The sequence below is a fragment of the Ruditapes philippinarum genome, unplaced genomic scaffold, assembly GCF_026571515.1.
Source record: "Ruditapes philippinarum isolate M1 unplaced genomic scaffold, ASM2657151v2 ctg1091_1_1_1_1, whole genome shotgun sequence".
Classification (NCBI taxonomy): Eukaryota; Metazoa; Mollusca; class Bivalvia; order Venerida; family Veneridae; genus Ruditapes; species Ruditapes philippinarum.
In genome coordinates this window covers 94,587-151,527 of record NW_026864412.1, presented here as the reverse complement: position 1 = coordinate 151,527, position 56,941 = coordinate 94,587, and the positions used below count along the sequence as shown (strand labels likewise).

General features: G+C 33.2%; 6 protein-coding genes across 6 annotated transcripts; 5 read left to right on the top strand and 1 right to left on the bottom strand.

The window, feature by feature from the left end:
- Nucleotides 1-12,878: 12,878 nt before the first annotated feature.
- Nucleotides 12,879-18,364, top strand: LOC132725486 (uncharacterized). The gene is made up of 5 exons (XM_060710625.1): nucleotides 12,879-13,380; nucleotides 14,059-14,287; nucleotides 14,460-14,572; nucleotides 15,245-15,345; nucleotides 18,130-18,364. Exons 3-5 carry the CDS (start codon nucleotides 14,531-14,533, stop codon nucleotides 18,362-18,364), a joined length of 378 nt encoding a protein of 125 aa, XP_060566608.1. The 5' UTR covers nucleotides 12,879-13,380; nucleotides 14,059-14,287; nucleotides 14,460-14,530.
- A 13,667-nt stretch (nucleotides 18,365-32,031) lies between these two features.
- Nucleotides 32,032-36,220, top strand: LOC132725487 (uncharacterized). Its single transcript, XM_060710626.1, has 4 exons — nucleotides 32,032-32,512; nucleotides 32,685-32,797; nucleotides 33,465-33,565; nucleotides 35,505-36,220. The coding sequence occupies exons 1-4, from the start codon at nucleotides 32,398-32,400 to the stop codon at nucleotides 35,737-35,739; spliced, it is 564 nt and encodes a 187-aa protein (XP_060566609.1). The 5' UTR covers nucleotides 32,032-32,397; the 3' UTR covers nucleotides 35,740-36,220.
- A 450-nt stretch (nucleotides 36,221-36,670) lies between these two features.
- LOC132725485 (putative nuclease HARBI1) lies at nucleotides 36,671-37,156 on the top strand. The gene has a single exon (XM_060710624.1). The coding sequence runs from the start codon at nucleotides 36,671-36,673 to the stop codon at nucleotides 37,154-37,156; it is 486 nt and encodes a 161-aa protein (XP_060566607.1).
- A 163-nt stretch (nucleotides 37,157-37,319) lies between these two features.
- Nucleotides 37,320-37,757, top strand: LOC132725484 (putative nuclease HARBI1). Its single transcript, XM_060710623.1, has one exon. It carries the CDS (start codon nucleotides 37,320-37,322, stop codon nucleotides 37,755-37,757), a length of 438 nt encoding a protein of 145 aa, XP_060566606.1.
- A 2,428-nt stretch (nucleotides 37,758-40,185) lies between these two features.
- Nucleotides 40,186-41,588, bottom strand: LOC132725483 (myb/SANT-like DNA-binding domain-containing protein 4). Its single transcript, XM_060710621.1, has 2 exons — nucleotides 40,997-41,588; nucleotides 40,186-40,963 (listed from the first exon to the last, which is right to left on the bottom strand). Exons 1-2 carry the CDS (start codon nucleotides 41,431-41,433, stop codon nucleotides 40,528-40,530), a joined length of 873 nt encoding a protein of 290 aa, XP_060566604.1. The 5' UTR covers nucleotides 41,434-41,588; the 3' UTR covers nucleotides 40,186-40,527.
- Nucleotides 41,589-49,385: 7,797 nt separating this feature from the next.
- On the top strand, nucleotides 49,386-50,036 carry LOC132725482 (nerve growth factor-like). Its single transcript, XM_060710620.1, has one exon. It carries the CDS (start codon nucleotides 49,386-49,388, stop codon nucleotides 50,034-50,036), a length of 651 nt encoding a protein of 216 aa, XP_060566603.1.
- Nucleotides 50,037-56,941: the final 6,905 nt, after the last annotated feature.

Sequence of the window (56,941 nt, the reverse complement as noted above, 5' to 3'; positions counted from 1 at the left end):
TTTAAAAGGGGAAGGGGCCCAAATTAAATCGGGAATAAAGTTTAGAAAAAATAAAAACAGTGGGTTTTGGGAAAAAATTTTTGTGCCCCCCCTTGATAGAAATTCAGAATAAGTTTTGAACGAAATGAAAGAAAAACAAATTTTTTGCCCAATTTAATTAATTTATTTTTTTTTAACCCAATATAATTTTTATTTTTTATCTTTCAGGTTTTTCCCTACTTATATAAAACCCCAAAAAAAGGGCCCTTTTCCCAATTTGGGAAATTTTTTTTAAAATATCATTTTCCCCCAAAAAATTAAACCCAAAACCCATTTTTTATTTCCCAAAAATAATTTTACCCGATAATTTCCCCAAAAATTTCAAAGGCATGGCCTTTTCCCAAAAAGTGGGGGAAAATCACTGCATTATTTTTTATTAATTATTTTTTAAATTTTTGCGGGAAAGGGATCTTTTTTACCCTGAAAAGTTTACAAAAAACAATGAACGCAGTCAAAGCTATGGGGTTGGAGGGGAGGTTTACGCACTGGGGAAATTTATTTTTTTAATTTAAACTTTTTAACCTTTTTAAACGAACCCATTAAACCTTTTTTTAAACAGCGGGGGCCCATTGCTTTTTTTGGAAAAAAAAGGGCGGGGACAGATTTTTGCTTTTTTAACAAGAATTGTACACCATTATATTGGGCTGGATGTAAAAACCTGTGGGGCAAAAGTCGGACTTTCGCTCCCCCTTTTTTTCCAAAATTTAAGATTTTTTATCATTTAATTAAAAACACTAATTTGTAATTTAAACCTTTTTAAAAGGGTTTTAAAAAACAAAATATTATTTTTACGGGTTGGTTTTTAAGCATGCATCGTTTTATAAAAAAAAACAAAAAAAACTTTAATCTTTTCACATACGTGTACAAAAAGTAACTTTTTTGGAATGATTTTTTTTCCAATTTTTTCTTTTAAAAAAGGGTAGAGTAATTTTTATAATTTTAAAAAAGGGTTTTTAGAGATGTTAATTTTCTCCAAATTACACCCAAAGAAAGACTATAAAAATTGTTTTCGTCATTAAGGTACAAAATTTTAATCAGAGTAATTTTTTTGATTTTCCCTTCCAAAAACATTTCAACCCAATGTATTTTAAAAAAATTTAAAAAAAAAAAAGGGGACAAAAAAATGGTTTAAGAAATTTGGGCCATTAGAAATTTTTGGAAATCTAAAACAGGACCCCAAAAAATAAAAAAAAAAGGTTTACAAGAAAAAAAAAAATTTAAAAGCATTTTTTAGGAAATAATACCCCTTTTAAAAAGAATGTTTTAAACCCCATTTTACTGTAGGGCCCTTTTTCCCCAAAAAGGAATGTAAGAAATAAAACCCTTTGCACTTGTGAAAAACTTTTACGGGTACAATCAAAACTTTAAACCGGATAATTTAAATTACCCCAATCGATAAAATTTTTCCCCTTTTTACAAAGATTTTTTTCAAAAATAAGAAAGAGACTAAAACCAAAGAGAAAAATCCCTTTAGGGGTTCGCTCACCTATCAACATATTTTTTTATATGTGCTATGGTCTTTATTTATTTTCCAAATTTTTAAATTGAGGCAAATTTGAGGGTTTAAATTTAAGAGTTTAAGAGAAATTTTAATTTAAAAAATTTTTTTAATTTTAATGTTTTCCCCCTTTTTTCCAAGTTTTCAGCAAAGCCATGGTGTAGGGGGGTGTACCCATTTTAAATGGGTTAAAACCCGCATATTTAAATCCGGGGTTTCCAAAGGGGGGTTTCCCCCGGGTACATGAATTTTTGGGTCCGGGGAAATTTAAATTTTCTAGCGACATTGTTTCCAAAATCATTTGCCCTTTTCCGGGCTTTTTCAAAAAAATTTTTGATTTTGAAAGCGGGAAAGGAAACCTTTACCCTTGAAAGCAGGAAAGGAAATTTACTTTATTACCCATCTAGAAGAGAAATTTAAGTGGATTTAACCGCCAAATATTTTGTCAAAAAATTGTTAAAGATGGGGAAAAAAGGGGTAAAAAAAAATAAATATAAAAAATTTAAAAAATTTTAAAAAAGGGTGAATTTTGGGGCAGATTGTCAGGGTTTTAAGCATGCAGAAAAACCCAATACAAAATACAGTTAAGGTTTTGAATGGGGAAAAAGGAAACCCCCAAAACATATGCCCAAAACAATTTCCCCCTATTATGATGATAAAATGGTTTTTTTTTTGTAGTTGAACCCCTTTGGGGGTCTTTTGAAACGAAAGTATGGGAAAAACAGCCCCATTTTTTGGGAAAATATTTTTTTCTTTTTTAAAAAACATAGGGGGGCCCCCAAATTTTTCCCATGGGCTGAATTTTATAATACAATGAAATTAAAATTTAAACCCAGGGGAAAAAAAAATTTGGGAAAAAAAAGATAAAAAATTCCCTATTAAAAAAAGTCCATTTTTAAAGGTAAATTTTTGGTCCCCCCAGGGATAATTTTGACGTGTACCTTAAAAATCATCCTGAAAATTTTAAAAATTTTTTATTTTGACATTTAAAGGGGAAAATTCAAATAACTCGCCTGTGCTGAATTTTCCTTTCAAAAACTAAATAAAAAAACGGTTTTTTATATTTTTTCATATGCCAGATTTATTATGTGGGGGATCTTTTTTTTTTAAATTTTAAACATTTTTTAACCCGGGTAACAACAGTTTTTTTAATTGGTCCCTTATTTTTAAAAGAACGTTTTTTAAACTAAAAAAATCTTCATTTTTTCCCGGTTTGGGAATGGGGAAATCCCTTTCCCGGGGTTAACCCCCCCATTGGGGGGGTAAGGGGCTTTCCACCAAAACCGGGAAACATATGTCAATTTTTTTTCTTGCATTCCCCCATACCCAAATTACTTTTTTAAAATTTTTTTATCTTTTTTTTTCAATAAAAATTTATATTTTAAAACCCGTAACTACTTTCTTTCAACCGGGAAATAAATTTACAAAATTTTTCATAAGGGTAAAAAAAACGTCATTTTTATCGGGGCCATTGTCCCGCACCGACTCATCGGGAAACCCCCATGCCAATGAAAATTTCCCGGGCTTTGGGTTTTAAATTTAAACGGAAACGCACGTCTATATGCAAAATTTGGTATTAAAATAAATTTAAAATATTCTTTAAATAAAGCCTGTAAAAAAAGGGTCACTGTTTTTTATTAATAATTTTCTTAAATATCTAAAAATCCATAAACATTTTTTAAAAGTCTTTTTACCTATATTACTAGGTAAAACAGTTTTGGTGTCTGGATACAAAAAAATTAAAAAGGATTAATTTGGTTTTTTTAAAACAAAACCATTTTTTCTTTAAATCCACCGGTTTTTAAAAAATATTATAGGCCAGTTTTAAAACTGGGAACTTTTTTAAAATGGGGTTGGGGGGGGGGAAACGGATTTGTTTAACGTGGGCACAGATATGTTTTATATCAAAATTGGTTACTTTCCAGCTTCACGGGTTTGAGGAAGTCCTCAGGTGCCTCTCTATGCTTTTATTCCAACAGGGAACGGCCCCTTAGTAAAACCATTTGACGTTCTGTTACCTTTTCTGGATTAAAGAACTCAAACTCCCGTGGGGATTCGGGGTTTAAACAATCCTTGTGGGAAATTTGGTTTTGGGGGTTTGAAAATAATAAAAAAATTTGAATTTTTATTCACCCTTTGGTCAACAAAACCCCGGGAAAATCAACTTTTACCTTAAGTTTTTCAAAACGGGTCAATAAAAAGGGCCCAAGCAAATGCAGTGCGCTATCAAATTAAAAAAAAAACCCCAAAAGAAAACAAAAAATTTTTAATCAAAAATTATTACAAGTTTTTTTAAAGGATTTAACAACGAAAACCAATTTCCCTATCGGGAAAAAATCCAAAAATGCATTTTAGAAATTAATAAAAGGTTTTTGACTTTTTTTTTTTAAAATTTTACAGAATTAAAATTTCCTGGAAAATGAAAAGGGGACAGTTTTTTTGGTTTTATACAACCTGGGGTTTTTGAAAAGAAAAAAAGGCTTTTTTGGTTTGACTCTTTCCTTTAAATTTTTTTTTAGAATCCCTTTTTTTTAGTTTGGGGTTTCTTTAAAGGGGGCACGAAACCTTTTTAAAATGGTTAAAATTTTGGCCCGGAAAAAACAAAAATAAATTTTTAATCTGAAAAAATTTAAAAAACAAAAAAAATTTTTATAAAAAAGCGAAATTTTGTCCAAACGGGAAAAGAACATTCTTTTGTTTATACATAACGACAATAAAATATTTTTTGACTTTACCCACCCAAGCATTTTTTTAAATTTTTTGTTTTTTTTGTCATTCTTTTCCCTTTTTTTAATTCCCAAAGGTAAAAATGAAGTCTGCTTCTTTCATAGATTTTTGGGCTGGGATCCGTAATTTTGTTATGCCGGGTATTTTCTTTTTCCGTTCTTCGTCAATCTTTAGGGTTAATTAATGTTTCAATTTTTTGGCGAGTTAAAACTAAGAGCAACTTTTAAGGGATAAAACGCTTTGATTAAAAAAAATATCAAAAAATAAGTGTGATTTGCATTTGCGGGTTCCCCCTTTAAGGGGTTGTTTTGCATAATATTTTCGAATTTAGAGTATATGTAACACTTATAAATGAGGGGGGTTCCAAAACCCTTTTTTGTTTTTTTAAGTTTCGGGGCTACCCAAATCAATAGCAAAAGAAAAAAAAAAAACAAAAGAAAAGCTAAAACAAGATCTACAAAATATAAAATTATTTTTTTAAAGGGAAAGTTTTTTTGGTTTTCATATTAAATGCCCTTGATTTTTTTATATTTTTGATTTTTGAAATATTTTTAAACCGCGTAAATCTTCGGTCTTTGAAATGGGCTTGGGGCCGGGGGCTAGGGTAAAAAAATTTTTACCTAAAAACCACACCGGGGGGGAACCAAGTTTGCTATTTAAAGGGTTTCGTTTTTTTTATTTATTCCAATACCCCCATTTTCTAAAAATTTAACCCTACCTTAAGGTACTTTTTTAAATTTTTTCAGCCCTGATACTTTTTAGTCAGGTGATTTTTTGTTTAGTTTAGGGAGAAAGAACATTGCTTATATCCCACTTATTTTAAACCCCAATTTATTTTTCTTTTTACCTACAACTTTTTTTCTATTTGGGTTTTTAAATTTAAAAACCCGATATGTCTTTGGCTTTTTGGAATCTACAGCCCCTTTTGGGGTAATGGAACCATGGGCCCCCAACAAGGGCATATTTATTAATAACTTAAAATTTTACAACTTCCATTTTTTAAATACATGTAAAATTTTTTTCCGCCCTTCGCGATAAAAAAACTAATCCCCGGCATTTTGGGGAAAAAGAGTATCCCGGGGCAGGGGGGTTGGGCGGTGCAAATGTGAAAATTCGCACTTTTACTTTACCCCCATCGGGCAAAGACTTAATCGAATCAGGGGATTTTTGAAAATTTCATATCAAATTTTTGTTTTAAAGGGTTTCCGAGAAAAAACCGTTTTCCCTAAAAATTTAAGGGTTGGGGAAGGGTTTTTTTTTTCCCCAAAATCCCCGGGGTGCCCAAAAAAAACCCTTTTTTGATGAATTTTTACTTTTTAAATTCTATGTAGTTTATAAAAATTTATTTTTGAAAGTTTGGGTTAAAACACACAATCGTTCCGGGAACAACAGCAAATTTTTTTTGTAAACTTTTTTAAAAAAAGAACAATAAACCTCCTTGACGGGGTTTGAATCCGCGCGGTCACAATTCTGACCCCAAATACTTAAACCCACTGCCACGCGCACTCTTTTAAAACTTTTTTAATTTTCTTAATTGAAATTAAAAAAAAGTCCTAAACCGACATGGGTTTTTAAAATTGAAATTTTGTATTAATTTATTGACAGTTTGTATTTTTATATATATTCGAATTATACATCTAAAATGTATTTATCAATATTTAACATTTTCTTTTTTAATCATAAATAAATAAATTCATCATAATCCAACCCCGTCATAAATTTTAAAAATCTTTTTCCAAACCCCCAAATTTATGAAATTTTAATGTTTATGATAAAATTTTAAAATTATAAATTTCGGATTTTATATTAAATCCCGGGACATGTTTTTCCCGGGTTTGGGAAACAAATTTTTTAAATTTTGAAAAGAAAATACAGGGAAAAATTTAAAAAATTTTTAAAACAAATGTATTTTGATTTTTTTTAACGAGCCCGTTTTTTTAAAATTTTCCCAAAAAAAACAAAAAAAAAAATTTTAATTTTTTTATTTAAAAGGACATTACCCCCAAATTTCTTTTTTTATCCTAAAAAAGTCAACATTTTAAAAGTATTTTTTTTTGGATTTAGAAAAATTACATGTGCGGGAAACCTGACAAAAAAAGCCCGAATCCCAGTTATTTTTCTTTAAAGGGTTTAGAAAATGTAAAAAAGTATTTTGTTTTCCATACAAAATTACAATTAATTTTAATAATACAAATTTGCAGAAAAGATAAAAAAAAAGGGCTAAATGAAATTTCTTTAAATTAGGGCCAAATAAAATAATTTTTTGAAAACTGGAAAAAAATTTTTTCAAAAAAATTTTTTTGGAAAACCAAAAATATGGGCATTTTTGACATAAAGGGTTTTTAAAAACTTTAGTTTTCTTTATCAAAAAAGGTAAAATAAATAAAATCCTAAATTTTGAAATGTTTAGGTTTTTAGATACAAGGAAATTTTTCAAAATATTATTTTTTCCCACTGAATTTAACAGGGGGGTCAATTTTTTAAATTTTTGGAAATGGGAAATTCAGTGGGTTATAGATTTTTTTGGGTTACCCCGATATACAGGGGTTTTCTTTGATAACTATTCATTGGCTGCAATTTTCCGACAAAAATTTTAACAAATTTGGAAATGAAAGCCGTACCCCGTTTTTTCTTACATTGATTTAATGTCCAGGATGTGTTTTGGAATTCCCTTGTTTTTTCTTCAAAAAAAAAGGACTTAAAGTGTTCAATGGGACCAAAATTTTTTTTATTAAAACCAATAAAATTTGAGATTTCGTGGGGATCTTTTAAATTTACAAAATACTGCAGGAATTTTTAAACAGTTTTTTTTTTCTAAAAAAAAAAGTTTTCTTTAAATTCGCTCCTCAGCAAAACCCACCCCAAAAGAACAATTTTTACCCAGAAAAAACTTTCGCCCTCTCCCCAAAAATTTCCTTTAGGGCCTTTAAAAATTTTTTAAAATGTCGTAAAACTTTTCCCTTTTTTAAAAATGAAGAGGAAAATTTGAAGAGGATCTTTTTTTGTTTTTAAATTTTTTAGATACCATTTGAAAAAAGCAGGGAAACAATTGCTATTATTTCTTTTAAACCTTGCCTTGGTGTGGGTTAAGCGACTTTTAAATTTTCCCTTTCCAAAAAAGGGATACTTTTAACAATGCCAGGGTCTTTTTGGAAAAAATTTTGGGCGGATAAAAGATACCACCAGAAATGGAATTGAAATTTTTCAGTTGGCAATGTGCTCAAAAAAATTTGGCAATTATCTTGCGCTTTTTTTTTGTTGGAATTTAATTTACACCGACATTGTAAAGTTCATACGGTGATTTTCCAGCTTAATTAATTTTAGTGAAAGGTGACCTCCCCGGTACCCTTAGTCCATTATTGAAGAGCATCTAAGTAGCATCGCAAACCTTTCGTAAGTTAGCGGAACCCTTTAAAACACGAAATAATAAACCAAATTTTCCCCAAAAAAGGGTTTCGCCCGGGGGAAAACCAAATTTTGAAAAAAAATTTTCATTTTTACACCACCAAATTTTTTGACAAATTATATCATGTAATAACATAAAAATTAAATTTTTTAAATACAGCTATTCTAAACATCTTTAAATTTCCCCTAAATCATTAAATTGCGTAAGGCAAATAAATTTGCCAGTTTTAAAAATGGTCAAAATTTTCATTTTTTTAGTCAACACCCGAAAAATTAAAGTTTTTGTGCAAAAATTTTTTAAAATCCTAGTTTTTACGAAAAACCCAAACCAACCCATTTGACAATTTTCTGAAAAAAGCCAAAAATTTTCATTAAATTTGTCATAGCCCTTAAACAATAATCTTTTCTAAAGTTTTTGTTTGTTAAAAAATAAATTTCGATTTAAGAATAGTTAAAAGTAAATAGTTTAATTTTAAAAAAAAAAAAAACCCCAAAAAACATGGAGAATTTAAATTGAAAAAAAAGGGAAGTGAAATCCCCTTTTACCGCGTTTTTAATGAACATATTTTTCAAAAGGGTTTGATATAATTTTCAAGTCTACTGTCGGTTCTTGCATTAAAATTTTGTTTTGGGCAAATTTAATTAATTTTTTTTCCCTTTGTTTTCCAAACAGCAGAAAATACATATACAAATGTAAAATTCGGGGTTAATATAAAAATAAAAAGGGTTTACGCCATCATTTTAGTTTTTCTTCCATATTTTGATCAATTAATGAAAAAATACATGGGGAGGGCTATGAAAATTTTAGGGGGACTTTTTGAAACCCGAGAAGGTAAAATGGCCCGAACCAGCTGAGGGACATATCCCTTCCAAAGGTTGACCCCACCCGCAAATTTGTTTTTGGCCTAAAAGGGCCCAAATTTTTTTATTTTTTATTTTTATTCCGAAATCTAAATTCCTTTTCATCCCTTTGTTGTTTTGGGCTTTTTTACTAAAATTTACTTTCAAAAAAAATTATTTTTCATTGTGAAAATTTCAAACTCTAGTGGGAATTATTTTTATTTTCAAGCAAAAGCAAAAAAAAAATATTTTTTTCTTTTTAAATTAAATTTTGTTTTAAATTAAAAAAGGCAAAAACCCCAAATTTTAAAAAGGGAGGATAAACACGGCAAAAAGGGGGGCCGGGAAAAAGGGTGAAAAATGGGGCCCGAAAATAAATATTAAATTCAGGGCCAATTTCACCCAATTTTCCGGGCCCTACCTGACGTGTATTAATTTTTAAAATACATTTGGGTTAATCAATGGGCTTTTAAAAAAAAAAACAACAAATAGCCTTTTTGAAGTTTTTTAGTTAAAATTTTTGTCTACCTTTTAACGTTCTTACAAAAAGACTTTTATTTTTTTTGTGTGTTAAAAGGGCATAAATTAGAAAAATTTTTTTTTCATTTTTTTTCGGGGGAATTTTGTCATTTTTTCTTAAAAATTTAAAATAGAAACCCAAAAATTTTTTAATTTAAATACCTTAACCTTCAAAATAGAAAAAAAGCGTTCTTTGTTGGCAAACTACTTTCCCTTTTACAGTTAACTTTTGTGGGGAAAAATTATAAACCCCTTGTTTTTTTGTGCACTTTGCACATGTTCGGGGCTGAAACTATTCCCCGGCCCCCGGGCTGCAAACTCATAATGGTCCCTTAACTCATAACCAGTTAAATTTCATGGGAAATTTTTGTTACTTTTAAAATGTAAAAGGGGTTTTAAATTTTTATTTTGAGGTCATCCAGCCCATATAAAAATTAAACCCGCCCCCCGATTTTGATCCCGGTTTTAGGGATTTGATACGGATTTAATAAAAGGGCTTTTATGAAAATGGGGGTTTAATCACACCCCCGGGGGCCCGGGATTTGCGACTTCGTAAATATGGTATCCCAGGCTGTGCAATATTTTTTAAACGTACTTCTTTAAACGTTATTCAAACATAGGGAAAAAAGACGCCAAAATTTTAACTTTATACTATAGAACGTAAATTGAAAAATACCCCTTTTTTTCCCTTTAAAAAACCGGTTTTTAAATTTTGGTATGTGAAAAATAGAAAAAAAAATTTCCCGTGAACTTAAATTAAACTAATTTTATTTGCACTCTTTGAATAAAATAATTTTTGCTCCCAAAAGCTCCCCAAAAAATAAATTTTTAATTCAACCGGCAATAAACATTTTAAATTACACCATTAAAATACCCTTTCTAAAATAATATTTATTATTACTTTTTTGAAAGAATATTTTACTTTAAAATTTTTATTACGTTCAGGTGAAAAAATTTTGCGAAAACCCCCCCCCCCCCTGCGTTACTGAAGACAACGCACGTTCAACATACGGAATTTTTTGCCATTGTTCAATTAGCTGTAGTCTTGCATATTCTTTAGGTATTTAATTTGTGATAACCCGGGTTATAAACTTAAATAAATTCCAAAGAAAAAAAAACATTGTTTTTAGCCGGTTTTTTTCCTAAAATAAAATATGAAAAAAAAAAAAAAAGGGAAATTTATTGAAAAAAATATTTTTCTTTTAATCAAACAAAATGATATTCAACATTTTTTTTTAAAAATTACAGGCCGGGTTTTACAGGTAATATGAAGACTTTGGGTTTTAAAAAGGGTAGTTAGACCCTGTATTTTTAAATTTTTTGTTTTTAACTTCTTTCTAACTGACAGAACAATTCAAAAAAAAACGTAAACTTCGTGTAAACAGTACATTTTAATTTCGTTCGTTCGTTCTTTTCATTTATTCATTTCTTTCATTTCTCATTAAATTTTTAAATTTTAATTAAATTCTTTAAATTTAATTATTTAATTCTTTCTTTAAAAATTTAATGTTTTTTTAAAAATTTAATTTAATTTAATCATTCTTTCATCATTAATATTTATAATTCTTCATTCAGTTCATGCATTTATTCATTGCAGAACGGCTCTTTCATTTCGTTCATTCATTCAATCATTCCAGAACGACTCTTTAACGTAGTAGACTGGCTTTCTTTACAATAATTAATCGTTTCAATTAATGTTTAAATTGTTAATTGTTAATTTCATACATTTGATATAATCTGGGATAAACTTTTCATTAGGGGTTTTTCTTTCAGGTCTATATGGGGCATGACAATACTCAATCTTTTGTTTCTTCCATTGTGCGTATTTTTAAAATCTCCGCCAGTTAAAGAAATTCACAGTTGTTTTTCGTTAACTTATATTTTTGTTGTTTAAAAATATACACTATTTATTATTTGTTTAAAAAAGAAACAAAAATGTTTATGAACTTTGAAATATTATGTCATGATCATTGGTTTTATTTTAGTTGATAGCCGATAACTTCTTTTGAAATTCATTGAAAAGGAAAAAATAATGTTGTTAAAAGCAATTTACGGACATTCTTTTTTATTTTTTTTCCATTTTTTTTTAAAATTTCAAAAATCAAAAGTGATTTAAAAAAGTAATATAATTAAATTTTGTATTGTTTCGCTTTAAGGGGCAAGGGGTTTTTTTCATAGAATTCAATCCTTAAAAAATTGTTACATTTGGGAATTTTCATTTTATTTTTTTTTTATTTTACAGTGTACCTACGGGGAATTTAAAAAGGGGGAAAACAAATTTAAGTAAAAAAAACAGCGGGGAAAAAATCGTCATTTATTTTTGAAAGACCCATAGATCGAGAATTTTATAAATAACTTGCAAAGACGTTTTGATTTAAAAATAATGTAATCCACAATAGTGTTTTAATCTTAAGAAATTGGGTAAAAAACAAACAGTTAAAAAAATTAAACCCCATTTAACAAATTAAAAATGAAAGCTGACTAAAACGGATATAGGGGCATATTTTTAATTTCCAGCGATTTTTTCAGTAATATGATAACCCTTATTAATGATGTGTTTCTATTAATGTACAAAACAAAATGTCAAATAATATGCAAAAAAGTAATATTATAGAAAATAAATAACTCGATTGTACACGTTCCATAACAACCACTTGTTTTGGGTTAGGTAAGTTAAAGGTTAAAAGTCTATTGAATGAACAGCTGTATGTGTCTTGATTTTCAGTAAATCGATGGATACCAGTGATACCATTTTGAAATAGATACTCTAAAATGCGTACATGCATAAGCCATAACACCAACCTTCATGCAAGGGCGGTAACAAAGTATATCTAGACATAAAATTTGGAAATGTTGTTGCCTCCCTTTTGAGTTTTTTTTTGAAGCACCACACTAAACTGTTAAAGGCGCATGCCAAATAAACCCATAGCATCATTTAAAAGTTTTGCTTTTCATGTTGATAATTTTTTTATAATGACTATATGCGATAATATAAATTTGTTATAGAAACAACTGAATGACAGTGAGAAGAACGAACGGATGAACAAAATATGCAATGCGAATTTAAGTAGTAAATTTTAATCTTCAAACGGTAACAAACAATGCCGATCTTAGTGGTTTTAAAATACGGTTCTCATTTCAATATGCCGTTTAAATAAAACTGATAATACAAATGTATAAAGGATATATGTTTGTTTTGCATGCAAGATTGAAATTTATCACACACCCGTGCCGATTTTGCGACTCCGTAAATATGGTATTGCACGGCCGTGCATATATTTTGACGTGACGTCATTAGCGTTATACAAACATACTGTAGTGTAAAGACGCGCTCAATGTTAGCGTTATATTATAGGCGCGTCAATGAAAAATGACTCTTATTTCACTTTAAAGGTCTTTATTTTGGGTATGTGATAAAGAGAATATTAAATTCATTACTGAATTTATTGCAGTCGTTGAATAAAATAATATTATGCTCGACAGAGGTTTACATAATATAATTTTATTCAACTCGTGCAATAAATTCAGTATTGAACTTGCACTCATTCAATATCCTCTATATAATTCACTGAGTGAACAGGAGATACAAAGAAAAGATTGTGTCAACGAATGAATTATGTTCCAATCTTGTATGTAAACAAATAAATTTTCTTTTTATTTTATGCTTTTTTAGTGATTTAAGTAGTTTTTACTGATTTTGCCGCGTAACGTTGCGCATTCACCTCTATGACGCCATCACATCATGACGTCACATCATCATGTTTCATATGTTTTCCAACAGTAAGATGACGTCACTTAACGACGTCATTTGACAACGTCACCTAGCAATACCAGAATGAGGGCTGAAAGATATCCATAATGGGCGCTGCACTTTGCCAAAAGCTGAAATGTCCTCACATAAGGTGAGAATCATAACAGTTGAGCCCTCAGATGGTACGGGATCTTTACCTCCAGTGAGGGAGGATACAAAGAAACTTGTGGAACAACAGATTATGCTAGCAAATAAAAGAAGTCAAGTTTTTACGTACAAGGGGCCAGGACAGACCAGAAGTCGTTCTGTACCTGACAGAACATTTAAAGAGGTTAAATTTACGCATGCACGAGATCAGAGTTTACCGAGGGCTACATAGGCGGAATATCGCAACGATTTTTCCGATTCAAGCGACGATGAATTAGAAGAGAAGGAAGTCAAGCTAACAAATACATCAAAGCAGGAATTAGAACAGCTGGCAGTTGATATACGTACGAGCTTGGAAGAAAAAGAGGAAAAACATAGAGAGTCAATGGATGTATCAGCCAATAAAGGGGCATATAGTACAGACACAAAAATTAAAAACAAGGCGGGCAATAAGGTAAACTTCGAGTTTCACCCTTGTGCTTAGCATTATACTACAGTACTTATTACTAATTAAATTGATGATAAATTAATCACAGGGATAACATTTTGTATGCAAATATCTTGATTTATACTTTTAATATATCTAATGTTTATTATGTATTTGCTATTTGTTACATGTCTACGTCCTCGTGAGGGGTTTGACATTAATGTGAGGGATATATTTTATTTTTTATACACATGAAACATGCATGCTTTTGTACTCCACGGAAAATATTCAATGATTCTGGCTTTCCCACTAAAATGGCCTGTAAAGGGGTTTAATTGAGTTATATCTTTTTTGAGCTAAGATTGTAAGTCCAAGCTTACAGGTGCAATCAACAAACCTATATCAAATTCACAATATGTATGTAAAGATACAGAACAAAAATAACATTAAGTGTATCTAATTTGTTCTTTGTTAGTTTACCTGACAGTTCAGATTATTGCCGAATAGCTATATTTGTCAATTATAATTGGTACTTAGATATTTAGGATTTATTTCATTCGGTTCATGTGAAGGATTGATAACATCGAAGAACATTATTTGTTTCGTTGAATTTGAATTGTACATGTTTGAAAACCTTTAAATGAAATTTATGTAAGCTGCACCACATTTGTAATACTATCCCTCGAGATTCCTCTCCAATTGTAGGAAAAAGACGACATTGATAAAAAAGATAAAGTTGTAAAAGCAGAAAAGGAAAACATTGCGACCAGTTTTAACGAATCTGACCAGGGACATGACAAGAAACAGAAGAAAAAGAAGATGAAGCTCCCAGGGTGTTTTGGTTTTATTTCTACATAGATAGCCAAAAGGAAGGAGAAACGTCGGGAAAAGAAAAGAAAGGCTATAGCTAGCCGCACCCCCACACCAACGCTAGGTAAGAATTACACTTAGTACACAGACACACCTCGCTCGCATTTTGTGACAGTTAGAAAATATATGAATTATGTTTCCTGCTTGTAAGTTTATTTTCGTCATACTTTTATTTAAAGAGAAGAAACTGCGTACTTTAACAAGATAATTCATTGACAATACTATTTCTATTTTAGTTCAATATGAGCATAGAAAATCACGTGGCGGGGAGTCTTTTACTATTGAGGTAGACTGCAAACCAATCGTTATGAAACCGATATTGCCGCCAATTAAAAAAGCTGACGGGCCTGTAAGTATATATGTTATATTTTGAATACAACATACTTTTTATTCTTCCGCCCGGAAATATTTCTGATGTATATTTGAAAAAAATATTTTTGATTACAACATACCTTCTACTCTTCCGCCTGCAAATATTTCTGTTGTATATTTGAAAATTATATATATGTATTAATAAGATACATTTATGTAACTGCACTATTCGCTATTTAGTCAGCATATAAAAATGCTAAAATTTCCATAATAAAATGTTGTTTTGTCCAGACTGAGATTCATATATCATACGTAATTAGAATAGTAAGTGTAAAAAGCCATTTGAAATTTGCCCTTCGACATCAATTAAAAAAGTATATATTAAAATCTGCAACGTTAAAAGTTATATTTAATCCAATGTATGTATCCGGCAAACATTGCTACAAACTAAACCCCATTAACGCTATATAAGTAACGAAATATTCCGAGTATTGACGAATGATAAATGAAGTTGTGTGTTGCCTAAAAATATCTATACATTCACAATACACAAAACGGCACCATATGGAACGCAAGTAGTAGCCAATAGTCTAAGATTCGAAACTTTGGACTTTTTATATTTTGTTTTTATATATTATTACTATAGATATGTACAACTTAGACAATGTTGAGAAGTTTCAAAAGTTTAATAGTTGTTACATCTTCACAGATACGCCTAGCATGTGAGGCTCGACAAGAAAAGGCCGAGGCCAAAAGAAATGAGGAGTTTTCCAAAAAGAAGGTACTGGCAAGAGAGCACCAGAGAAAAAAGTAAGCTCGCTTAATTTGTGTAACAACCGTTTGATTACATATAAATGTACGTTCAATAACATAATTCACCTTCTTTAAAGGAATGTGTGTTTTCGTATATCTGATGTTCAGACAAGAATTATTGTATTTCGCATTCGTAATCATTTTACATTTATCATTTAAAAATGATTGTTATTTACATAACACATCCAATATGTATAGCATTAAATCACACCAGTCAATATATCATTAACATCTCACCAGATCCTATATTATTAACATAACACCTGACACTTTACCATTTACATCACACCAGATACAATATCATTTACATCACACAAGATTCAATATCATTTACATCACACCAGATACTATATCATTTACATCACACCAGATACTATATTAATAACTTCACACCAGGTACTATATAATTTACATCAGACCAGATTCTATATAATTTACATCACACCAGATACTATATCATTTACCTTACACCAAATACTATATCATTTACAGTATACCAGATTTTATATCATTTACATCACACCAGATACTATATTAATTACATCACACCATGTATTATATAATTTACATCAGACCAGATTCTATATCATTTACATCACACCAGATACTATATCATTTACCTTACACCAAATACTATATCATTTACAGTATACCAGATTTTATATCATTTACATCAACCAGATACTATATTAATTACATCACACCATGTCTGTATAATTTACATCAGACCAAATTCTATATCATTTACATCAAACCAGATACTATATCATTTACCTTACACCAAATACTATTATATCATTTACAGTATACCAGATTTTATATCATTTACATCAACCAGATACTATATTAATTACATCACACCATGTCTGTATAATTTACATCAGACCAAATTCTATATCATTTACATCACACCAGATACTATATCATTTACCTTACACCAAATACTATATCATTTACAGTATACCAGATTTTATATCATTTACATCACACCAGGTGCTATATTAATTACATCACACCAGGTACTATATAATTTACATCACACCAGATACTATATACCATTTACATCACACCAAATACTATATCATTTACATCACATCAGATACTTTATTTATTACATCGCACCAGATACTATATAAGTTACATCACGCCAGATACTATATCATTTCCCTTACATCAAATATTATATAATTTTACATAACTACATTTACTATAGCAATTACAAAACACCAGATATATTTCATTCACATCACATCAAATACTATTTCATTTACATCACACCAGATACTATATCATTTACACGTCAACAAATATATAACATTCACATCACACCAGATTCTAAATTATGTACATCACAACATAAACTATATTCCTTTACATCACACCAGATACTATATCATTTACATCACACCAGATACTATATCATTTACATCACACCAGATACTATATCATTTACATCACACCAGATACTATATCATTTACATTCACACCAGATACTTTATCATTTACATCACACTAGATACAATATCATTTACATCCCACTAGATAATATATCATTTACAGCACACTGTTATGTCCAGGGTATATATATTATAAGAAAAACATTGATTGTAACTACTTTTATTTAGAAAACCATGTTATATCTTGACCGGAGGTTCAGTACTGTTTTTCCCATCATGCAATATAGTTATAAATAGCAGACTACAATAATGAAGGATATTACACACACTAGATACTGTTTCGTTTACATCACAACAGATAGTCTATCAGTTAGATTCTAAATTATTTACATCACAACATAAACTATATTCCTTTCCATCACAACAGATACTATATCATTTACATCCCACTAGATATTATATCATTTACATCCCACCAGATACTTTAATATCATTTACATCACACCAGATACTATATCATTTACATCACACTAGATACTATATCATTTACATCACACCAGATACTTTAATATCATTTACATCACACCAGATACCATATCATTTACATCACACCAGATACTATATCATTTACATAACACTAGATACTTTATCATTTACATCACACCAGATACTTTAATATCATTTACATCAAACCAGATACTATATCATTTACATCACACCAGATACTATATCATTTACATCACACCAGATACTTTATCATTTACATCACACTAGATACAATATCATTTACATCCCACTAGATAATATATCATTTACAGCACACTGTTATGTCCAGGGTATAGATATTACAAGAAACACATTGAATGTAACTACTTTTATTTAGAAAACCATGTTATATCTTGACCGGAAGTTCAGTACTGTTTTTCCCATCATGCAATATAGTTATAAATAGCAGACTACAATAATGAAGGATATTACACACACTAGATACTGTTTCATTTACATCACAACAGATAGTCTATCAGTTAGATTCTAAAATTGTTTACATCACAACATAAACTATATTCCTTTACATCACAACAGATACTTTTTACATCCCACTAGATATTATATCATTTACATCCCACAAGATACTTTAATATCATTTACATCACACCAGATACTATATCATTTACATCACACCAGATACTATATCATTTACATCACACTAGATACTATATCATTTACATCACACTAGATACTATATCACTTACAACACACCAGATACTATATAATTTACATCATACCAGATACTATATCATTAACATATATATATATATAATCTAAATTACTAAATGACATTGATAAATAATCAATTGACACATTTTTCTTTGATATATTTTAGAACTGAATGCAAGCAACGAAAGGACGAGGCCGAGCACCGGTTTCAGGAAAGAGTTCGACTCACTATAAGATATAGACAAGCAGACGCCGAAAGGAATAGGAGCCGCATGTCGTCCCAAAGAGCCAGCATTAGCAGAATGTCAACCAGAGCAAGAAGCTCATTTGCTGTCTCCTCCTCCTCAGAGTCTGTCGACGAGGGCATTAAGAAAGCCCTCAAGGTCGACAGCTCTCTTTAAATTTTAGGCCGGCCGACATTCCCTATAAATAGTACGCCACTTAAATTATGCCATTGTCACGTGATAGGACGTTTTCTTGACATGAACTACAAAAAAAAAACTTTGTCCCCTTTCTCTTACTCATTTTTTAATTTTATAATTTAAAAGATTTTTTTTTTCATTTTATTATCAGATGATCATATTTTCTCGCCGTTTTCGTCTTTACTTTTGTGATCCTTTTATACGAATTTCAAATCATATTGTGTGTAACATATGTCCATGACAATTTATTCAGACAAACATCTATTTTCAGTTTGTCTTTTCTTTCTTCATTTTTAAACTCCTGCTTTTGGAAAACAAGCTTTAGTATCTCGCTTTTAGTCTTGTTAAATTTTCAATTGACCAAATTATGTGAAATTTCAACACACAAGTTATATTTTAGCACTATTTTCAGAAGCAATACAATGTCGATATATTAAATTATCTAAATGATTAACTTTACAAAGTTTACATTTACCTTCCTTAGTTAAAGATAACATCCTTGTTTTAAAAAACTTTATTTCCAACCTAACCCTGATTTTGCCTTTTAAAAAAAAAAATAATAAAAACCCCGAAAAAAAAGTATCAAATCTACATTTTTACCCTTATTTTTCAACCCTCAAGTTTATGAAAATTTTTTTCCAAAAAAATTTTATCTTTATTTTTTCATCCCAAACATTTTATGTATTCATTTAAAAAACCCCAAAAGCAAAAGGGATTTGTTTTTTTATTTTCCGTTTAAGATAACCTTAACCTTTAAAAGTACATTTCTTTTTTCCCCCCCCCCCCCCCCCCCCCCCCCCCCCCCCCCCCCCCCCCCCCCCCCCCCCCCCCCCCCCCCCCCCCCCCCCCCCCCCCCCCCCCCCCCCCCCCCCCCCCCCCCCCCCCCCCCCCCCCCCCCCCCCCCCCCCCCCCCCCTTTTTTCCATTTTTTGTACATTTCAATTTTCTAATTTTTATACTTTCTAGGTTTCATTCATTTTTCATTTTTAAAATCTGGTTAATCAGAAAGCGTAGCTAGATCATTAAGTATATTTTTGGTCATTCTCATCATGCTCATCTTAGCAACAAGAAAATATTTCCGGCGTACACTATATATACTATCTAAACTATTTTTTTATACATTAAGTTTAAAATTACACTTTTTTCATAATTCATCATAATACTATTTTGTAAACAACCGGACCATGATGAATATCTGCCTTGAACAAAAAGAAATACATAAAACCACGAAAACAAGTATCAAATCTACATTTTGACCTTGATTTATTAACGCTAAGTATGATGATACTTACCAAAAAAATCTCATCTCATTTTATCATCCAATCATTCATGTATTCATCTAAAAACTCAAAGAAACAAGGCATTGGTCTTTTACTTACAGTTGAAGAAAAATCTTTAAAGATACATTTCTTACCATACCCTACGTCAGGCTACGTGAACATAACCATCACTGGTTAGTTATATTTTCTAAGTTTTATTCATTGTTCTATTTAAAACCTGGTTAGTCTGAAAGCGCACACAATGAGTATATTTTTGGACATTCTCATCTAAGCAACATGGAAATTATTTTTGATTTACACTATACATACTATCTTAACTGTTTTTTATGCAAATAGTTTTACACATTTTTGATAATTAATCATAATTATGTTATAGAAATAACATTTTTTTCATTTGTATTAACAGTTAAAAAGCCAATTTGGCTAAAAATATCATTGATATTCCAGTTTAATTTATAAATTATTTATTGACTATTCACGTGGCAAGGGTCCGAAATTTTATGGCATTAAGACCCTATGGTCTGCTGTTATAGGGATGTTGTCGGCTTTGGTTTTTGGCATTTTGTTTTTAAAAACTTACAAAATCTTCCTCTCAACATTGCACCATTGGTAATAAGACTTAAAATAGATATATCAATTAAAATACATCTACAGTTTATATTACACCTTTTCCTGATACATGCATATAGAAATTAAAACAAAATCGAGATCACAAACCAATGTTAACTTGTTGTTGTTGTATTTTACTACCATTTTAACATATCGGGAGTACAAATCGTCGTAACAAGTAATCAAGACATCACAGATCATAGAGGCTTTGTCAAAATTGTAAACGTGTGTCAGAATACAATTCGTAGTGTGTTGATATTATTAGATTTAAGCATTTAACAATAAACAAATTCTAAAGGCATTTTATGCCCTAGAAACGAAAAATTATTTACTTCGTTAGAAATGGCAAATCTGAATTTAATAATATTTAAATAATGGCTTTAGAGCACGTAAGATGCTTGTAACCGACAACATCGAGATAAATGTTAAATGATTTGTCATAAACTTAGCGGATTGTAAACAAAAAAGTATTCTGACTTCCATACAAAATACTCAGTCACTCTTACTGTACTCATTGCCAAAGAACAACGGGTGCAGAGGATAGTTCAGATAATTGAGATATGAGTAAGCTTTTGGAAATTATGAATACACACCAAAAAAAAAAGTTTTTAATGAATAATAATGGAAGCATGTCTGATGTATAATGGGCCTTAAAAGCAATGCCGTTTATAAGGTACAATTGTCAGGTAGTTAAAAGAAATTGCATATATCATTCCGTTGAAGCCCAAATTTATTGTGTTCCGAGTTTTATATCCAACCCTCTAAAAAACGATTATGTCCCTCTTGCAAAAAAAGAAAATACCTGCAAATATACGGGCCACAGATACACTGTCTCTTCTTAAGCAAGTCACTGTATATTAAAAGTATCACACAGGCACAGGGTCTTCGTTTTGAAGATCTTCTTTCATTATGTTTAAAAAAAAGTTTGTATCTCTTGTAAAAAAACTTTCTTTTTTCGAGAATGCTGTTTAAATGTGCAATGTTTCATAAGTAATTGCGGCCTTACAACATGCTATTTCTGGTCGTGTTTCCGAATTTCGAACGGGAGTTATCGCGTTGCATGTTATCAAATGGGCGAGTTGAATTATTACACCATGCGGCGCTCAAGGATAATCGACAGTTTCAAATAAATCGTGAAAAAATGATTTTGTTTGTTATCTCCCTTATAAGTATATACGCCATTTCTAACGGACTGGTATAAATCTGGCTCTTCGACAGTTTCTCAATTAAACTGAAGGCAAACACGGCGACCTTTCTAACTTAAGTGAGTCCATACAAACATACGTTGCAACTATTTTCAGAGACCACAACAATACAGAATGACATGTACTATAATTAAAATTAAAACACAATCTGAGTTCATATCAACAGAATGATTACATAGCTTTTCGTGTAAGCAAGCATGTGTGTATATATGTATAACAATATTAATACTAAACAAAACGTCACTCATAAGTTGAGAACATAATGCTATTTGAGTTGGAACACGTATACAATAAGCGACATTAATTATTAAATAAAATGTCAGAATTTAATCATTTGAGGTATTAAATTGGACTTCATTTGTATCATCTATTAAGAGTTATTTCCTTGTGGCAGCTGTATAAAGTTGCCCCGTACTTTACACCAGTGTTGCTATATTTGTCTAGTCCTTCGGAGGATTAGCCTATTCATGGCTGCACTATCAAGTGTTTAGAAATGAGTACCGCTCAAGTCGGTGCTAGGGGGGGGGGGGGCGTGAGCGATATTGCATTTATTCATTATCCCTCATGTACAGACTCAATCAAACCGAGTCTACTATTTTAATGTTATTTGTTGTGATTAATGCTTCCGAGGGATCATTTTGTTTCAAGACATTAAACTTTACAACAGCAGGTGTGAAGTGGCGTCAGCTGTATAAAGTTGGCCCGTACTTCACTTCAGTGTTGCTATATTTTCTTGTCATTTGGGATCATTGATGCTAGCACTATTAAGTATTGAAAATTGTGTACGCCTCCAGCCGGTACTAGGGGGCGTGAGGGATATTGCATTTATTCATTATCCCTCATGTACTGACTCAATCAAATCGAGGCTGCATATTTCATGTAATTTTGTTGTGATTAATACTTTCGAGGGATCACTTTGTTTCCAGCCAGATTATTATACTTTACAACAGCAGGTTTCAAGTGTCATGTGCTGTAACAAGAAAACTATTACATACATTCTTATGTAATATAGGTACGATTGTATACTACTTTCTGTGAAGACTTTTTATGCTTGCTGCAAGAAAGGTGTAATGTTAATTGAACAAACATTTTATCAGATATTTATATCTTTAAACATTTCAATGGAATGTAATTAATGTATCATCATATTAAAGTTGCATGCCTTCATATGAGAAAAATGGTTTCAAGGAAATTAAATATGAAAAGAAAATCCACGGTCAATTGACTGCTTTGAAGCATAATCACAAAATAAAATTAAAGGAAAATAAAACCCTTTTTAATACACTAAAGGTAGAATTCCATTGTAAATCATAGTCGCAGATTTGAGATTTTATTATTTATTCACATTAACATCGTTATCGGTTATCGATTGATAAAAAAAATCCGAAAGTCACAGTTTGTAAATAATTAATACAATAAAATATCAAAAAAAGTATTTTCCATCCTATGCGTCGCGCCGAGGTTGGCTTTATTTATAATTCCCGCGCTAAGTCGCGGTGGTGCTTGGGACTGTAAATGGCAGCCATTTTCGCACATTTTATCCTGCCAAAAAGATATAAGAAATACTTCAGTTTAAAGCAGCATGCATCCTGATCTGACTGCGCGGATGCATAGGCTGGTCTTGTTCCATGCTGATCGCAAACCAATTATGTAAGTTTTGTCATGGCGCGGGTCATATATAAACCCTTATTAAGGACGTGCTTCTAATTATGTCCAAAACAAAATGTCAAATAATACGCAAAAAAGGAATATAGAAAATAAATAACTATAATAAGATTTAAGACGTTCCATAACAACCACTTGTTTGGGTTAGGTAAGTTTAAGGTTAAACCTCTATTGAATGAACAGCTGTATGTGTCTTGATTTTCAGTAAATCGATGGATACCAGTGTGTGCATTTTGAAATAGATACTCTAAAATGCGTACATACATTACACCAAACTTCATGCAAGGGCGGTAACAAAAATTATCTAGACATAAAATTCGGAAATGTTGTTGCCTCCCTTTTGAGTTTTTTTTTTGAAGCACCACACTAGACGTTAAATAAACCCATAGCATCCTTTAAGATATGAAAAACAAGATCAACAAGGAAAGGTGGCGTTCAATGAAGTTTTGCTTGTCATGTTAATATTTTTTTATCATATTTTTTATAATGACTAAATGCGATTAATAGAGAATATTGAATGAGTGTAAGTTCCATACTGAATTTATTGCACGAGTTGAATACAATTAAATTATGCGAGCCTCTGGCGAGCATTATATTATTTTATTTAACGAGTGCAATAAATTCAGTATGGAACTTACACGAATCTAATATTCTATTTATCACATACCAACAATAAAGACCGTTTGAAGTGAAATAATTAAGAGCCATTTTTTTCATTGACGCGCCTATAGTATAACGCCAACATTTAGCGCTCTTTACACTATGTTTGTATAACGCTAATGACGTCAAGTCAAAATATATGAACGGCCGTGCAATACCATATTTCAGAGTCGCAAAATCGGCATGGGTGTGTGATAATATGAATTTGTTAAAATAACAACTGAATGACAGTGAGAAGAACAAACGGATGAACAAAATATGAAATGCGATTTTAAGTAGTAAATTTTAATTCTCAAATGGCAACAAACAATGCCGATCTTAGTGGTTTTAAAAAAAGGTTCTCATTTCAATTTGCCGTTTAAACAAAACTGATTATATAGAGGATATTTGCTTGTTTTGCATGCAAGATTGAAATATAATTCACTGAGTGAACACCAAATGCATAGAAAAGCTGGTGTTCACGAATGAAATATATACCAATCTTATATGTAAACAAATAAATCTTCTTTTTATTTCATGCTTTTTTAGTGATTTAAGTACTTTTTACATTTTGCCACGTAACTTTGCGCATTTACCTTCATGACGCCATCACATCACGACGTCACATCATCATGTTTCAAATGTTTTCCAACAGTTAGATGACGTCACTTAGCGACGTCATTTGACAACGTCTCCTAGCAAAACCAGACTGAGGGCTGAAAGATATCCATGATGGGCGCTGCAATTTGCCATCAGCTGAAATGTCCTCACATAAGGTGAGAATCATAAAAGTTGAGCCCTCTGATGGTACGGGATCTTTACCCCCAGTCAGGGCAGATACAAAGAAACTTATGGAACAACAGATTATGTTGGCAAATAAAAGAAGTCAAGTATTTACTTACAAGGGACCAGGAAAGACCCGAAGTCGTTCTGTACCCAACAGAACATTTAAAGAGGTTCAATTGACGCGTGCACGGGATCAGAGTTTGCCGAGGGCTACAGAGGCGGAATATTGCGATTTTTTCCGACACGAGCGACGATGATTTAGAAGAGGAGGAAGTCAAGCTAACAAATTCTCCAAAGCAGGAATTAGAACAACTGGCTGCTGACATAAGAACGAGTTTAGAAGACCAAGAGGAAAATCATAGGGAGTCAATGCATGTATCAGCAAGTAAAGGCGTAGATCGTACAAACATGAAAAGAAAAACGAGGCGGGGAATAATGTGGTGAGGTATGGTAGTGTAACCGTAATCCGGAACATACCGTTCCCGGAAGGTACGAGATTTAGTCCGGGCAAGACGAGAACGATTCCTAGCCGCCATCTTGTAAGAAGGTAATTAGAACGGCAAGATAAATCCGAAGAATCTGAGAGATATAAATGGTCATCCGTACAGGGAAAGTGTTTCAAGGTAAGCAGAACACGTTAATGGTGGCAGCTACTATTCGAATTCACGTCAACTTCGTAGGAATTCTACGCAATCCGGAGGTAAACCAGCGATTTTCTCAACCATAAAATCTTTGGTTTTCAAATATTGAAATCTAAGTATTTCCAATGTTTGGGAGGGGGAAAAGGGACTGTTGGTTTGGATTGAACAAGCACTGTACGTTTAGATGATTTAATGTGGAAATTTACTAAAATTGAGTATTTAGAGTACTCTTTTGGTAAGTTTAGAGACTTCGGATATTCGGACTTACGACGCATGCGTATTGGAAAGCTAAGCTTCCGCCCTGGATCAGTTTCGCACGTGAAAACTGTGCCAGTTCAGCATTATATTTTAAATATTTTTGAATAATATTTGGGTTAAATTTTTGGTATATTTTCAGCGGTTCAGTATAATTGATTGAATTTATTTGCATTGTTGTTTTTCAAGGTCAATACACAGAGTAGATTTACTCTTGTTTGATTTTTGTTTGTATGTATATAGTTGAAGGCTAAGTCTCACTATATATTTAATTTTACAATTAGAGGCAAAGATCCTCATTGTATTTATAATAAACAAGGTCAGATTTTTGTATTTTATTTTCGTTATTGATTTTTGAATTACTAAGTAAATATTCTATCATAATTTTTATCTGAATTGTTTAAATAAATGTAAATTATTTTTCGGGAAGGAAATATTTGTCTGTAATACATTAAAGTAATTTCGAATGTAAAATAATTGCAAGTCTGCTGTCTAACGACTGATTGACTTGACATACTTTAGCTGAACTTCACTGAATCCAATTGCACGAATTATAACTAATTCCTGCATAAGTCGTCGCTATATCTTTGGGCTACCAAGTAAGAACAAAAATAATGGCAGGGTGCAGCGAAAGAATTTGTGTTAATTTTGCTTCGAAAGAGGAACTCCTAAGGATTCCGGGCATAAGTTCAAGGATAGCTGAGTCTATTATTACAATCCGTAATAGTGGAGGGAATATAACACTTGGAGTGCTGCAAGACATGTTAGAGCGCACTTTAGATAAGGAAGAAGTAGCTCTGCTGGACTTCTCACTAAGTGAGGGTTTGCCATTAGATTGGGGGAAAATACTACCTAAAGTACCATCTTCGTCAAGGAAAGATTCTGGTGAAGGAGGGGACAGTCGAGCAATTTTGGACAGCTTGTTGGATGTTCAAGAAAAAGGGAACTTCCATGAAGATGCTGAGGAGCCCGACAAGATTCCTTCAAGTAAGGATTGGCAAGAGGTACAAAAAGTCTTGAAAGTAGCCAAAGATATCATTCGCGCCAAAAATGCAAGTAGTGCGGTTGACCCCCTGTCCTCAAAGGCCAAGTCTTTGAGAGGTGGGGCGCGTCCCAAGCTAAACACAGCTGCTAGGTATGATGATTCTTCAAGTGATGAATTATCTGGACTGAGTAGACAATCTTCTCCGCATCCTAGAGTTAAACATAGCGCGAAAAAGTCCGAAACTGCAGCATTTATTCGGAGTCTGCCGAAGAGGTTGCAGTATGATGGAAAGGGAAACTGGCTGGCATTTAAGCAGAAGTTCTTTCGTTATGCTAACGCATGCGATTGGACGTCAGACGAATGCCTTGATGGTTTATGCTGGTGCCTGACTGGAAAAGCCGCTGACTATCATGCAATCATCGTGGAGAGAGAAGGCGATATTTCTTATCGGAAGCTCTTGCAGAAACTGGAGATGAGATTTGGTTCCAGGGAACCTGCTGAAACAGCCCAAGTGTGTTTCCAGCAATCTTCACAGCTGCAGGGAGAGTCTCTTGATGATTGGGCAGATAGGGTCATGACCCTGGCTACAAATGCGTTCAAAGACCTGCCTGAATACTATTCCAATAGGCAGACAGTGAGCAAGTTTTGTGAGGGTCTGGTAGACAAAGATGCCGCGGTAGCCGTAGCCATGGATAGACCTTCAACCATGGAGGAGGCAATGAATAAAGTCCACTGGTATCAGCACCTGCATCAGTCAGTTTATGGCCGTTCTAAGAAGAGGGCTAGTAAAGAAGTTGTTGACGATGGCGCTAATGTGTTTGCCCTAGAAGAAGCTCCTGAGGTTGCGCAAGCCAACGCTGCTCCATCTCAGTTGAGTTCTTTGGAAGTGGCAATTGAGAAGCTTCAGAGATGTTTTGACAACATGGTCCTGAAACTAGATGAGGAGAACACTTCTCAAGGAAGAAGCAGATGGCCTAGAAGAACTTGTTTCGGTTGTGGAAAAGAGGGTCATTTCAAGTCTGACTGCCCCTCACTGCAATAAAAAAAATCAAATAAAAAGGGGAGGAGGTAGTATGTGTTCTTCCGGTTAGCGCCAGAGTCGCAAACCAGCGTCATTTCATGCTAAGCATGGAGTGAGACCAGGTTTGTGAAGGAAACAGTCATGGACTAAGTTCCATGCTGGATGTATTCTCGATGTAGACAGCATGTAAAGAAACATTAGCAAGTGTGTTGCAGAATAGTTCAATTCGAGGCTCATTTGGTTATTGCTGGGAAAGAAGTAACACAGACAGTTTAAGCCAGGTCGAGGAGGGTTGTTCCATATCAACATAATCCTATGTGTTTGTCAGAAGCATGTCAAAGCTGCATTGTCACGAATACCGGTATCGGGGCATTGTACAAGTATGTTTCTGGGGTCGAACTGAGGAAACTGCCTTGTGGGGGATGTGATCATTGCGCAAGGGTTGACTTGGACCTCGTCATGAGGGACGTAGATGTGGCAATTCTCTTGGTATTGCAAGGTGTGTGAAGATGAAGTTTGACCGTGACAAGTCATAAGGTATCATCACAATAATGTCGATAACCAGGTATCACGAGGTGTGCGAAAGATGAAGTTTGACGAAAGTCATAAGGTATCATCGCAATAATGCTGATAATCTGGAAGAGATTTGCGGATCCATTGTATCGTCGGCAATTCCAAGGTCACAAGGGTCGCAAAGGTTCACAAGGAAGCAAATGTACAAATGTTGGGGTTGTACGCAGAGAATCAGGTCAATGGTGCTAAAGTTTAGTGTGTTTGAAGATGCTGTAAAATTGTGAGCAGATATTGAGAATACAGATCGATGCTCTTATGGTGGAAGGGGAAATAGGGCACAGTTTTGAGTAGTGGAACAACTTTCGCTAGAAACTGTAGAGTAACTTCCGCCAGCAGTGCTAGTTCTAAGAGCTAGTGCTGGGTATTTAGTATTGCCAAAGTCATTAAGTAGTTCTAGTAGGTCCTGGGGCTAAGTCCCACTGGCTGAATAAGGAACAGTGCTTATAAATAGACTAAGTTCTATTGAGGGACATGGGCTATACTAAAGGTAAGATTCCCAATAAGTAGAAAGGTTCTTCAGATGAGTCAGGATATACCATCAGGTGGTCTCAGGGGTGTTGCAGTGACCAGGGCCAGGTTTAAGAAGACATTCTTCTGGTATGGCAGGGGTCAGGATTACGCAAGTCATGTGACGACATGTGGAATTGCATTTGCAGCATGAAGACGGATGGTCATGGGCAGGTTGGCACAACAGGTCCTGTTCTGAAGATACAAGGGAAAACAGAGGTTACAGCCAAAGCAAGCTGTGGTGCCTTTGATGCTGTTGGGCGATCTTATTGAGAAATTTACAGAAGCCTGGGATATTAACAAATACAAATGTGCAATGCTAAGTTTGTTGCTTTCATGTTCTGTGTTAATGTGGCTGCTGTGGTGTAAAAAGTAGCTCCATAAATCTGTAGTCAACACTCAGGTTTGGTGTGGAGGTGTAAGCTGCAATCGGCTTAGGAACTGGACGCTGTTTTCCCTTGTATCTTCAGAGACTTTGGCGCAAACATCGGCAACCCAAGGACTATGAAATTTATAAGTCCGCACTTCACAAATATCACTATGAACTTAGAAATGTGAAACAATTAACACTTAGTCAGAAGGTAATTGAATCAAAAGGTAACTCTAAAAAGCTTTATCAGTTTGTGAAAGATCTTACCGGAAGCAAGTCAGAAAACCCAATGCCACCCGTGGAAGATGAAAACACCCTTGCGGATAAATTCGCAGACCATTTTATGGACAAGATCAAGAAGATACGCGAGTCTCTGAAAGATTTTGAAAACTATAAACCTTTGGTCAAAGACGTACCACCGTTTGGATCTTTTGAAAGTCTTTCAGAGGATGAGATTAAAATGCTCATAAGTCAGTTACAAACTAAATCTTGTGAGCTCGACATTCTGCCCACCAAAGTATTGAAATCATTTCTCAATGAACTTTTGCCTACGATTACCCAGCTTGTGAATCTTTCTCTGACGCAAGGTGTTTTTCCAGCTAAATGGAAAAAGGCAATAGTCAGGCCTCTGTTGAAAAAATCTGGTCTTGAACTCACATTTGCCAACTATCGACCCGTCAGCAACTTGTCATTCTTGTCCAAATTGATTGAAAAAGCCGCCCTTCATCGACTAAACAAACATGTAAACGGAAACGATCTCCTTCCAACGAATCAGTCGGCCTATCGTCAGTTTCACTCCTGTGAGTCAGCCCTTCTTAGACTTGTAAACGACATTCTTGATGCAATGGAGCATCAAGAGGTCACTGCACTGATAGCTCTAGATCTAAGTGCTGCTTTTGATACTGTTGACCATAACATACTGTTAAATGTTCTTGAAAGTCAATATGGCGTCTTTGGATCTGCGCTGGAATGGATAGATTCATATTTGAGGCCGCGTAGTTGTCGAGTGAGTGTTAACTCGAATGTGTCATCAGAACGGGAACTTGACTGTAGTGTCCCCCAGGGAAGCTGTTTGGGCCCTTGGCTCTACTTGACGTACGCAGGAACTATCTTTGACATTGTACCTCCCTCCATTTCCGTGCACGGATTTGCGGACGACCACGTTGCGAATAAATGTTTTAAACCATCACCTACCGCAGAAGCAAGCGCAATTCGGGACCTCCAGGACTGTGCAGGGCATATAAATGAGTGGATGAACAGCAACAAGTTAAAAATGAACAATTCAAAGACAGAGTTTATTCTTTTCGGAAGTCGTCCACAGCTGAATAAGTGTAACACCAAAGAAATCAATATATGTGGTAATGTTATTGAATCACAACATTGTATACGGTATCTTGGTGCTTTTTTGGATGAGTCTCTAAATTTCAAAGATCACATTAAAAGAAAGTGTAGAACTGCTATGTTAAACTATTTCAAGATCAAGAGCATTCGAAAGTATCTGACAAAGGAAGCCGCTGAAACACTTGTTTTATCTTTAGTAATATCCCATTTAGATTATTGCAACATCATTCTATACGGCATATCTCAAAATGAATTAGCCAAACTTCAACGTATTCAAAATATGTGTGCCAAACTGGTGTTAGGTCGTTCCAAGTATGATAGTTCTAAACAGGCATTATTCGATCTGCACTGGCTTCCGATTAAAGCACGAATCAGTTTCAAGATACTGACATACATGTATAACTGTTCGGTAGGAAACGCACCATCATATTTAATAGAGCTTTTGTCTCATCAAGTGTCAAAACGAACCTTAAGATCATCTGAATCCTCAGTTGGTTGTTATGTTGTTCCTTTTAATAAGAAGAGGACTTTTTCTGACAGAGCTTTTAGCACGATAGGACCAAAATTGTGGAATGAACTACCTATTAATATGAGAAAATGTGAATCTGTTGAAATTTTCAAAAGACAACTGAAATCATTTTACTTCAAGCACTTTTTTGCACTTTTTTAAGTGACGCTGAAGGCATTGTCCGTTCCTAATTGTTTTGTGCATGTTTGTATATTTCTAGTGTTTTTATTATTTTCAATGTATAATAATATAATAAAGTCTAGCCCATGTGTTATCATGTGCAGGGGTGCAGGGGTGTAGATTGTTACATGTTGGTGGGGATTGACCCAATCACTGTGACCGTCGCACTGCTGGGAGTATTGTGTATGGTAGCACTGGGAGTAGCACATATAAGATATATAGCTGTACCATTGAATATGTATTCTATATGTAGAAATAGGCGTTAAATCAAGTTTTCAAGTTTCAAGTTTCAAGACGCTGGCCGCTGTTAAAACAGTGCCCAGGAAGGTAAGATATCTAAGATATCAGTTATCCAGTTAAGCTATCTGTCAATAACTTGTCAGATAGGCATTTGGCAGATTACTGTTGCACAGGCTAAGCCTGCCCACTTATAATCTGTGTTTACAGGCCAACGCCTGTAAAGGCGGTATTGTGGGTACTGGTTTGAAACCCAGGAGTGGACTTGAATCTCGGGTTTCCGCACTTCCGGTGAGAGGACTTCATCTTTAAAGTCGGGGGGAGTGTGGTGAGGTATGGTAGTGTAACCGTAATCCGGAACATACCGTTCCCGGAAGGTACGAGATTTAGTCCGGGCAAGACGAGAACGATTCCTAGCCGCCATCTTGTAAGAAGGTAATTAGAACGGCAAGATAAATCCGAAGAATCTGAGAGATATAAATGGTCATCCGTACAGGGAAAGTGTTTCAAGGTAAGCAGAACACTTTGATAAGGTAAACTTTAAGTTTCACCGTTGTGCTAAGCATAATACCACAGTACTTATTACAAACTAAAATGATGATAAATTAATAACAGGGACAACATTTTGTATGCATGAAACATGCATGCTTTGTACTCCACGGAAATATTCAATAATTCTGGTTTCCCAATAAAATGGCCTGTAAAGGGGTTTAAGTGAGTTATATCTTTTTTGAGCTAAGACTGTAAGTCCAAGGCTTACAGGTGTAATCCACAAACCTATATCAAATTAACAATATGTATGTAAAGATACAGAACAAAATAACATTAAGTGTATCTAATTTGTTCTTTGTTAGTTTACCTGACAGTTCACGTTCCTACTTTAGATTATTGCCGAATAGCTTTGTTTGTCAATTATAATTGGTACTTAGATATTCCGGATTTATTTCATTCGGTTCATGTGAAGGATTGATAACATCAAAGAACATTATTTGTTTCGTTGAATTTGAATTGTACATGTTTGAAAACCTTTAAATGAAATTTATGTAAGCTGCACCACATTTGTAATACTATCCCTCGGGATTCCTCTTCAATTGTAGGAAAAAGACGACATTGATAAAAAAGATAAAGTTGCAAAAGCAGAAAAGGAAAACATTGCGACCACTTCTAACGAATCTGACCAGGGACATGACAAGAAACAGAAGAAAAAGAAGATGAAGCTCCCAGGGTGTTTTGGTTTCATTTCTACATGGATTGCCAAAAGGAAAGAGAAACGTCGGGAAAAGAAAAGAAAGGCTATAGCTAGCCGCACCCCCACACCAACGCTAGGTAAGAATTACACTAAGTACACAGACACACCTCGCTCGCATTTTGTGACAGTTAGAAAATATATGAATTATGTTTCCTGCTTGTAAGCTTATTTTCGCCATACTTTTATTTAAAGAGAAGAAACTGCGTACTTTAACAAGATAATTCATTGACAATACTATTTCTATTTTAGTTCAATATGAGCATAGAAAAGCACGTGGCGGGGAGTCTTTTACCATTGAAGTAGATTGCAAACCAATAGTCATGAAGCCGATATTACCGCCAATTAAGAAAGCTGACGGGCCTGTAAGTATAAATGTTATATTTTGAATACAACATACTTTCTATTCTTCCGCCTGGAAATATTTCTGATGTATATTTGAAAAAAAATATTTTTGAATACAACATACTTTCTACTCTTCCGCCTGGAAATATTTCTGTTGTATATTTGAAAATTATATATATGTATTAATAAGATACATTTATGTAACTGCACTATTCGCTATTTAGTCAGCATATAAAAATGCTAAAATTTCCATAATAAAATGTTGTTTTGTCCAGACTGAGATTCATATATCATACGTAATTAGAATAGTAAGTGTAAAAGCCATTTGAAATTTGCCCTTCGACATCAACTAAAAGATTATATATTAAATCTGCAACGTTAAAAGTTATATTTAATCCAATGTATGTATCCGGCAAACATTGCTACAACTAAACCCCATTAACGCTATATAAGTAACGAAATATTCCGAGTATTGACGAATGATAAATGAAGTTGTGTGTTGCCTAAAAATATCTATACATTCACAATACACAAAACGGCACCATATGGAACGCAAGTAGTAGCCAATAGTCTAAGATTCGAAACTTTGGACTTTTATATTTTGTTTTTATATTATTACTATAGATATGTACAACTTAGACAATGTTGAGAAGTTTCAAAAGTTTAATAGTTGTTACATCTTCACAGATACGCCTAGCATGTGAGGCTCGACAAGAAAAGGCCGAGGCCAAAAGAAATGATGAACTTTCCAAAAAGAAGGTACTGGCAAGAGAGCACCAGAGGAAAAAGTAAGCTCACTTAATTTGTCTAACAACCGTTTGATTACATAAAGCACGTTTTTTAAAGGAATGTGTGTTTTCGTATACCTGATGTTCAGACAAGAATTATTGTATTTCGCATTCCTAATCATTATACATTTTTGATATGATCAATATCATTTAAAAATGATTGTTATTTACATAAAACATCCAATATGTATAGCATTAAATCACACCAGTCAATATATCCTATGTCATTAACATAACACCTGACACTTTAACATTTACATCACACCAGATACTATATCATTTACATCACACCAGATACTATATCATTTACATCACACCAGATACTATATCATTTACATCACACCAGATACAATATCATTTACATCACACAAGATACAATATTATTTACCTCACACCAGATACTATATCATTTACCTTACAACAACTACTGTATCATTTACAGCATACCAGATACTTTATCATTTACATCAGACCAGATACTTTATCATTTACCTTACACCAAATACTATATCATTTACAGCATACCAGAAACTTAATCATTTACATCACACCAGATACTATATCATTTACATCACACCAGATACAATATCATTGATATCACACAAGATACAATATTATTTACCTTACACCAACTACTTAATCATTTACAGTATACCAGGTATTATATCATTTACATCACACCAGATACTATATCATTTACATCACACCAGATACTATATCATTTACATCACACCAGATACTATATCATTTACATCACACCAGATACTATATCATTTACATCACACCATATACTATATCATTTACATCACACCAGATCCTATATCATTAACATCACACCAGATACTTTATAATTTATGTCACACCAGATACTATATCATTTACATCACACCAGATAATATATCAATTACATCACACCAGATACTATATCATTAACATCACACCAGATACTATATCATTTATGTCACACCATTTACTATATCATTTACATCACACCAGATACTATATCATTTACATCACACCAGATACTATATCATTTACATCACACCAGATACTATATCATTTACATCACACCAGATACTATATCATTTACATCACACCAGATACTATATCATTTACATCACACCAGATACTATATCATTTACATCACACCAGATACTATATCATTTACATCACACCAGATACTATATCATTTACATCACATCAGATACTTTATTAATTACATCACACCAGATACTATATAATTTACATCACGCCAGATACTATATCATTTACCTTACATCAAAAATTATATCATTTACATCACATCAGATATATTACATTCACATCACACCAGATACGAAAGTATTTATATCACACCAGATACTTTGTTATTTACATAACTACATTTACTAGAGCAATTACATAACACCAGATATATTTCATTTACATCACATCAAATACTATTTCATTTACATCACACCAGATACTATATCATTTACACGTCAACAAATATATAACATTCACATCACACCAGATTCTAAATTATTTACATCACAACATAAACTACATCTTTTTACATCACAACAGATACCATATCATTTACATCTCAGTAGATATAATATCATTAAATCAAGCAGATACTATATCATTTACATCACACCAGATACTATATCATTTACATCACACCAGATACTATATCACTTACATCACACCAGATACTTTATCATTTACATCACACTAGATACTTTATCATTTACATCACACTAGATACTATTTCCTTTATATCACAACAGATATTATATCATTTACATCCAACTAGATATTATATCACTTACATCACACCAGATACTATATCATTCACATCACACCAGATATTATATCATTAACATTTGTATAATCTACATTACTTAACGATATTGATAAACATTCAATTGACACAATGTTCTTTGATATACTTTAGAACTGAATGCAAGCAACGAAAGGACGAGTCCGAACACCGGTTTCAGGAAAGAGTTCGACTCACTATCAGATATAGACAAGCAGACGCCGAAAGGAATAGGAGCCGCATGTCGTCCCAAAGAGCCAGCATTAGCCGAATGTCAACCAGAGCAAGAAGCTCACTGGCTGTTTCCTCCTCCTCAGAGTCTGTCGACGAGGGCAATAAGAAAGCCCTCAAGGTCGGCAGCTCTCATTAAATTTTAGGCCGGTCGACACACCCTATAAATAGTAGGCCACATACATTATGCTATTGTCACGTGATAGGACGTTTTCTTGACATAAACTACAAAAAAGCAGCTTAATCCCTTTTCTCTTACTCATTTTTAATTTTATAATGTAATTTTTTTTTTCATTTTATTATCAGATGATCATATTTTCTCGCCGTTTTCGCCTTTACTTTTGTGATCCTTCTATACTAATTTCAAATCATATTGTGTTTAACATATGTCCATGACAATTTATTCAGACAAGCATTTATTTTCAGTTTGTCTTTATTTTCTTTATTTTTAAACTCCTGCTTTTGGAAAACAAGCTAATATCATTTCGCTCTTAGTCTTGTTAAATTTTCAATTGACCAAATTCTGTGAAATTTCAACACACTGGTTATTTTTAGCACTATTTTCAGAAGCAATACAATGTCGATATATTAAATTATCTAAATGATTAACTTTACAAAGTTTACATTTACCTTCCTTAGTTAAAAATAACATCTTTGTTACCAACCTGGGGTTAGTATCTCGAAGCTATCGTTAGCATAACGACTATCGTAAGCCTCTGGTTAAGGTTTTCACTACTATCTCGAATCTCTCGTTATTAACGAATAATCGTTAATATGCCCAATTATTAACGGATGCCAAGAGGGTGTCGTAAAGCTCTCGTTACTATCACTTTGACACAAAAGTGAGTATGCTGCTACTTTAAATACACAGAAAACAACTTGTATAAAACACAGATAATTAAAGAAGACAATTAAACTAGCAAAGGTAAGCTTTTGCCTTTTGTATCGTGACTGCAATTCCTATCCGTGAGGTAAAATGTTTTTTAATCATAGGGTAACGACATTATGAATTCAAACATTTCTTACTCAACTTGTTTTATGTTATGCACTTATCGTTTTCACAATTTCAGATGGCTCTTGTGTTTTTGGGAGGTGACGGCAACAGAAGACGTCGCAATATTCCCCGGATATTTAGAGATCGCATGAATCCCCTCGACGTGATGACCGATCATGAGCTTTTAAAGAAATATCGGTTGGACAGAATTACCATTCTTGAAATATGTGCACAAACCCAGCAACAACTTCTTAGACTAACAAGACGAAGTCAGTCTCTTCCGGTGTCGCTGCAGGTACTTGTCGCTCTGCGTTACTATGCAACCGGTAGCTTTCAGTCAATCCTCGCGGATGGTCATGGAGTGTCTATTCACTCTGTTTCAAGAAGTATTCACGCGGTTTCTGAAGCAATTATTAGACAAGTTCCCCAACAAATTAAGTTTCCGACTTCACGTACTGAAATAACAAATACCAAGCAACGATTCTATGAAATAGGCGGTTTTCCAAATGTAATTGGTGCCGTCGACGGTACGTACATGTATACCTATAAAGTCACCAACTGATGATGAACATTTGTTTGTGACAAGAAAGGGATACCATGCAATAAATGTCCAAGCTGTATGTAATGGCGACAATTTATTCACAAATATAGTTGTTCGTTGGCCAGGGTCGACTCACGATGCATTTATATGGAATAACTGTGAATGCGTCCGCAAGATCGAAGAAATGAATTTACAAAATACATGGATTTTGGGTGATAGTGCGTATCCGTTAAAACCATACTTACTTACGCCATTACCAACTGCAAATACAGAGGCTGAAAGGAGATTTAATGTTGCTCACAAACGTACACGTTGTGTAATCGAACGTACATTTGGCATTTGGAAAATGAGGTTCAGGTGTCTCCACAAGTCAGGTGGATACATGACTTACACCCCGATAAAATGTGCTAAGATTATTACTGCAGTTGCAGTCCTTCACAACATGTGTATTACGAGAAATTTGCCTCTGATTGATGACAATGTAAACCATGAAGATGACGACAATGACAGTGACGTCAATGGTGACGACAACAATGAAAATAATAGAGAAAACAACAACAACGATGATGGTAGACAGGTTCGCGATAACCTTATTCGGGAGATGTTTTCACACGCTAGCTAAATCTTCGACCGTTCTTAGAAGTGTTTAAAAAGTCGCCAACTACAAAGTCGACGTTGTGTTGATCGTAAGTTCAAACAATGTATTTTATGTTTGTTAAACAAGTTGATAGATTAATGTGAGACAAGCATTGTTCATTAATGATTGCAAATTTAACTGTTTAGAATGATAAAATATGTTTTTCTGTAATGGAATGTAAAATAAAATAAACACATTGTTTTCAGTTTTCATTCTTCTTTTCTAGAGCATTAAGGAAGTCTCAGCTGAGTTCTAAAATAATATAACAGAGAGAAATGTTCATTCATGATTATAAAAGTAGTATTGTTTAACATGAATAAAAAGAAATAAAAACGGATTTATAACGATGCACTGTACTTTCAGGACTATAAATTTAACAAATTATACATGTACTCGTAGTCTTTGAAAAGAGCAAAAGATTGAACAATTATAACAATGCACTTCCGACAATAAACACTTTCTAGTGTTAAATCTTTGCAGGTTACCAAGTCATGGGGTATTTAAACTGTTGATTATATTCTATACTGAGCCAGATTGTATTGAAGCATTCTCCTTGGAATAATGTCAATCATGTTGATATGAAATCGCAATGTTCCACAATATGTGTTAACAATTTCCGCCCAACGTTCGATTTCTGTAGTGTTCATCTCCACATGTACTTCTGTTATATTTGGAAGTCTTTTCTTAATGTACAAAAAGTCACTTGGTTTAAGAGATTCACATCCAAAGAATTGTAAAGATTTAACATTCCTGAGAAAATAGGCCAGAAATGTTTGGATTTCGACATTGAAATATAGGTTCCGACATATTAAAATGACGACGGACGGCAGCGAAGCTTTTATACAATGTGCTAATAATTCTAAATTATGGTGTTTCTCTGCATATAGTTCAAGGTACTCTAAATGCAGCATCTGGGAAAAAACGCTAAATTTTTCCAACAAGTCACAGCTCAGAGTAAGATGTCTCAGATTAGACATTTTTATGAGTGCAGAGTCATAGCTAGGCACAGTTCTGAAAGTCATTTTTGCACAGCGGAAATGCCACCAAATCCGTCCAGACATAACCACACGCTTCCAAGCCTTGCACACTCTGGATACAGTTAATAGAATTTCGTCAACAGGCAAAAAGCGGAAAACCAATTCAAGCAATATGTCGTTCTGAAAATATACAAAATATACATATACAGTCATGTACATATATTTTATTTCATACTTAGTAGTGAAATACTAAGTTTATCCGTAAAAAAAAACAGAGAATATTGAAATAGTGTATGTCCGATACTTTATTGAACGATTAGCACTATACTTTGCCAGCCCCTAATGAGAATTATATCAACTTATTGATAAGAAGTGATGAACCTACATAAATATGATATTGTATTTCTTTTTCTCACATATCAAACACATGTTAAGGTTCTTAAAAGTTTACCTAAAGAATTATATTTGTATGCAGATGAAAAACAATCATATCATCACTTAAACAACGAAATGAATTAACTCCGTAATGTGTCATTTTGCCCAAAAAATATAAATAAATATCTGCATACATCATGTTGAAAATGTAACAAAATTCCGATTTATATTACAGAATTATAAAGAAACCACACTGTGACGTAATGATTTAATGACATCATGAAGAAAAGTGCATTATATTGTTACGCCGCTAAAATTAGTATAACAAAAAGGCATCAATGATATATAATTTAGTTTGTGTAACTTTTCGAATTGAAATATATTTCACTCGCGAACACCAGCTGTTAAATTTTAACTTGTTATAATTTTGATTTAAGACAAATGAAAATTCATCCATAAATTAACAGCCGTGTATATTATCAGTTATAAAGACATCTAACGGATTATATGACCCTATATAAACGGTTGTCTGTAAATATCACCCGAGCCGCAATATATAACCATATATTTCCAAACAACGTTTAAATAGTGCCATAATTATAAATGTTCAAAAACCTTTATAATTAATAATATAATGTCATGGTTATCCAATGAAATTCGACGTAACAAACGTGCGGTATCATAAAAATTCAACATACATTTCATGAAGTCATTGTTTTGCTCATAACGTCATTGTTATGCACATGGCGTCATTTCAGCTATGTAGCTAGCGGGGTTTCGAAAATAGTTGTGTACATATGTGCGTCTTGATGGTAAACTTTTAAAAAAGTTATTATTTCGATTTTCGAGAAATATGGAATATTTTTTCATGAAACGTGATAACATTATAATTCTTTTCACTCGCCGTTCCGGCTCATTAAAATATGTGGAAGTTTATCATGTTTTATCACGTTTCGTGAAAATATATTGAATATTTCACGAAATAGGATTTATATTAATATTTCTTTAAAACTAAACACATCGTCGCTGTCGTCATCATATGATTACCATCATCATAGCATCATCATAGTCATAATCATAGTCACTGGTATATCATGATCGTTTTCATAAACATCACGTTTTTATCTTATACATAAAATAAAATCTAAATTGTTTATGATGAGACCATTTGCTTATCCCAGCATATATTCATTTTTTACTTTGTATACTAAGCAAACTTATGGACTACCTTTATAATCTTAATTTATTGTCCTCATATGTGTTTAAATGAACAGACTATTTAAAATAGAAACTATGACGACTAAGTGCTCGCTATAAATATTCATTTAGATATTTGCAATTTGTGAACAACATTTTCAAGTTTAAATCTTGACAGTATACTTACACCCTTAAACAACATGTGGCTATAGCCTGAAGAATGAGGTAGAGTTATCTTGCCCCGGGTTTTGTGCCGGGTATTGAGATGCTGCTCGGCTAGAATATTGGCCTTGACAAAGTAGAGTGTTCAAAATGTCTGTCTCCACTTGCAGGCGTTGCTGCTCAATTTTCAGTCTTTGTTGTTCTATTTCCAGCCGTTTTTCATCAGTATCTAGTCGTGCATTGTCTATCTTAAGTTTTTCTCTCTCAATTGAAATTACGTCAGTTTCATAGCTTTCAGCAGCAGATGCAGTTGCAACGACTTTTCTCTTTTTAAAAGGAATCGTTTTCGTAGGTTTATTAGCACAACTGATATTAGCAACGCAATCAGGATTCTCATCGCATGACAGGTCTATACTGCTAGACGACAGACCGGATACTGCAAGTGTCGTTTGAGTATGTTCCGGTTTAGCATGATCGTAACTTTCCGGTTTAGCATAATCGTAACTTGATGACTATAATTTACCCTCGTCGGCACAAAAGTCTGCTTCTTCAGAAACAAGAGCTGTATCTATCCCTCCCTTAAATCCACCTACGGCAGTCTCGCCAATTATAGAAACTACTAGTTCCTCTAATTCAGTCAGTGGTTTAGTATCAGGCTGTCCGCTGCCAGTCTTGTTTAAAGATTGCCTCCGCTTTGCCGCCTTTCCTTTAGTAACACTCGACCAGTCGTTCCATTTTTTTCTAATATCATCTACCGTTCGGACGGTCTGTGAAACAGCATTTATACGTCTCGTTATTTCTGCCCATGCCTTTTGCTTTTTTTCCATTGACAAGACATCACTGAATTTACCAAAGAGAATATGTTTATGTGTATTTACCTCTTGTGCTAGTATTTGCAATTCGTCTATTGAATATCTCGGCTTACGTTTTGATTCGGCCATTTTGTCCATGTATTAACACACGATATCCGCGGTAATGAAATGATTACACAGCGCAGTCGTTAATAACTAGCGAGTAAGCAACGAACGATTGCTGAACTAGCGCTTTCGAGATACCCGCGCTAATCTCTCGTTAACCAACCTTCCGTCAATCGTTAGCACGTTCGTTAACGCAAATATAACGATAGCTTCGAGATACTAACCCCTGACCGTGATCTGCATTGAACAAAAAAAAAATACATAAAACCACGAAAACAAGTATCAAATCTACACTTTGACCTTGATTTATCAACGTCAAGTTGATGATACTTACCAAAAAAATCTCATCTCATTTTATCATCCAACCATTCATGTTTTCATGAAAAAAATGAAACAAACAAGGCATTGGTCTTTACTTATCGTTTAAACCTTTAAAATACATTTCTTATCATACCATATGTGTACATTTCAGTCACTAATTTGTTATATTTTCAAAGTTTCATTAATTTTTCTTTTTAAAATCTGGTTAGTCAGCATCTAGATCATTGAGTATATTTTTGGACATTCTCATCTTATCAACAAGGAAATATTTCTGGCTTACACTATATATTTTATATCTTAACTGTTTTTATACATTAAAGTTTAAATTTACACTTGATAATTCATCATAATAAAAAATATGTTAACAACCGGACCATGATGAATATCATCTGCCTTGAACAAAAAAATACATAAAACCACGAAAACAAGTATCAAATCTACATTTTGACCTTGATTTATCAACGTCAAGTATGATGATACTTACCAAACAAATCTCATCTCATTTGATCATCCAATCATTCCTGTATTCATCTAAAAACTTTAAGAAACAAGGCATTGGTCATTTACTTACAGTTTAAGAAAACTCTAAATCTTTAAAGCTACATTTCTTATAATACCCTACGTCAGGATACGTGTACATAACAATCACTGGTTTGTTATATTTTCTAAGTTTTATTTATTTTTCTTTTTAAAATCTGGTTAATTTGAAAGCGAACACATCATTGAGTATATTTTTGGACATTCTCATCTTAGCAACACGGAACTTTTTCTTGATTTACACTGTACATACTATCTTAACTGTTTTTTTATACAAACAGTTTTACACATTTTTGATAATTCATCATAATTACGTTACAGAAATAACTTTTTTTTGTTTGTATTAACAGTTTAAAACCAATATGGCTATAAATATCATTGATATCCAAGTTCAATTTATAAATTATTTAAATGACTATTCATGTGACATGGCTCCGATATTTCAAGGCATAAAGACCCTTTGGCCTGCTGTTATAGGGATGTTGTCGGCTTTTGGCATTTTGGCATTTTGTTTCAAAACTTACAAAATCTATCTTCCCCTCATTATTGCACCATTGATAAGACTTAAAATATGTATATATATTTACAGTTTATTTTACAAGTTTTACTAATACATGCATATATAAATAAAAACAATTTTGGATTACAAAGCATACTGAAATCGTTTTTGTTGTTGTTGTTTTTACTACCATTTTAACTTCTCGGGAGAACAAAGCATCGTAACAAGACTTAATCGAGATATCATAGATCATAGAGGCTGTGTCAAAATGGTAAACGTATGTCAGGATGAAATTCTTAATGTGACGATATTATTGGATCAACCAATTTACTGTTGTAAAGGCATATTAAAAAAGTATTTACTTCTTTACAAAGGGCAAATATGAATATTATAATATTTAAATAATGGTTTTAGAGCATGTAAGCTGCTTGTAACCGACAACATCGAGATAAATCTGAAATAATTTGTCATAAACCAAGCGAATTGTAAACAAAGAAGTATTCTGACTTCCATACAAGAACTACTAAATCACTATTACTGTGCTCATCGCCAAAAAGCAGCAGGTGAAAAAGTTGGTTTAGATAATGGAGGAAGGGGTAGCTTTTTTAAAATATGAAAGTATACAAAGTATTTTTGTGGCATAATGGGCCCTTAAAACCAATGACGCTTATAAGATACAACAATAGTAAGGCAGTTTTAAAAAGTTGCATATTATTCCGAGAAAGCCCAAAATTTGTTGTGGTCCGATCTGCGCTACCCCTTCACGCACCCAACCCCCCTCCCCCCCCCAAAAAAAAAGAAAAACATATACGGGCCACGGAAACACAGCCTCTGCTTTAGCAACTCCCTATACATTCAAAATACCACATAGGATCAGGTACATATACTTCGTCTTGAAGATTTTTTGATATGTTTTTTTAAACAGTTGAACTTTCTGTTGAAAATGTGTCAGAGTTAAATCGTGTACATATACATGTATATATGCAGTGTGTTAACCGGAATGCAGGTTTTAGTTACCCGCACTCCTGAGCATGCCAATTGATTGGCTCATTTTTGCCTGGGTTTACTAATAGTGACGACAGAGAAAGAGAAAGCGACAAAAATATCATATTCAGATGCTCGTTCATTGGATACTTTTTTCAGGGGTTACATATTGTGACAATAGAGAACGTGTTTTTATGTTTGACTATTATACAAAAGAGAAAGAAATCAAAACAGTCGGCAATATGATTAATAATCGGTCGTACAGATCGGATAGCCTCTTGTTTCGATGCTCATTCTATTACTTGTACCTCCTGTATACTTGTTGTAGTGGCTTATTATTGTTTGGTCGTCGAGGTGTATTCTAACTTTTCATAAATCTGTTTCTATAAGATAGTGATAATGTCTTGGTCATACAGTTCTCATAATTACAATTATATTATTTCCTATTGTTCAAATGTCAAAGAATTTTCTTAAAGTACCAATCCCCACTCTCTTGTACAGAGAAAGCCAGCTTTATTTAGTAAACGGTGTGATGATTGGAAAATGTTAACTGCATGCGTAATTCTGACGTGGCGGTTCCTTTGGTTTCCTAAGTTGATGCATATATCATGACGTAAACATGACTTATATAAACACGTGAAAGGCGTGGACGCATACCACAACTTCATATTTGTAGATAGATTTCATAAGTCCTGCACACCTCATACTGACATATATTTAATTATTGTTATAGTAAAGTGATCGAGTTAGTTACGGGGGTATAACGACATCGAGTGATGTTTCTGCCAAAATGAAAATATCGAGGCCGTTAGGCCGAGAATTTTATTTGCAAAAACATCCCGAGATGTCGCCTCAACCCCTGTTTTACACCCACAACTTACGTGTTTCATATATTATAAATGTTTTATAGCAATTTCATTTATTTTATTATTTTTTTTGTTTTAACAGAAATCAGTAAAACAATTTATGTGCTTTCCCTCTCGTGTGTTGCAAATGGAAACCCACAAAAAATGAAACAGTACCAGTTAAATTAAATGTTGTCTAAGAGACCTCACAGCTAGCTGTATATAATGTTAGTAAGCGCAGCCGTTTAAAGTTGTTTCGCTGTTGAAAAAAGGAAAGAAAAAAAGAGGAAAAGCTCAAAGCCATGCGATAATTTATAATTTACGAAATCTCTGAATATCAATGATCAAATTGCTTGGGAGCATGAACCTATCGCCATATTAGGAAAAGTGGTACTATGCAAACGAGTTAGATCAGTCTGCCTTGGAAAAGTGACCTTACTAACTTAAGTGAGTCCATACAAACATACGTTACAACTTTGTTCAGAGACCACAAAAAAAAAAAAAAAAAATACAGAATTACATGTACTAAAATCAAGATTTAAAAAAGAATAATCTGAGTACATTTAAACAGAATAATAGCAATTTTTTATGTAAACAAGCATGTGTGTGTATGGATGAATATATTAGTACTTTTCTTTCGCTGCGAAAGGGGTACGCATCAGGTATATAGCATTATAGCTGTCTTTCTGTTTCAACTGTTTGCATGCACTAACATTAGTTTGTTAATAAGCTATGTTCAAAATCGTTTACATACGGGTCGGTCAAGCGATGTCTGACTTAGACAAAAAGTGCATTTTCGCTTTAACACTCCATCTTTTGTCTTACCAACTGGCCTAATATTGCACTTTTTTTTTCAAAATAAATTATTCCTGCGTAGATTGCACTTTATTTGGTGACAATTGGTTGGCAATTAAGAAAGATCTGGGAGGAAAAATAAGGCCTGGCTGTAGTTCCGCTGGCGACCCTTTCTACCTTTACTAAATTAAAGTATTTATGGATGAAATTTAAAAAAAAAATACTTTTCTTTGTTTTTTAACTCACCTGTCACAAAGTGACAGGGTGAGCTTTTTTAATCGCTTTTCGTCCGGCGTCCGTCGTCCGTCCGTCGTCCGTAAACTTTTACTTTAAATGACATCTCCTCATAAACCACTAAGCCAATTTCATCCAAACTTCACAGGAATGTTCCTTTGGTGGTAACCTTTGAAAATTGTTCAAAGAATTTAATTCCATGCAGAACTCTGGTTGCCATGGCAACCAAAAGAAAAAACTTAAAATATCTTCTTTTAAAGAACCCAAAGAGCTAGAGCTAAGATATTTAGCATGAAACATCTACTAATGGGTGTCTACCAAGTTTGTTCAAATAAAAGCCCTTGGGTCAAAATTGGCCCCGCCCAAGGGGTCATTGATTTTCCCTATATGCAAATAGTAAAAACTTAAAAAATCTTCTTTTAAAGAACCCAAAGAGCTAGAGCTTAGCTATTTAGCATGAAACATCTTCTAATGGTTGTCTACCATTTTTTTCTCAAATAGAAGCCCTTGGGTCAAAATTGGCCCCGCCCCTGGGGGTAATTGATTTTCCCGTTATACATATAGTAAAAACTTTAAAAAAATCTTCTTTTAAAGAACCAAAAGAGCTAGAGCTAAGATATTTAGAATGAAACATCTTCTAATGGATGTCTACCAAGTTTGTTTAAATAAAAGCCCTAGGGTCAAAGTTGGCCCCACCCCAGGGGGTCATTGATTTTCCATATATACATATAGTGAAAACTTAAAAAATCTTCTTTTAAAGAACCGAAAGAGCTAGAGCTAAGATATTTTGCATGAAACATCGTCTAATGTGTGTCTACCAAGTTTGTTAAAAGCCCTCGGGTCAAAATTTGCCCGACCTTGGGGGTCATTGATTTTCCAAATTACCTAATGTGTGTATGGGAAAAAAATATAAAAAATCTTCTTTGGAAAAAACAAATAGCAAAAGTTTTAATGTTAAGCATGAAACATATTCTCGTGATTGTTTACAAAGTTTGTTCAAATAAAAGCCATGGGGTTAAAATTGGCCCCATCCCGGAGGTCATTTATTTTCCCTTTGTGTAAAACTATAGCAAAAATTGAAAAATCTTCTTGGAAAAAACTCAAATAGCTAGAGTTTAGATATTAAGCACGAAGCATTTTCTAGTGAGTGTCTTCAAAGTTTATTGAAATAAAAGCCCTGGAGTCAAAATTGGCCCCGCCCCGGGGGACATTGACTTTCCTTATACGAGTATAGCAAAAACTTAAAAATCTTCTTTGAAAAAACCCGAATAGCTTGAGTTTAGATATTAAGCAAGAAACATTTTCTAGTAAGTGTCTACAAAGATTGTTCAAATAAAAGCCCTGGGGTCAAAACTGGCCCTGCCCCATGTATGTCATTGTTTTTAACTATATGTGTAAAGAAAAAACTTAAAAAAATCTTCTTTTAAAAATCCCAACGAGCTAGACCTTAGATGTTTAGCATGAAACATCTTCTAATGGTTGTCTACAAAGTTTGTTCAAATTAAAGCCCTGGGCTTTAAACTGGCCCCGCTCTGGGGGCCTATATACAGGTGAGCGACTTCAGGGTCATCTTGTTTATCGAAATGAGATATTTAAAAACATTTTGAGTGAAAAAAATATTTTATTATTAAAAAAAATATATTTATAAAGATACGTGGACTTTTCATTTAATAATTTATCTTTGATTTTTTTTAATTATTTGATTGTCGATCATAGATATACTTGATTCTTTTTGTTTAATCTCTGTCTAAAGTAGTTCACGTTAAACATTTTCTAAGTTAAAAACAAAAGCTGTTGTGGTCTCAAAAAACGAAGACAAAATTTAAATTCCTCCAATAAATATATTTTTTAAACATAAAACAAAATCCTGTTGATGTCAGAGATGTAGGTAACTATCTATGTCTCTGCTTGTGTTAAAAATTATCTTGACTTTATAAACAGTCAAGCGGACAGTCAAGCGGAGGCGGGCGAAAAACATGTAACTAAACACAAACACACAAAACAAAAGCAAAAAAAAAATAACAGCAAAAAAAAAAAAAAAAAAAAAGAAATTAGATAAATCAAAAACGAACGAATATCAGAAAAAGTAACTTTAGAAGCATGCATATTCTTTTCGGAAGACATTTGAAAGTTTACAAAGTACATTTGTGTATATTGATTTGTCTTTACGAAGTGCTCCAAACATCTTGCTAAGGAATGACGTTGGTTTCAAAATGACATGGGCATGCTTGCTATATAGTGTTAATGGATTACCATATTTGTGAGATTCAGTATTAACAATAGATGAATCAAGACGTATCACGTTTCAGACACGGCAACAGTTCAGTTCACACTCTTCAGTTCTGGAGGGAATTTAAGCATCTATCTATACAAAACGGTAATTTTTACTATTTATATCTTTTTATTCTTGCATTTATAGTAAACTGTTATTGCCCACTACTTGTAAAATTTGAAATATAATTGTGTCTAGTGTGCAAATGTAGCTGCCGTGTCAATAGTTGTACTGAATTTGTCGAAGCAGTAAATTAAGAAAATAAGAAACTTCATGTTTTCCTTTACTTATTATTATTATTGTTTTTATTGTTATTATCATCATCATCATTTTTTTATCATTATTTTTATCATCAGCATTATCATTATTATTATTATTATTATTATTGTTGTTGTTGTTGTTATTGTTGTTGTTGTTCTTCAAAATGTTTTGATTTCGAGGTCTTGTATCGCTACAAAACGCTCATGTAAATTTGATTTTGCTTTATTTTTTAGATCTGTTTTATAGTTATTTTCCAACAAACTTTTTGTGCATTAAAATTTTGGTTAAATTAGTAGGACTTCTCCGTTACAATGAAAACTTCATTTACGCCTTTTATAAATGAATTGCGTTCTTAGGATGACGTAATTTTACTGTAAATAATTAAGTTGTTAAATCATACGCTACTACAAGAAAAAAGTGCGTAATGAGAATATCAGTTTTCATGATTTCTGTTCCGAAAATAATTGATATCTAATATGCAAGAAAAAGAATCAAACACCGGGTGTTTGTACAGACGGGAATATCTAGCTGACTAGCTCTCGGGTTACTGTATATCGGAAACTCGGCAGAGTCTCGTTGCCGCCGTAAAAAGTAACACTCGAGCTAGATATTCCGGTCTGTATGGCAGCCAGTGTAAGATTCTTATCATAATCCAATCTGGCAAAATACATGAAAGTCAACTTTAAGTATAAAACCAAGATGCTCATATCATAAATCTCTTATTATATGCCATTACGTAAATGACATGAGGCTAGGAACGTCCTTTCGAATCACGCTTGATTGTAATACAGGTTTTGTTTCCTGTTTTGTCGTATTCGCGAAACATGTATAAAAATTTGATTGATTGCCGTTTTTTATCGCTTTTATCATTTCTTCAACTTTTAAATTTTAGGTCGCTAGGCCACCAATTTAACACCGCTAGCCCTTTGTTCCACAAAAATTATATGCCGGCAGGCCGTTAGATTGTTAGGCCGCCAACTTCACGCCGCCAGACCACTGGGCCGCTAGGCCGCTAACCTCACACACATTTTACCAAACTTTATTCATATATAAATTCCACGTCAGTTTCCATATTTGACTCTTAATTCTTGTCTTTATTTGTTTAACGTACTAGTATATACTGAAGATTGACGGCATTAAATAACTACGTGAAAAACAACCGTTAAAAAAACGTAACAATCGTGAATAAACACAGCTCACTATGAATTAAAACAACTTTTACACTAATTTGCAGATCATGACGGCAATAGGAAGGTGCCTCGTTATCATCAACTTGATGTGTTTGTTCTATGAAACGCGATTCGTGACTACCAGCAAATCTAGCTCTTCAAAATTTGAAGAACCAGTACAAGCCAATGGAACCCAAAGTGATGGTCAGTTGTCTACATCACCATTAGTATTTGATTTCAGAGAACCGTGTTCTAAAAATAGAACATGCAATGCAAGAGCAACAGAAAATTCAGACCACTCCTGCAGCGTAAAAAGAGTACCACGTGCCTCTGGAAGGAAACTAAGAAAGTCACGCCAAGAACGGGGATATAATGTCCAGCAGTCGCAGCCGCGGAAATTATGCCCAACAAAGACAACGTACGGCATTAAAAGTACAGCAGAAGACATGTTTGGTGAAAAGGTTGATGTTCACCCTTACATAAATATAGGAAATCTGCATGAAGATCAATTCTTCTACGAGTCGTTTTGCGATGCCGAAAGGTGCCAGTGCGATGGCGTGGACAACAAATATTTCCAATCTTTCTGTCAGACCACATTCAGTCTCTCATATGGGAGGATTATTAAAGGCGGCAAAACTGGCTGGAGTATGACAAAACTCCGATCAGGATGTGTATGTGTGGTTAGACAGAAAAAGAAAGGTTTCGTTCGTCGTAATTGAAACAAATAAATAATAATGTAAGAAAATCAGAGTACTAGCATGTTAACTTATTTTTATACTGATACGAAATTGATTGATATCTCATTAGTTGTTTTTTTTCCTCTTTTTTTTGTCCATTTTTTCTTTAATTACAAAATCATTCATAATCTTAGAAAACAGGAACTCATTTTATTTTCGCTAGGATTACATTTAAAGTTACATACACCTTATGAGCATTTAGACGTGTCTTTCTTATAATTAATGAATAATTTGTATGCGCATTACTCGAACTCGAAGGCGTAATCTTAAATCTTTGTAAACGGATATTACAATGAGGAGCAATTCATTGTCTAAGACCAATAGTTTCTACTCATCTTTTAGCATTTCATACGTTATTCTTATCAGAGGAAAAAACTTGAACTTTTATGCCTGGATAGATTGCATAGAGCAAATTGTATTGCTAAAGATACTTAATTTTATTTTGCATATTTTTGAACTGCATTTGTTCCATTTTCACGTGTTTAAGGTGTCATAGATGCTTATAAATAATACATGATATTAATACATGATATTAATAAATGACACATTAACTACACATTTGTTAAATATTCATGCTATTTTTACAACAATGATGGACTCTGTATGTTCATATTTTGACTACTGGTCATAGGAAATTTCCTTAACAAGTTACGTATGTCACATTCTTATCCGTCTCACGCAATGATACTAAACAAGTGACTCATTGACCTTTAACCTTATGACCTAAAGTATATTCATTTGGCATTATTAACTAGCCATAAATAATACCATACCTAGTTAAACACACTTAGTACTATTTTTCCATATCTACTAAGGTCTTGGTGCTGCTGCAGACGTTTCGGTTAAGTCTTAGCTACTGAAAGCGGACGGTAATTTTTACAAAATGTTTCACTTTCTTAGCTGCTCAGACTATGTACGTATATGTACTCAATGGCAGCTGACATTTATAGCTAAATGATGATATTAAAAAACCTTGGAAATAAAATAATATATATATATATATATATATATATATATATATATGTACGACAATATGTGGGCATCTTCCTGTTTACTATGAATCATTACTTTTTTTAATATCACGAACTGTATAAAAACACAACTTGTGATTTAATAAATAATCTGTACGACTAATTTGGAGCTATGTTTATTTTATTAGCGGATTGCCATGGCTTTACAAAACTGATGATAAAATTTGTTAATAAGCATTTTAGAATAAACTTACTTAAATCGAACGCCACTTAAATGATCTCAATATCATTTAAAGTAACAAATAAAACACGTTGAAATTTCCAAATTGAATAAAAGAATATTTGATCATTTATTTGTTTGTTTGAAAATTTTGAATCCATTTGCAATGCACCAATAATTAATCGCGCTATTCCAATTAAAAACATAGAGTTCTTCCAAAAAGTTGCGACCACTATTACATAGTGAACCCAGACACTTTTTTCCGGAATATACTTGATTTATCAAGAAATGAAACAGTCATGTATCTGAGGTAATTTTATTTAAAGTTGTACAAAGAATGTATGCAGCACTGAACCTTTCTCATTACCACTCTCGCCTGTCCGTGTTGATTAACCGAGAGTTAGCCGCAAAAGGTAGGTAACCAGTCCGCGTTCTCATACCTACATTGTACCAAATCATATCGTGGTTTTGAGATAATAAGGTCCATATACAATGTTTTCAGGACTGCAGATATTTTTAATTTAACTATGTGTGTATAGTTTTGGTTTAAACACGAACACAAGAAGCAGCAAACGAAGTAGGGTTGCAGTTAAAAATGCTTAGGCCTGTCTGTTTAACCAAAGCAGTAATCATAATCACAAAATGTAACAATCTCGCATCTTACCATAGAAACGAAAATGATGTGATTTGTTTATCTCTATTTTTTTGTGTTCATAGTAGTTAAAAAACATAGCTCGAATAATAGACATTTTCGTTTTTAAAGCCTAATAAAATTTTTAAGAAAAGGATTATTTTCTCAGATAGGGTGCATGTAGTTAATTGAATAAGAGATTACATTTAAGCGTTATAATAAACCTATATAAAATACTCTTTGATGAAGGCAAATAACTGAAATCCCATTACAATTTCCAATTTTTATCTGCTTGGTTATTTTGCTTGGTCATTTTGCGATAAATGATTTGCGGTAAACTTCTTTATTTGTAGGGTACTTGTTAATTTCTACCTACGTATAATGTGCAAATATATGGGTAATTCAAACAAACAATTATCACTTTATTTACAAAATAGAAGGCATGCTAATGAAACGAAATGCCAAACAAAAATGTGCAAATCCAATATTTGATTTGGTATGATAATAACTAACGGAAGGTTTATGTTAATTTCCTGCCATCCAAATAGGTAACAAAATGTTGATGAACTTTAAAATGTCTCAAATCAATTTTTCCAAACATGAAAGCTTTTGACTTTTGTAAAGATCATATATCAATTTTCTAGCTATCAGCAATTTACACTTTATTTCAGAATGGTCTGCGCATCTAAAAAATGTGGTTGCCCCACCCCCTCGTTTGAATTGAAATAGGTTTTCAACATGTTAAAACACGTTACAGTTTAAGTCCATCCAAGTTGAGAAACTTACAAAGCAAAATATGACTGTGTTGAATGAATGTCGAAAGAAAGTTGTTTATATGTAAGCAAAATTAATATTTTCGGTGGTTTACGGCAGTTACTTCTTTACGTTAATTATATGTTAATATGTATAACTAGAATTTTAATGTTTGATGTTCGGAGGTCTGATGCGACCACCATTATTGATCCATGGCCCGTGTTGCTCCCTACACTCGTATTAAAAAGCACAATATCTACAGGGTATCTACAATTGCGAAGTTTGAGTTGATTTGTTACTTTGATGATTTGTATGGAGGCTATTCGTTGCCAAAAATCTAACCTTGTTGGTCTGAGTAGAGCAGTCTGTTAAGGGACAAAATGCAGTTGTATTTTTTTGTATGTAAACTCCAAAGTTGCATTCTCGGATTGAGTTTGCCGATCTAACATTGTAAACATGTATTTTAACAAAAACAAATTGTTCAACGACAAAATATTAACTGGTTTTCTGAGATTAACAATATCAAGTGTTCATCATAACAATCGTAATACTCATTCTTCGTGTATACGCCGACAAAACAGAACTTACTTTCTTAGCACCATCATGATTCGAATCAGCATAATCCGGCTGTACACGTTTTGCAATAGAGATAAAACAAGCTCCGCCAATTTTCCCACCCACTGCATCATCGTAAATAAACGTATTAATCCGCTCATTTTCGGTATTTACCGTTAGCGACTGGAATGAGATCACGAAAAGGCAAGGAAAAAGACCACGCACCGGCGTAGTTTCCGAGCCTTTTATGTTTTTAGAAATCATGCCAATTATTTAACAAAACATGATTCACTTGTATGATTGCCAAACTATCCTTTATTCAATCAACATCAGCGGACTTTAAATCATTATAGGCCTATTTTTTGAAACGTAAATTTCCCATTTCCTAGAAAAAGAAACTAAACAAGACGGCCAAGATGGTCCTAGATCGCTCACCTGGCCCATCGAACTCATTCGGGTAATAACAAAGACAAACATCCTGACCAAGTTTCATGACAGGTGAGTAATAAATGCGACCAGTAGAGTGTTAACAAGGATTTTCCATATTTGATCAGTGTGACGTAGTTTTTGACCCTAGGTGACCAATATTCGAGCTTGACCTAAAAATCCTCAAAACTAACTTTCAGACCAATTTCAAGGATATTTGGATCACAACAGTAGCCACTAGAGTGTTAACAAGATTTTTCTTTTTTAGATCCTGTGACCTAGTTTTTATTCCGAGATGACCCATGCTCGAACTCGTTAGAGCAATTACCTAGACAAGCATCCTGACTAAGTTTCATGACAATTTAGTCAAAAATGTAACCACTAGAGTTTACAAGGGTTTTCATTATTTGGGCGGTGTGACCTAGATTGGACCTCAGATGACCCACATTCAAACTTGACCTAGAAATCACCAAAACAAACTTTCAGACCAATGTTAAGGATATTTAGATCAAAACAGTAGCCACTAAGGTGTAAACAATATTTTTCTATTTTTAGCTTCTGTGACCAAGTTTTCCATCCAAGACAAGTAATGTTCAAACTCATCAAATCAATTATCTAGACAAGCATTCTGACAAAGTTTGATGACAATTTAGTCATAAATGTGACCACCAGAGTGTTTACAATGTTTTTCCATATTTGGGCGGTGTGACCTAGTTTTTTGCCCTATGTGACTCATATTTGAACATGACCTAGAAAAAAACACTTTCAGACCAATTTCCAGGATATCTGGATCAAAACAGTAGCCACTAGAGTGGTAACAAAATGTTTTTTTAAGCTCCTGTGACCTAGTTTTTCATCCGATATGACCCATATTCGAACTTATCCGAGCAACTACCTAGACAAGCATCCTGGCCAAGCTTGTTGACAATTGAGTCAAAAATGTGACCACTAGAATGTTAATAAGGTTTTTCAATATTTCAGCAGTGTGACCTAGTTTTAAATCCCAGGTGACCCATATTCGAAGCTCACCTAGAAATCCTCAAAACAAACTTTTAGACCAATTTCCAGGATATCTGGATCCAAACAGTAGCCTCAACATTTTTCTATTTTCAGCTACTGTGACCTTGTTTTTTATTCGAGATGATCAGTGTTCAAACTCATTGGAGCAATGACCTAGACAAGCATCCTGACCAGGTTTCATGACAATTTGGTCAAAAATGTGACTACTAGAGTGTTAACAAGGTTTTTCGATATTTTTGCGATGTGACCTAGTTTTTGACCCCAGGTGACCCATATTCGAACTTGATCTAGAAATTATGAAAAAGAACTTTCAGACCAATTTCCAGGGTATTTGAATCAAAACTATAGCCACTAGAATGTTAACAAGATTCTTCTATTTTTAGCTCCAGTGATCTAGCTTTTCATCCGAGATAACCCAAGTTCAAACCCATCCGAGCAATTACCAAGACAAGCATCCTGGCAAAGTTTGATAATGATTGAGTTAAAAATGTGACCGCTAGAGTGTTAACGAACAAATGTGGACGGACAACGGACGACGGACATTCAACGATCCTAAAAGCTCACCCTGAGCTAGCTCACGTGAGCTGAAAAATACTTGCCAGGTAACTGTCTCAATCTAACTTTTAATAGGGTTGTTTGAAATATTTTTCAAAGGAAGTTAACGATATTGCTAAGAAATTTGAAAGACAAATACATTCTACTGAGGGGATTCCAATTTTCATAGGATTGACTACGCTACCTTTCCACTTTCAGCACCTGAGGTCTTCCTCTACATGTAAAGCTGGAACGTCGCCAAATAACCTATACTGTGTCGTTGTGATGTAAAACTCAATCAATCAAACAAACAAACCACTTTAAGATTTTCATGTCAACGTCTTCAGGATAGAGATTTTGCTACGATCAAATACTAATACTGACCAAATTCTGACTGTTGTCTTTCCCAGTAGTAGCATGTACTATAACATTAGTAACCCTAATACTAGCGTATGACTTGACAAGATTTTTTTTTTAACCACAGTAAAATTAAAACCAAAGTTGTATGTACCCCTTCGTACATATTCTATATTCTATATTTTATTTCTATCATACCTTTTAGATATATTTTCCCATTTTTACCATATTTTTCAATAATAATATTTTAAAGAGCCCAGAGGTAAGTATGTTGATTGCCTTGTTTATTTTATCTCTACGAAAGCCATCACTTACAAAACTTAATAAATATAGTATTAAATATAGTGTAGTATTTCTTGTACTCTCTGCTTTTGTTCAGAAAGACAACACGTCTAGGTAACATCTATTGACAGCATGTATACACAGATCTTAGAGCTGTCATTGATTCAGTAAAATTCATATCAAGTGGTTCGCTGAAAACCTTAACCTACGTCAGATTACATATACATGTTTTTAATAATAAAAGGCAAAATCACATCCTTTAACTGAAAAACATCTTCCAATGGAGGTAAACAGAGATGCTAGGATACACTGAATATTTATTTCAACATTAAAATGGGTCAAATTCACACAACTGTTTGGTTATACAACGGAATTATCAATAGAAAATTTTGTCTATATAGTTCCGTGGTTATACACTTGTTCAAAAATATGTGTATAGTCCATTGTACATGATTACTGTTCATTTCTCTGTATTCATGTTACCAAAGGTGAAACCCGTGTATCACATTTGAGTGTAAAACAATGTATACGATAACTCTGTGAACAAATATGAAATTATTCTCGTATCGGATATAAATATGAAGTGATAACTTTAATATTTTCTTTTGACGGTGCACGTGTATCCCATCCCTTCTTACAACACACGTTTTTGTAATAAAAAAATTTAAATACACATTCTTGCTGAATACTTAGGCTTTTTACATGATTCTTCACATGACACACAAGAATCGTTTCTTGTAATATAACTTTTCAAAGTTGCATAATTTAATGAACTTTCTTTGTTTTACTGAGCATAATTTGTTATTAAATATTTTACAGGTTACACAATATTATTATGTTTGTAATATTTTGTAATCACGTGTTCAGATCTTCAGAGGTTTGGAAACAGCAACAATGCTATAGATCTGATGAATCCCTTATGCTACCGATTGATTATATTGATTTGTAATATGTACAACCAGATATTAAGCGTTATTTGCTGTTGTTTCTTGCTATAGTAGATTAGAGAATAATTTATTTACTCTCGACATAAGAGAGTTATAAACAATTAGTGCATTTGTAACGTTTTAAGGCACACACACCCTGTCTCACAACAAGATTGGTTTGTGTCTATATATATTGGAAAGAGCCCCTTATG

Coding starts and splice junctions, on each gene's coding strand:
- LOC132725486 (XM_060710625.1), top strand. CDS start 14,531: ATGAAACCGATATTGCCGCCAATTAAAAAAGCTGACGGGCCT. Junction 14,573..15,244: donor TTAAAAAAGCTGACGGGCCT/GTAAGTATATAT, acceptor ACATCTTCACAG/ATACGCCTAGCATGTGAGGC. Junction 15,346..18,129: donor AGAGAGCACCAGAGAAAAAA/GTAAGCTCGCTT, acceptor GATATATTTTAG/AACTGAATGCAAGCAACGAA.
- LOC132725487 (XM_060710626.1), top strand. CDS start 32,398: ATGAAGCTCCCAGGGTGTTTTGGTTTCATTTCTACATGGATTGCCAAA. Junction 32,513..32,684: donor CACCCCCACACCAACGCTAG/GTAAGAATTACA, acceptor TTTCTATTTTAG/TTCAATATGAGCATAGAAAA. Junction 33,566..35,504: donor AGAGAGCACCAGAGGAAAAA/GTAAGCTCACTT, acceptor GATATACTTTAG/AACTGAATGCAAGCAACGAA.
- LOC132725485 (XM_060710624.1), top strand. CDS start 36,671: ATGGCTCTTGTGTTTTTGGGAGGTGACGGCAACAGAAGACGTCGCAAT.
- LOC132725484 (XM_060710623.1), top strand. CDS start 37,320: ATGAATTTACAAAATACATGGATTTTGGGTGATAGTGCGTATCCGTTA.
- LOC132725483 (XM_060710621.1), bottom strand. CDS start 41,433: ATGGACAAAATGGCCGAATCAAAACGTAAGCCGAGATATTCAATAGAC. Junction 40,964..40,996: donor GCCGACGAGGGTAAATTATA/GTCATCAAGTTA, acceptor TAAACCGGAAAG/TTACGATCATGCTAAACCGG.
- LOC132725482 (XM_060710620.1), top strand. CDS start 49,386: ATGACGGCAATAGGAAGGTGCCTCGTTATCATCAACTTGATGTGTTTG.